We start from the raw sequence: 72,089 nt of genomic DNA, 5'->3' as shown, positions 1-72,089 counted from the left end.
GCCTCGATTAAGCCCTGGGGATAGAATTGCCAATGAGCCATCAGTAGCCAGCACTTTCCAAAGGAAAACACAGTCCTGAAAGGTAAAGGGGCCGTCACACCCTATACCACAGCATCCATCTCAAAGAGGGTGTGGGATCTGCTCTGATGGTTCTCACAGAGATCTGTGATGAGATACCAAAGACTACCTTTATAAATCAGGTACAATTATGAAGAGAGGAATGGTACTGTAAACCACCACAGAGTGTGTGGATGTTCAGTGGGTTCTTTAACGGTTAGCTACACTGTCCACTTTGACTCAATAATAATCTCTCTTCATGAATAAAGAGAGCTTAAGGAAATAACAGAAGTAAGAAACATTAAATTGTCCTTGAGTTTCATCTACAGATGGAAATGGCGTCCCACTGGAAGCTGTCACATTTCCTGAGGAGGGCTGGCACTTCAGAATGTGTTGCATCATCACAGAAATGCTTACCAGCAGGCAACAAGCTCTATTCTCCTCCTGTTTTCAATGTGATCTCAACCTCTCTACTGCCACTCTTTACTTAACATCAATGCACTAGGAACTGAGACTGGAGAGAGTCTCCAGAAAGGTTAATTCTGCTCTCCTTATCTAGTACTGTGAGGGACATCATTAAATGTCCTGCCAGTTTTCTCTGAAGCTGGCAGAAGAAGATCCTTGGACAAGACCAATGGGAGAAATGCAGAAGTATTTAGTTATTTTGCCAAATCCCTTTTTAAATATAAACCCAAGCCCAAAATAGTATAAATATCAACAAGCTGCTTTCCCATTGGGAAGTTTTACTTAGTTGACCATTTGGTTAAGTATCATTGTCACATATAGTCTATTATACATTAAATTATACAATTAAGTTGTTGTGATTATTGGAGGTATTATATTTTTGTATATTTACAAGAAGCCAGTTTCTCTAAAGAGAACCAAGGAGAAAGATACACTTTTTGTTGTTGTTGTTTTGTTTTTGTTTTTTAAGATAGGGTTTCTCTGTGTAGCCCTGGCTGTCCTAGAATTCACTCTGTAGACCAGGCTGGCCTTGAACTCAGAGATCTGCCTGTTTCTACTTCCCGAGTGCTGGGATTAAAGGCTCACAACACTACCACCTGGCTAACAGTTACATTTTAAAACTCAAAGTGTCTAGGTTTCAAATGATACACATCCTCTCAGAATACTCAGTCTGGAGGCCATGTTTGAAATTCCAAAGTGCATGGCAAATCATCACTGTTTTTATTCTCACCTACTCCTTCGTTCCCTGCCTCCTTTGCTCACAGAGCTCCTGGCTTTTCCCATTCCCAACACCAACTCATCTAACCTAACCACCGCAGCCCACAGCAGGCCACAGAAGGAGAGGCAACGTCATAGACCCCACCACAGCAGGCCACAGAAGTCAATGCAAGGTCATAAACCAAATACTACTAGTAAATATTCCGAATTAAAAAAAAAAAACTAAAATAAAACCAACTCAAACGAAACAAAACATCCCATTTCTGAAGTCAAAGGACAAAGTTGAAAGAGGAAAAAAACAAAAACCACCTGGCCTCCTGACATTGGCAATTTTCTTCTCTTTCTTCCTCATCCTCCTCTTTCTTCCCCCCTCCTCTGGCTCTCCTCTCCCTGCCCTTCTCTCCTCCCCTCCCCTCCTCCTTTTTATTTATTTATTTATTTACTATCAGTTTTGATGTGCAGCTCATGCTAGCCTTAAATGCACCTGTCTATCCTACAGTCCTTCAGTACCAGGATGATAGACAATTCTGCCATACCCAGCCTTGATAATATCTTTAGTTGGGAGATAATTTTGATTGTTAAATATGAAACAAAAAAGTCTCTTTTTCCAAACATTAGACTGAAAAAATCAAGCCTTTCAGCCCATCAGCAAGTTATAATGAAAATATCTTGGGCTGTAACCATGGCAAACTTAAAACCATAGCAGTAAAGCAAAGTAAAAAGGCCCAAACAAATGAAGCCCATTTTCTAGTCTTTGGTAGGAGCTAAACAGTGACACTTCACAGGGGGAATTGGTTTCACTTCAGTTTATTTATATTTAGATATCCGTCATCCTCTTTGATGGAGTCTAAGGAGTTAGAAATATGGAAGGGGGTTTTATATTAGCAGCGTTCATTGTGTTATTTTGGTTATTATAAAAGATGACAGGTGCTTATTTTTGAAGCATATAACAGGTCTTTGAGAAAGCTTATTGAGCTGTTTATTTTAGTGCTTTAGATCTCAGGAAAGGACACAAGTGTGTGGTTTCATAACTGATTAGTATGTGACACTTTGTCAAAATTTAGCAGAGTCTGTTCATGTGACATGTTTCAAAGTAAATGAAGTCTTGTGCTGAGTTAGAGAGTTGTGCGTGATCACAAGACTCAAGGAAAGAAGGAGACGGGGTGCTCGAGGTGCTCCTACCCACTCTGGACATCTCTGGAGAGCTTCCGGGGGCCCTTTGACATTCTGTCACCGCCTGCCAAGTCAGCCCTGTCTGGTGGCTCAGGCATGGGCAGCCCCTTGCTCTGCCAATGGTAAGCCCTTCCCCTCAGCTGACTCTCACATGTCGGGCAGCATCTGTCTCCTCCCATCAGACGGGGAGGAACAGAACATCACAGACATACTGTACATACCACGGTATCTAATGCTCCAGAATACAGACACAGTGCAATCCAGAAGGCTGGAGAATGACAGTCCTCTGAGGTCAGTTTCCACCAATGACAATGAGCAAAGGTGGGGTGTGTCAGACAAATCCTCTCTTCTTCCTGTCACCTGTGGACCAACCGATTTGAAGCCTTCTCTCTCTACTTACAAATGTTCCTACTAGAGACACTCCCTGGCTACGCAGCTAAGTCTCTTTCCTATCATTGTCAAGCAGAGGCCCATGCAACATTGCCTCCTATTTCTTTATTCTTATTCTTCACTCTAGTTGGCCTCCTAAGTAAAATCACAGCAGGTACTTCCTTGCCTCAGCATCATTGCCCTGTGGACCCCAGTCAAACAGCAAGGCAGTACGAAGTCTTCTGAGAGCATGGTCATTTAACCAAGTGCATCACACATTGTTTGGATCTTAGAAAAAAGATGCTCACACCAGAAATCACGCTGAGGCCTAGAACTCTAAGATTCTGGTAACAAAGGATGGCACAAATGCCTGTGTTTCAGAGAATCATAGTGTCTCTTTTTCCTCAAAGCATTTCTCGAATAGGCCAGGTGGACATGGGTGGCCCTCGGAGACCACTGAATAACGAGTCTAGCCACAAGCCTCAGTTGCTGCAATGAAGAGTCATCAAACATTTTCATAATAAAATGGCCGAAAAGCTAGAGAGCAATAGAGCAGGAAGAAATACAGTGAGCAGTGCCCATTGGTATAAGAACATGTTCAGGAACACCTGCATGATGCCTCTTAGAAGGCAAGTTTGAAACGTGTGAATTTGGAGAGGAGATGGTCCTGGAGATTCTGTAAAACAAATTAGACCAAGGCCAGCTTTTAAAATGTAGTTGTTGGACTGTGAATGTGGCTCAGTCAGTAAAGCGCTGGCCCAGAAAGCATGAGCTGAATCTCTACAACTCATAGAGGGAAAACAAGACAAAATAAAACAACAAAGCTAGCTGTGCTGTGTACACTTTTAATCCCAGCACTGGGCATAGAGAGACTATCAGATCACTAGTGTTCCCCAACCAGCCAACCGGTGTGCAAACTGATAATAGAGAAACGGGCAATACACACACACGTGCAACAGCATATTATAGAGCTTATAAATGAAGGAAAGGTGTCACGATATTGATTAACCCAGAAGATATTATATTAAGGGAAATAAATGAAGAACAGAAAGACAAATATACCATGGTCTCAGTTGTGTTTGGAACCTAGAAACACTGAACAAATAGGAGCCAAGAGTAGACGGTGGTTAGAATGATGTTAAAAGGTACCAAATTTCAGTAAGTGAGGAGAAATAACTTCAGAAAATCTAATGGACAACAGAGTCACCGTAGTTAAAAACAATGTTTTGTGGGACAGTGAAATGGCTCAGTGAGTAAAGACATCTTCCACCAAACTTGACAATCTATACTCCATCCCTAGAACCCACATGGTAGAAGAAGAAAATCAACTCCCACAAGCTGTCTTCTGACATCCACATTTGCAGCAGGGCATGCACATGGCTACACACACATGCACACACTAATACAACTTTGAAAATAGTGATTTATTTCTTTAGAATGATTAGCAAAGAGTGCTTTAGATATTTCCAATATCAAAAAATGAGACATCTCTGAAATGATCCATAATCCACACTTGAGTAGAGAGATTTAGCCACTTGTCAGCCTCAGGTGACAGGAGTGTGTATTAGTAAGAAAGAGAAACAGAAGAGACAGAAAACCCACCCAGGTAGGAATTGGGAGACTCATTTCCTCAAAAACACAGTAGAGCCAGGCGGTGGTGGCACACACCTTTAATCCCAGCACTCGGGAGGCAGGGCCAGGCAGATCTCTGTGAGTTTGAGGCCAGCCTGGTCTACCAAGAGAGATCCAGGACAGGTACCAAAGCTACACAGAGAAACCCTGTCTTGAAAAACCCAACCAACCAACCAACCAAACAAACAAACAAACAAAACACACAGTAGAGATAGCAATCATATTGATTAGCCAGTTTTAACTAGCACCTGAGCATGCTGGGATTCCACTTGACTATCAGGTGTCACGCTCACTCGTGTTAACTCTCATCATAGGCAGTAAGAAGGCATGAGAATCATAGAGGCGGGAGCTCTACACCAAGCACTCTACACTGGAGCTGCACCATCTCAAAACAGTGATTTCAACTTCTGAACATGTTCTTCATTTTAAAATGTGCCTGATCCTGTTTGGGAGCTGATGTAACAGTAAAAGAGCATCATGTTGCCAGATAGAGTTTGGGAACACTTTGTTCATGTAAATATGGTTTTTAAAAGTGATCATTTAGGATGAACAGACGCCTGTGGAGGGTTCAGCTCAAGTCAGACAAATGGGAAACTGCCATTTATTTAGCAAACCAAATGGGGCCTTTGATGCATTATGTAAAATATGTACTACAAACTAAATCAGTCCCTGACGATCAGGCCATCTTCTGTTTCCTGATTACTGATGAGAGTCAGGGGGTCCACAGTTTCCATCAAAGAGCAGGACCCACATCCTGATGCTCCCAAAAATAAAGCGGCTCAGAATTCAGTAATCACCCAGGAATATTAGCACAGTGTGTCACAACTGAAAAAGTGAATGACCAGTGCTGAATAATACACAAAATCAGGTAAGAAAATTTTCTTATCAAATGTTTACAAATGACAGAGGATACTATTTAAACCAAGTTCAGAGATAGGTAAGAGATGGGGGAAAAACCCAAGCCCACTTGAATTAGTGAACAAAAGAATTCAAGTCTTTCTGACCAGTTTACAAAGTTGGCAAAAGGAAATAATGACCGTGATGTCTTTATTGTGTTATTGTTCTGTTTCTGATATTCTGTTCCTTTCTGGATGCAAGGCTAAAGCCATTTCTCTAATATAGTAATACAGAGTAACAGAATCAGGAAGACACCAATGTCTGCTTGGTGTGGTGACTCATACCTATGAGTTCAAGGATGGTTTGGCCTATACAGTGAATGCTAGGCTAGCCAGAGCTATGTAATGAAAGCCTGTCTCAAAAACTGAGAAATAAAACAAACAAACCAGAAAAATATATACCAATATCAAAATCTAAAGTTTAACAAGAAATAGCTATGATTGACAAGAGTCGCCGTTTCCAGTATATACTGTCTCATGAGACTCTAGGATGGAAAAGTCTATCTAGTTCAGTATGTATGTATGATATAGACAAGAGCCCTCCAGAAGGATGAGGGAGCATAATACACTGAATCCAAGAGAGTCACAGGTTAGAGTAAGAGAAAGAAACAGACGAGACATGTCCAGGCATGTAGCTCCCCTGTCTACTTGGAGGATGTCTAGGACAGAGGGCTGGGGAGTCAGAAGCTAGGTGACAGCTACTTTGAATTCTTGGACTTCACGCTGAAACCTGGGACAACTGTTCCCTGCTATTTGTGGGAAGCTCTCCCATATCTGCCATCCAGTTCTGTTTCTGATCCACTTCTGAATACTTTTGTAGTCATCTGTGTCCTCTGCTCTGCACCTGTGCTGTTCTAGACTCTTCCATTCTCTTTTGGGATGATTACAACATTTAAAAGAAAATCCTCATTGCTTTCTGCTCTCCTGGTTTGGAAAAAAAATGCAAATGGTAAAAAAAAAAAAAAAAATGAGAATGGGTGGAGAAACCCGAGGTCCACCAGGCCTGCCTGTAATCACAGGTACCTCATTATGGCTGATTTATGTTTGGCCAAGTTAGACAATGTTTTTACCAAAACAGCCCAGTCCTAATTCTTAGAGCCGTGTAGCCTTTCACCCTCAATCGGACTTGAACTACTAATGTGATTTAAACTCTTCAGTGCACACATTGCCCAAGGCAAGGGTTTAAAGTCAGAGTCAAGTTTGCAGTCTTTCACAAAATATCCTTCCTCACCCCTTGTCACTTCTCCAGTTACCAAATCTTTTCCAACCTGTCTGGACCTTCTGGGGCCCGTGCATAAATCAGGAGAGATGTGGATGGAAATGGCTTCCTTTTCTTCAAAGCAATGTGTACCCACCTCAATGGAGTGCTAGCAGTCTGTAATGGTGCATGTGGTTTCCATTACGTCAAGGGAAAGCCTGTCCCCACTGCTCCAAATAGTCTGCGGTTTATAGCAACGGAGCCTCTCTTCTGGACAAACCCATTTTTAGAAACCTCAAACCCTTAGGTTGAAATCAAAGGCATCAGAGATGGGGGAGATGGTTCAGTGGCTAAAGTGCTGGCTATGTAAGCAGGAGGGCTTGAGTTCGGGTCCCCCCCACACCCCAGTAAAAGCCAAGCTGAGCACAATGTCACTTCTGTGACCCAGTGTGAGGCAGATGGGCCTGGGAGACAGGAGGGTTCCTGGAGCTTGCTGGCCAGCCAGTCTAGCTGAAATGGTGGGCTCCAGGTTCAGCGAGGGACCTCGTGCCCCATAAAAGAGGAGAGAAATCAAAGAGGAGCTAACTCAGTGCTAATCCCAGGTCTCCAGATGTGCATACAGAGGTGGGGCATACACACATGCACACACAAGCATAAAGCAAGCATGCACCTCCCCACGCACACCCACTGGCAAATGCATGTGCCCACACACACACACAAGCACACATGTGTGTACACACACACACACACACACACACACACACACACACACACAAGCACACATACAAGGCAAGGAGAGAAAGGATAATTTAGTTTCTCAGATCGAGTCTCTTCCTTTGAAAACCACTGAAAGTCACTGATGACACTGATGATTTGGTAGTTTGGCATGGTCTCTGAAGAGAGATTCCGCTCTGATATTTCTGACTTCAAATACCACTATCCTTGAGGGATTTCAGACACTGAGGCTGTTTGCAGCCTGAGCCAGAATGGTCACGGAAGGCCTGGGAACAAACGAGATACAAAGCCTCGTGACAACAGCCTTCACAACTTTCATTGCCTTGTATCCCTTTTCCTTTCCCTCTTTCTTTCCTATCTGTCCCTTTACTTCTCTATCTCCCTGCTTCAGGCATCTTTCCCTTTCTCCCTTCCTCATTCAATACCTTCCTTATTGTTGCTTTGACTTTGATTTTTTTACTTTCATATGCACTCAGCCCTCTGAGCGAGTGGAAAGGTTAGGTCAATGACCCAGATACACTCCAGCTCCTTGTTTTCCCTGAGATTATCTTTATTCTCATTGTGCTCTTGCTTCTCTCGGTGAGAAGCAGCACTGACATTTGTAGACAATTGGATCAACAAATAGATATGTTTATGTCAAAGAGAAGCATGTAACAGGAAGATGGAGGGACAATAAAAGGACGTACATCAAAGTTTCTAGTATAAGAGACTGTGTGCATAAGTTCTGTCTTCCAAATTTGCTGTGGGATAATGATTTTGTACACTGGTTTAATAAAACACTGATTGACCAGTAACCAGGCAGGAAGTACAGGTGGGATTAGCAGACAAGGAGAATTCTGGGAAGAGGAAGGCTGAGTCAGGAGACACCAGCCCGCTGTCCAGGGAGCAGCATGTAATGGCACACAGGTCAAGCCATGGAACATGTGGTGACATAGATTAACAGAAATGGGCTAAGTTTAAATGTAAGAGCTAGTCAGTAGTAAGCCTGAGCTAATGGCTGAGCAGTTTTAATTAATATAAGCCTCTGTGTGTTTCCTTGGGTCTGAGTGGCTGCAGACTAGGCAGGACACAGAAAAACTTTCAGCTATACAAATTACAGGAGAGAGGGGGAGAGGGAGAGGGAGAGAGAAACAATGTTTCCTATGCATTAAATTGTCAATTCATCCAATGAACATTTACTGGGTAGCTGTTATCCTAGGAACTCTTGTAGGTGGGACATAACCATGAACACAAAGAAAAGATACTCCCTGACTGGCTTGCTTTGTAGTTTAAGGGACCAGACATTTTGGATATATAACTTGGATGCTCCCCAAGGACCCTCAAACTAGATGATATTATTTCTAGTTTATACACAAGAAAAATAAAACCTCACTGATGTTATTTATATAATGTTATATAAAACAAACCAATTCCTGTGGTTTATTAGGAAAAGAGCCTGGATTCTAAACCAAGCCAGTCTAATTCCAAAGCTTGTATGCTTTCTATTAGGTCACAAGGTGTTTGGAGACTAATGAATCCTAAGAGATGCCATGGGAAATGACATCTAGGTTAAGTGTCAATTGAAGGACCTGACAAAGGGCTGAGGAGAATTTCCATGAAGTTCTCATGAAGGCATGGAAATTGTATGTCTGAAAGACAGACATAGCTAAGACAAGAGAGAAGAGCCACTGAGCCACTACATACATACAGTATGGAGGCCGGTGGTCCCATTTAGGGGCATTCTGTAGAAATAGATGAAATGAAAAAGAAAGATTCTCATAGGAGACAATTTAGAGACAGATTCGAATAGGAAGGTCTGGTACATACTGCAGGGTGCCTGGAATATGTATAGCAACTCAGACCATTAGAGTACACAAGGCTGCACTTAGACCCTTGACAGTAAATAATCAGTTACTAATCTATGAAAACTTCCTTTTTCAAAGTGACGTCATTCTTTGAAATAGAGAATAATTACGGACCTATTTTTAGATGACTTTTCAAGTCACCAACTAATAAAAAAGCTTGTAAATTTCTGGACAGAATGCCCAGCGCACGATTAGCTCCCATCCTGGTTATATGCTTTAATACTGGCTCAAACTCTTCTTTGAGCAGGCATGGTGTTCATATAACTGGATACATAAGTATTGAGCCAATAAAACCCATGGAAGAATGTGAGAAATTTATCTAGTACATGAAGTCATTGTTTCATATTTGTTTGAAGCTCCCAGTGGACTCCAAATACCAGATCTCTGCTCCCCTCTGCTTTCCACATTGCTTGCTCCCATGAGGAGACTCTTTTGATATCAGCATGGGGTATATGGAATTTTTGGGGGGTGAAAGGTGTTACTTTCTGTTATAGTAACTTTTTATTTAACCAGTTCATTCCCACACAAAATCTCCTACGGATGCAATAAAATTGGCAGGAGCATGGCGGTCTGTTTGACTCCTCTGTTGGGGGACAGTTACTGGGCAAATTTGTTGAGCAGCTGGAATCGTTAAGGCCACACTAACATTGAAAAATGAAGGTCTTGACATCAACATACTCAAAGATCTGAATAATCTTGGGCTGCTTCCAATTTTGAAACCCATTCTTCGGGGCTTCTCATTTCTTCCTTTCTTTCTCCCACAGTGGTTTCTGACTTTTCACCTTTGTCTAATGAGCCTAACTCTATGCGGATTTCTAAATGTTGCCTGTCATAATGCTAACAGTTCCTATGTTCAAACCTTTAGGTCAACTCTACCAAGCATTATGTGCTCAATCTGCTTGGGGCCGGGGTGGGAGTGGGGTACCTTTCTTCTGCCCAGATCTTGTGTAATTACAGGAATTCTCTGATTTAGCTTGCTTTGTAAATCCATCCCAAGGTGCACTGGCTATAGAGATGGAGGGGTTCATTATGCATTCCCTGCTGAAATGCTGACCTGAAAATAATGATGGGGAAATCAACCTTGATCATGGTGCTTTCCTTTAGTCTAATTTCTTCTGAACTTCAGACTGTAACTTGTTTTTTTGCGTAGATAGCCCCAGGACATACTGGAGTCTACCCAGGAGGGTGCTGAGATCTGGATTTTCACACCATGAAACTGGTAACAGTTTTGACTTCAATGTCTTGAAAAGTAGTGATTTCAATTGCCCTGTTTCCTTTCAGGGGAAAATGCTTTCTTTGCACCTAAACAATCTTCCGGTGCCTTTGACTGACAAGCATATTGTTGTGATTATGACCGGCCGTCTTGACTCCTGCAGGGATAGCATTTAAAACTGCCTGAGACTGGCACAAATCAAAATATTCATCAACTTAAACTATGTCAGCTAAAATGGAAAAGCCCAAATCGTAGTGTTTTATATCATGTCAGAAGCCTGTGAGCAAAGTGCAAAACTACTTAACTCTTTCCCTGACCAGAGAAAATTCAGTGTGTTCACATACATAATTGAAGGAACCTGTATTTCTCCTCTCAAGTCATAGCTACCATATACTTACTATCCTTTTATTATTTTCTTTTCTTTTTTCTTTCTTCCTTTCCTTTCTTTCTTTCTTCCTTCCTTTCTCTTTCTTTCTTTCTTTCTTTCTTTCTTTCTTTCTTTCTTTTCTTTCTTTCTTTCTTTCTTTCTTTCTTTCTTTGTTTTTTTTATGAGACAGGGTCTCATTATGTAGCTCAGGCTAGCTCCAGCCTCAGTTTCTTTAATCCTGGGGCTATAGCTGTATGCCATCACATTAGTATGCAAATCACAGCTCTCACTCAAAGAGAGTAAGAGATTATTTTTTCCAAACAACTCTTTCTTTTTTGTTTTTATTATATTTTATGTGCATTGGTGTTTTGCCATGGGTGTTGGTTCCCTGGAACTGGAATTACTGACAGTGGTGAGCTGCCATGTGGGTTCTGGGAATTGAACCTGGGTCCTCTGGAAGACCAGTCAGTGTTCTTAACTGCTGAACCATCTCACCAGCTCAAAAGAGATTATTTATTCTGAGCAAATATGAGTGACTATGACCTAGGAACAGAATTCAGGTTGCCCTGAATGTCTTAATGTGGGAGCAGTTACATAAAATTTTATAGTCACAAAACAAAAGTAAGTCATAAAATACCACTACCAAATATATTGGTGGGGACATCATGTTATAACAAAGCAAGGAGGAAAAAGCTCTACTATCAGTTTTGGGTGCTATATGGTGACATTCTTAGCCTTGGGTTTGGTGGAGGCTAATGATCTGCTAAACTATTACATTAAAAATGTTTCACCAAATAATTGAAAGAAAATAGGCCAGATACAGAATGGAGATAAATGGCTATGAAGGGGAATGAACAGCCCGGGATCATTTTGGTATTCATCAGCCTGTGAAATCTTCAACAGAGGTGTAGATTTCTTTTCCTGGGAACTTAATTGACACCATGTGTGTGCTAATATTGTCAACCCAACAGCATCTATAATCAACTAGAAGACAAGCCTCAGAGCATGCCAATGAGGGATTATCAAGACTGGATTAAAAAGTGCACCATCCTGTGGACTGAGGTCTTTGACTGAATCAAAAAGATAAAGTGAACAGAACACTGGTATTTCACTCCTTGCCCTCTGCTTCCTGACTTTGGATGCAATGACTAGCTAGCTACCTTAGGCTCCTTCAACCGTAACTTCCCAAACACGATGCATAGCATTTAAACCTTCCTGAAATTGCTTTCATCAGGCACTTTGTCCCAATAGTGTGCAAAGTAACTAAAATGCTAGGTACTTCTCTCCTCTTAAAGAGTCCATTGATTGCTTGAACTTGCTAATTCAGTGAATTCCTCCCTTCATTCCTCATCCATTGATTCATCTGATAATGCATTTTTTTTTAAAGTTTTAATTCTGCAGGGCTCTGTTTGCCTTTGTGAGGAAGAGGAGCTAAATTTGTGCACACAACTTGCTGACAGCCCGTTAGACCAGACATGTCCATAAATAGCTATAAGACAAGGAGCAGAGTTGCTGCGGGGTAGGCGTGCATCCACTGCCAAGCTTGTTTGGTAAGGTGGAATTACTTCCACTCAGGAAGTGGTGCAATAGACAGTCAAGAGGTTGTCGATCCAGTCTTCACTTTCCCAAGTCCTGTCTTTTCCTCAGGCGGCGGTAGATATTTTGCAGACACTTTGGAACATGGGATCTTGTCTTTTTCAGGCTCAGCTGATGCCCATTGGCCAGACTGGCCCATTCAGAAGCCCCTCCACTGGAATTCAGATACCAGAGCTGGAGATTTTAGTGTCAGCCAAGTCCAGGAGACCACAATTTAGGCCCTTCCCACCAAGCAGGGATGCACAGTCAACATTTGGAGAAGAGTGGAGACCAGAGAAAGCACAGCTTTTAAGACATTTCCTATCTTCAGGGCTTTCCCTGTGCAGAAATCTGTCTGGGACTCCAGTCTTTCCTATGCTTTCTCCCAGCTCCTGCATTTCATTTGCTCTGGAGAAGGGGCGAATAGAACTAAGATGAGTCCCATTGGCTACTTCCAAAGAAACCTATAATGCATGAGCTACGTAAGCAAGGAGGACGGGTTTGTCTTTGGCCAGCAGAGAATGGCAAAGAGAATAGAAGTCTCAATGTAGCTAGGCTAATATTTTGATGTATTAACCAATGTGTTTCCCCCATGATTTCCTGTTACCCTTTACCCTCCCCCATCCCCCATCTGGGCAGTTAGACCACGAGTCATTCCATGCCTCAAGGGAGGGTTGTCACAGCAGAGTCAGAGAACAAAAGAGACAAATTCTTGGCTTTGGAGTTTAAAAAGCTCAGCTTCAGGCTTCAGACTAAAAAGATTTGGAAGACTATTTGATCCATTTCAGCCAATTTTTTTTTTCCCTGCCCACGTAAGTTAAAAATTCCCCTGGCTGGGATACAAGAGGCAACTTTAAGGCAAAGCCATGTGGTCCTCGGGGAGCTCCATGCCTCTATTACCCCTTCCTCTGGCTAAGCTTTGGAGGGGGTGTGGGGCTTTTCAATACTTCGTGCTTTATTTCTTAGTTGGGATCCAGAAGGTGGCAAGCCTCAGAGACCCTTATACCTGGTATTCTGCAGAGAAACTGCCTGGTATATACAGACCGAAGGGGCTGAGTTGACTTTAGAAAATTCTCATGATTCCAGGGAGATGAGGGAGTGCATAATATTCTCAGTGGCCCTCAGATACAGAGGTGGCTGAAAGAAAGCAGAGCTGGAGAATCCAAGTTTGGCAGGTATGCTAATAGTATTCCTAAGGATTGGGGACTAGGGGCCAATGGTCCCTTGTACTAGACTGGACAGATAATAATCACACTGGAGCTGGGGACAATGACACACGTTCAGAACTGAGAGGCAGGTGGCATCAGGAGAATCCTAGGCTGAAGGAAAGCTTGGGATACTCACCAGGATCCTGGCTCAAAACCAAGCCAGCAGCCTTAAGACGCAGACCCTAGCAAATATTGAATGTTGTGCAAGTCTGGAAAAGTAGTTTAAGTAGTTTAACTCTGAGTAGCAATTTGAGCTTGTTGGACCTGCAAGTCTGTACTGAGTACTTCTCCAGCTACTCATGGTGAAGTGACCTACTGTTATCAAAGTTTCTTCAAGACCAGGACCTCAGAAAATTGATGCTTTGGCATCCTCCTGACCCCTACAAGTTGCCTCAGAGTCAAAGTTTCTTGTCTGTCTCTTTACCTCCACTCATAAGCACAGGGAGTGGGGTTCTCCTTTTTCTCATCTACCCAATCAAATTCTACCCAAAGAGGAACACAAATGTCTGTCATGTCCTTTCTAGAATTTCATTGCCAATCTCATATTACAGGAAGAGAAAAGTTAACATCATGTAGAGTCCAGAAGAGTCTCATTCCAAGCCATTGTCTGCTTTTCTGAGTCTATTTGTTTTACTAAAAATGATTTATGCCGGGCATTGGTGGCACACGTCCTTAATCCCAGCACTCAGAAGACAGAGTCAGGCGGATCTGAGTTCGAGGCCAGCCTGGTCTACAGAGTGAGATCCAGGACAGGCACCAAAGCTACACAGAGAAGTCCTGTCTTGAAAAACAAAACAAAAATGATTTACTCTTCTCCTAAAATTGTCAACACACTACTTTCCCTTCTCCATAAAAAGCATCCCACCATCAACTACTTGTCCTCTTGGGTGCCATTCTACATAAGTCTCCTGTGTTTCTATGTCGGTAAACTTTGTATTTCCTGTTCATCTGTCTACTGCTATTTTACTTCGTAGATGAAAATGACCGAAGTGTAGCCCAGTATACTGGTTCTTGCACATAATCCCAGCTATTGGAAGTTTGAGGCAGGTAGTTCAAGTTCAATGCCGGCCTGGTAGATTTAGCAAGTTTTAGGCCAAGCAGACCTACGTGGTGCAACTGTTGAAAAACTCCACTCACTCACCACTCCCCCAATCCCTAAAGTCAGGGAAGCTTTAGATGAAAAGTTTGGATTTCCCTACACTGCCTTCAGATCTTTTCCTACAAATTTTAAGAATGAAAACCTGTCACCTGAAAAGGGTCTGGGCCCTGAGAAGCCACTGTTTGCTCTGACTTACGTTTTAGGACATGGCTTTGTGCCTTGAGAGACATCAAGGCACACAAACTAGTTTCACCCACTTCTACTATCTTCTGAAGTGGGACAACTCGGAGTCCAGCCAGAACTCCAGCTTCCATCTGCGGGGCCTTCTTGAGTTCCTTTCACTTGGATATTTCTTGCCCTACCTGATGGTTCTGAGTATCTCACCTCTTATCTTGATTAAAGACCTGTCCCCAACATAGGGTGGAGTCTAGCTGGCCTCTGGATCCAGGGGCCCTCCCAGGTTCTTTGAGTAGCACAATGGTAGAGCAGAGAAAGCTTAAGTTAAAAGGCTCAACGATGTCTGTGGATCACAGTGGCACAGAGGGCTTGTGTGAGGGACCGAACAGCACATGAAGTAAATGAGCCAACATATGGAAAATGACTCAGGGTGGCTCCTTCAGCACCCCACCCCCACCTCAACAATCAAGCTCAGGCCGAAGCAACTCATCAGAATCCTAGCAGACTGTAGCTCCAGATCTATGTTTGTAGGTTCTCAAGGTTGTGACTGAACTGTTTCGTTTTTACTTGGCTAAGTAAGATTGCCAATTTCTTTGGCGTTTTTAAGAGAAGTCTCTGGTGTAGCTTCAGAAAGCCGGATGGAACTAATGGCCACATGTACTGTACACATGGCATTATTACCCAATGTCTGAAGTAATAGCTCATGCAATGACAGAATTTTCTAACTCCCATTACTCATTTTCTCCTCCCTGTAAGGGCAGTGCACTGGACCTCGAAGGGTTACTTCACCCTTCTATGAACCTTTGACCTAGGGATGTAGCCCTCAAGGCATTCCACAATCACCGAGAAATGTTAGCCCTGTCACATCTTATTGCTTAATTCTGTCTCTATTTTAGGCCCCTGGAGTCATTCGGCTTGGAAAGACCTCTGCCGGGTGATCTTTGAACAAGGCTCCGTGTTGAGTTACCCTGCATTTCTCACTTTTCCATCTCCATCTTGTTCTGGCTTACGCAATAATTACTGCCCCTAAGTTTGACAACACATTGAACCATTGTAGTGAGCTCTTATACTCACGTTATTTCTGTTATAGGGAGATACAACACCATCAATTTTGTCATAACAATCTGTCCTTATTTCCTCTAGTAGGTGAGGATTTGCACTGGTCACCAAAGTGAGTTGTCTAACTTTCAATCCATGGCATCTATCCCCCACTCCCACCCCACCCCCCGCCCTTCCTTGTAGTTTACTCTTACATTGGTAACTAGACAAAAAAAAAACCCCTCTAATCAGACCATTGTCTAATATGGATGTTTTATTTTAGTGCTAACAGTGAAGTAAAAATGTAGTAGTTCTTGGTCATACCCATAGAACGCCAGAATAACTAGATAGAATATTTAAAGGCACAAGGATTATCCATGTTCAATATTCCACCCAGTTATTTTACTTTCCATTAAAGATACTTTGCATCAGCTTTTACAGATGTTAATCATACTCCCTTAACTAGACCATAAGCTTAGGGAAAAGGGGCACAGGTCATATACCTCTTCAACAGCACATCTGTAGGAGTAGCTACATGCAGCTGTTTGATCAACTGCAAAGATGACATTGCATTTTGAAGACAGCTGCTTGGGATTAGGATCTTGCAAAAGTAACCTCACATTAGGATAAAGGCAACCTGGGAGCAGCACTCTGCTTCATCTCTCCAGAGAATAGTTCAAGTCAGGCCTGGGGTAGATCTATGTTGAGTGGAGGTATAATTACCCTGGGCCAGAGGGGCCTCAGGTCGTGTCTAGCAGACTGAGTTATATCTATCAAGGCCTCTTAAAATGCTGACTTGGCTCCTTAGAAATACAAAACCCCAAACATCATTTATAAAGGTCACTGGGAATGGCCTGGGTCAGAATAACTAGAGTCGGCTTGTGCCAATGCCACGAAAGAGGAATTGGCTGAGTAGTTAGATAAGCTCCTGGAGAGTACTCCATTGCTAACTCCAAACAAAGAATGAGAGGGCTTGCTTCTAGCTGAGTTTCTGCTCTGTAACTCAAATACCAGTCAGCAATGAAATCTCTCGGAATTCCAATCGGAGATTTTTATCATGACTTGCAAACCAGCTGTGCTCTTCTGAGAACAGATTTACCACCTGCAAGCGCTGTAATTCAGCAGAATTATGCAGAGGTGAAAATTCTTAGGGAAAAAAAAAAAGCTATTTTCAGTGCAATGAGAATTGTTCTTAAAGGAAAGTCTGCTTCTCCAAAACCCACAGACATGGCTCCAGTTGAAAACAAAAAGTAGTGGCCAGGAATGGAATTTTTTTTAGGAACACTTTAAATTCAAGTTTAAAACAAAATTATGCTCCCCAGTAAGTGCAGCTTACAACAATCTGGGAAACACTGCCTCTTAACTAGACAAGCAGAATGATGATTAGTAATTTGGGGCTAATATCCTTCTCAGAAATGTACTTGTGAATTTATAGAGCAAAGCTGAGCAAGCATATTTTAAAGGATGTGTTCCAGGGCTATCCTGGGAAATCAGTACAGATGGTCCTCCCATCAGGAACCTCCAGTTCTCACTCACTTGCTCTGGATCCTTGCACACATGGGCCACAGCTGGCTTTGCATAAAACTTATGCAATATACTTTTGTCACTCCTATCATCACCTGAGCACTCGGATACCACCCTAGGAAAGCTGGGTGAGACAATGCTTTGTCAAAGTAATGTTTTCAATGGAACTTTTTATAGCACGCATTTGAAAGCATTTCACACGCATACACACAACCACACAATGAAGTTCTAAAGCAAACTTGTTAGGAGGTGGATGCAGTGAACCTTATGGGTAGAGATAGGTAGAAAATATCACAGAAGCATAGAGCTGTGCCAGGTGTGGTAGGCAGCACATTTCTTCTGTGAGTCTGTGTTACACACACATGCTATTTAACACATATTAAAAAGGTTTGAAGCTTTTTTTAAGGGAAATCAAAGACCATACTGTAAACACATCAGACTTGTTTATTCCGTAGAAAAATAAGACTGTATTGGGCAATGAAGTTTTAAATTTTTATGTATGTCATTCATAAATAAAAATAATACTATCTAAGTAAATGTTTGTGTTTAAAAGTCAGTAATGGAAAATTATATTTGCAACTTAGGTCATAGAAAAATACAAAGCACCCTTATTATCAGAAGATAATACCTTAAAAAACAATTTAAAAATAGGATGTCCTCAACTTTTCTATAATGTATTATGGATATAACTGTCATTATCTTCCTTTTTATGACTGAAAACATTTTTTATTTTTGTAATTTCTGATAAATAGATCATAATTTATGATAATATTGGTATATTTTGTGGCAAAACTAAAATATTTATATATACATTCACACATAGCATAATGTAGTGGTCAAGTATTAGGAAATAGAAACTCAACAAACTATAACAGTACTAAGACAATGAGTACTTCAACAATTTAAATGCTTTATGATAGGATAATTAATACTCAACATATAAAATGCCCATGTTACAGACTTTTAGGGAGGGGATACATCACTGTTGGATAATCAAGTGACAATAAGATTTTCCATTTTCATATTCTCTTTAGAAACATTTTCATTGTCTAAATTTTACCTGTCAATTCATTGATTGAGGAAAACAGAATATGGCAAAAGCAAATTACACATACACAGTTTGTTTACAGATGTGTATCAACTAACCAAAATTCAAGTGCAAACAAGAAACCATTTACTGGCAAATTAAAGGGGAAATAATGTTGGCTTAAATTGTCTAGTTCCTTACATAAGCTGTGATTTCCAAGTTGTATTTAGTCACTCTAACAGTATCCAGAGAGGTAATTTAATTAATAGTTCAGAGAGGTAATTTAATCTGGTTTTCTCTTCTCCTCTCTCTGTACATGGTAATTTTTGTCTTTTTAATGACTGCATAAAATAGACCACGCAGTTTCAATACTTCCTCCCAAGTTAAGTTTGGTCCAGTATTGAGGACCATCACCTCTCACTCTGCTTTTCTGAATTTGCCTGCTCTAACACTCTAGCTATGTAGTTTTCTTCTACTGTTTTGTTCGTTTTGTAGTGCTGGAGATCAAGTCCAGGGTCTCAGGCTCGCCCATCCTTTGAGTCACTTATTTTAACTCAGTGAAAAAGACTGAAGGAACACTGAGGAGTCAAGACTCCCTAGCTAAGAAAGTGTCATGACCTGTGACTTGGAATGACCAGACATGTTGACATACTAACACTAAGCATGGATTCAAACACAAACAGGTTTAAAGAACTTCTATCAGAGATAGGCTCTAACTGACTGCAGAGATATGCTAACTGAACCAACAGCAGCCCCTCATGTGGCCACAGCAGCTGAAAAGTTCTTGGCTCCCTGACCTGGGCAGTCTGGTCTAAGGGGAGGGCGGCTGGAATGCTTGCCCGGCTTGTCTGCCTCTGGAGAAGCAGCTTGCTCTTGAGGCTCTTTGTTCTCGCCAGCCACCCCCGCAGACACACTCTCCACAGCAGGCTGACAGTGCCTCTCTACAGGAACCACTTGTTTGCCTGCCTCTGCTTCCTGTTCTTGAAGCAACTGTTCAACCTCCAGCTCCAGTTCCAAAGCCTCCTCGTCAGCCTGTACGTCCAGCTGCTGCATCAGCTCCTCCAGCTTCTTGGCCTTCCGCAGCTCGTTCTGCTGGATGATGGTACAGAGGTGTTCAGTGAGCTGTTCTTTTGTCTCGGTTTTGCGCTGTAAATCCAACTTTGCTGTAATGTACTCAGCCTCAGCCCTGTCAAACCGCTTCCTGTAAGAACACATACAAAGATCTGTTCATTCATTTCAATTGGGAAGCTTTCTAAGACTCAGAAACAAACTAAAGAATGGGAACTGAAAGGTACAATGAAGCTCTGAATACTAATGCTTTAATAGCTGACAACATGTAAGATATCCTAGGCTAAGATGCTACAACTATTGCAACATCCTTATTTGAATTTCTTGCCTGTGATTCTTTCCAAAGCTGTGCTTGAGTGACAGCAGGCCAAGAGAGTTCATTTAGTGGCAGGTTAGCTCTGGGGTAAGGGGGAGAACAGAGAGCTCAGATTTGTAGCATTTGTCAGGCTATGTGGTATAAATACTGCCATTTTGGCTAATTTCAAGTTACACGTGTGACACCACTGAATGCCCAGAACCCGCTCTCAGGAGTTAGCACAAACTAGCTCTAATACAAGCAACTTGAAGTACACAGTTGGTTAAATTTATGGCAGGCAAAACAAGAGAAAAGTAGAAAATTCACATCTCCTAATTAACAGATTAGGAAATAAATATTTTTAATGAAGGAAGGGTGAACATAGTATGTAGTGGGTAGCCATTCCAGCTTGGATCTGGAAGTTCCAACCCCCATTGAGACTCTGGCAACTGTCATGCCTACGAGGCGGGGCAAGGGGAGGCGCCTGGAGACCCGAGAGCTGGATGGGCCAGCGCTCTCTCTGTGCCGGGACGCTGAACGGTGAAGGTGGACTGTGCAGAGCTCCAGAGAACACCGCTGGACTGTAATACACCTTCCCCAGACCCTGCAACCTACCTTTCACTTAATTTGTGAGTTACGCCATTAAATAAATATCCTTTTAACTACATGGAGTGGCCAAAATAATTTCTCCAATATCTGGCGCCCCACGTTGGGTGCCATTTGTTGCTGGAGGGCTTCTCTCCAGGTTCCCCAAGCCCTGCAGTCCCACAACCCACGTATAAAATAATCACTCAGACGCTTATATTACTTATAAACTATATGGCCATGGCAGGCTTCTTGCTAACTGTTCTTACATCTTAAATTAACCCATTTTTATAAATCTATACCTTGCCACTTAGCTGGTGGCTTACCGGCGTCTTTACATGCTGCTTCTCCTGGCGGTGGCTGCCATGTCTCTCCTCCTTCTTCCTGTTTCCCCAATTCTCCTCTCTCTTTGTCCCGCCTATACTTCCTGCCTGGTCACTGGCCATCAGTGTTTTATTTACATAGAGTGATATCCACAGCACTCCAGCCACAATAATAAGTACAGAGCATAGCCAGCTAAAGATACCAAGTGCGGGCAAGAAGTAAACACAAAGAATAGAAACCGCCAGGCCAGGGTCAGTTTAGGCAGGGCTTCTCAAAAGCCCATACTGATAGTTTGGGCCATAGAATTCTTTCTTGTGAGGAGCTGCCCAGTAGGTTGTATTTTGCTAAACAGCATCACTGGTGTTATCTATTAGTAACCACACACTAAACCATGACACCAAAAATCTCTCTAGACATTGCCAGCATCTTTCTGAGACACACAAGTGCTCCTAGTTTAAGATCTCTGGACTAAGTCACTTTTCATTCCACATAACAGACTATTGTTACATGTAAAAGAGGTTTTATAGTCTGAGAACATAGCTCAATGGTAGAGAACTTGCCTAGCATATATGAGGAGGAGGGAAAGGAAATGGAAGGAAGGGAGGGGGGAGGGCAGATCACTGTATATCTGCACAGGTATAAGCGGCATGGATGAGTGCTGCCAGTCTCCTGTGAAGAAAGGTAACTATAGGGAGAACCACCCTGTAATCTCCCCTATCCCCTCACATTAGATTGCTCTCAGTAAGGTTGTCATATCTTCACTTTGTACATGTGTTACTTTTCTTTAAAACAAAGTCAGTTTCTTCCTCTCCTGAAAGAAAAATTCCAATTTATCAACTAGTTCAATTTAAGTAGCAATAATATTTGTGAAGGCCCTATTGGCTGACCAGTTGTGATGGCCTACTGATTTAACTTCACTGATTCTAATATGCAGTATGCAATATGTATAACTTACAGAAAATAAGACAGAACCCTACCTCCTAATGTGAGACTATCTTGGAATGACACACAGTGAAAACTATAAAAGACTTTGAATGCAGAGAACTGAAGGCTCAAACCTGTCCTCTTGTCCACCTGTATACCTTCTTGGCCTCGGATGCACAACGATCTAGCCAAGCTAGCTAAGGGAGAGAAAAGGAATTGGACTGCAGGATCTAAGGAGCAGTGTCAAGGGCAAGTCACCAGAACCACAGGCTATTCTCCACAGTCATAAGCCACACCACTTCTACCTGAACTCTCCTTCCCAGCCGCAGGCCAAAAAGGGTATCAGCTGTGGCTCTCCATCAGATTCATTCCACTGGATTTTCCATATCCAGCAAGAACATGGATAACCCTCACTCTTCTCAGTTTACATGGAATTCTTAATGTCATTGGTCATGAACCACTATTTAGCCTGTGAAGGAAATGGCCTGGAGAGGACATAAATCTTGGTCTAACTAGATGTACCACCAGGGTCAACATCTGGAGTGAAATACTTGGATTTCTGCAGAAGGGGTTGGAGAAGAGGGCATGCAAAGACCAAAAACCAGTACAGTAACTCTGGTGGTTACTGCAACTCAGTCTTGGGTCTATCTGTAAAACAATGACATTAACAGAGCCACATAGACATCTGGCTGGACAGTCAGCAGTATGAACAGTCTAAGAATCCTTCCTAGTGCCTGAAAAACAACTTCCCCTTCAGAGCACCCAAATTAACGTAAGTTATGTTACCCAAGGTAACATAAGTTGCTTATGAAAGTCAAGAGGTCTGACACTGTAGATATATGAATACCTTAGTCTTTTCCCAACATTCTCTTCTCTCCAGGTCTGTCCCTACCCCCACTCTCCACCTCTGCTCCCCCAGTTAGCAGAGATTGGACTGGGTTCATGAACGCTGAATTGAAGTTAACATTTGCAGTCAAGTCCCTAGGTTTCTACTGATCTGAGTTCATCCCAGATATATCACTTAAGATTCTATATTTTGTTTATTTATTTAAAATCTTTCTGGCCTAAAACATGCACATATATTCTCCTACAGAGTGACTGATGTTTAAAATATTGATTAGTTTCACAAACTACTTGATTAGTCTAGGGGTCTTGTCGTTCATACTGAATCTGGGTAGGATGGGTACTCTGAAAGAGAATAAGATCATTATACACAAGCCAGTAAGACACATTGAACTGGAAATGTAATTAGAGAATTGTTTTGTTATTTTAAGGGGACACTGAGTGATTTAATGTTATTTAAAGGTTTTAGAAACTGTCTCTTAGTCTTGGTATTTTGATGGTTTAAAAAAAAACACCTCAATATTTAACCCTTTCTACACCATTAGGTTCCACTTTTAGCTTACAGGACCATCTGCTGAAAAGTTCAACTGTCTGTATGAATTAACATGTGATTTTTATCCTTTCTCAGAATTTCTGAGGCACAGAAGAATCTTTGGTTAATAAAACAGGATCTAAGAGATAGTCTCCCTCTATTTTTAAACACTTTGCTATCCCATCACCATAGGAAGTTTTCATTCTTATCTATGATAAAGACTAAAATAATAAGAAAACGAAGATTGATGTAAAAAGATGATGTGACAGTGGAACAACTGATCTATTAATTCCCTGGTCTTTGTTCAGGGAGTATGTCTCCTCAAGAATGTGTATTACTGTCATCTTAGTTCTTCTTAGTTTTCACTGAATACAACTGAGCAATTTTTTAAAATGCATATATTGGAAATAGAGGAAATTGACAGAGAAAGGCATTTTGATGCTGCTGGGCATATTCAAATATTCCCCAAAATATTAGTTTTCAATCTGTGGAACTTTAGAAGTTAGTTTCTAGGATAACAAATGTGATCGAGGGCTTTAAGAGGAGGTATTCTGAATTCGAGTGGTTCCAGGAACTTGTGATAAGAAAGGGCAGAGGAAATGTGGAGATAGGAGAAAACATGTGACTGAAGACACAGGATTCAGAACTGTGGCCCCAAGTCCAGGAATAGGTATAGACATCTGAGGTCGGAAAGGGTAAGAAATTGAACCACAGGGTCTCTTAGAATCATGCCCCTATACCCCTGCTAACATCAGGTTTCTAGTCTCCAGAAATGTAAGATGAGACCCTTTTGATGTTTTAAAGCATACAGCTTGTGGTAATTTGTTATGATAGTCCTAGGAAACTAAACAATGCAGAGTCATAGCCTGGAGTCTAAGTAGTAAAAATGATCAGGCAAGTGAACTATCAGTGCTCAGAATGGTCTGTTCACATCAACTTCTTCTTCAATCTCATGAATCAATGAGTGAGAGTGGATTTCTAAGAATAAAAAGGAGATGCAATTTCCACATACAATTCCTCATTTCAATATCTATAATTGCTCAATAACCATAAGTACAAATTTAGAAAATTGTGTAGAAATCTTATGAATGAACAAGACACAACCCTAATTCCAGTTAGGGCTGTCTACGGCTTCTCCGATTACCTTCAGACTTAGCCTTTGAAAAAGGGCCTCACACATCGGCATCCATTCGTACAGTTATGTCAGTAACAGCACCAGGTAAAAGTGCTATCTCTAGCTTATTAAACATATGAAATAAAAATATATGATGTGAAACACTTTTACTGCATAAGAATTCTCTGTGTAAGTTTCAGTAAAAAATAGTAATCTACCTTATCTATAGTTTTTGAAAGCTAAAGCCAACATTTCCTACCTAATATCCATCGTAAAAGAACATCTTTCTGCAGCCTACTTAGGATAGAAGTAAAGCATAGACTGAGCAGATTGTATTTATGCATTTAGGAATACACACACACACACATACACACACACACACACACACACAATAACAATTGAAAAGCAGAGGCCATTAATTTGAAAAATAGCAAGGAGAGGGATATGGGAGGGTTTGAGGAAAGGAAAAATGATGTAACTATATTATAATCTTAAAAAATACAAGAAATAATTAAATAAAACCCCCACAATTAGACTTTTCCTGCTGCACCCAGGACTATGAGATGTTATGAACAATCCACAAGAGGCTGCAGAGGTGGCCAACTCAGTTACAGAGAATAAGATGTGCTGACAGTCAAGGCTGAGTCTATGTGTAATAAAATCCTAGTGGCCTCCTTAACAGTAACAGAAATGGGAAACTTCTGGTTATCACTACTGATGGCATTCATTTAGGCTGTCCACTAATAAGGGCAACCCATTCATAGCATATGAGCAAACGACAATTACCCAAATCACAAGGACAACCACAGGCCTCTTTTAAACACTAAACAGTGAATTAAAACTAGCACCATGCATTTCCGCTTTATGAAATTGTTCTATAAACATTCTGATGTTGTGGTTTACCCGAGACTAATGAAGCATTCTGATTGATTTCTAGTGTTACAGAAGAAGATACAAAGCTGAGTCATTAGCACAGCACTCCCTTGTGAAGAACACACAAACTGGGATGATTAAAGAAACAGTGCAGGGACTGAGAACCCTGAAACGGGGCATTTTTTTTTTTTTTTTGCCCTTTTATCTGTTTGCAAAGCCCATGTAATTCTTTACATGTGCTTATTCACTTTAAAAATATTCCAGTGTCTTCTTCTTTTATAAAAATGCCAACAGTTGAAACCAAGGAAGCATGTGATAGCAGACCATTCTGTACAAAGTATAACCAAACAAGGAAAAACAAGCTTCACAGTACTTAGAAGATATTTAAGAAAATATATCCACAAGAATTTTTTTCTTTCTACTCATAAACTGAATTCTTCTTGTACCCCAGGCTGGCTTGAACTTACAGTGATCCTCCTACTTCAGTCTCTTGCATGCTGGGAATATAATATAAGCATGTATCACCACCATTCTTAGCCTATATTCAAAAGTATTTTCAAAATAAACTAATTTTCTTACTTTCATAACAAGGTGAGAATTTGGCCCCAATTCCATAAAGGCAATATCAAAGAATCAAAATTATGGAAGGACATAGACTTGGTGTTAGAACCATATAGTTCTACAGTGAGCTAATCAGGCATATAATTTGTTAGATCTGAAATACTCAGGGTCACAAACGTTAAATAGCTGAAGATTAATTGGGAAACACTAAAATGCAAACGAGTAATTCAGAAAATGTGGTAAGAGGAATTTCAACAAGGTCAAGCCATAGCACTGGCGGCCACTTGAATTTGCACATTACTAATGGCATTCTCGTGAGACTTTACTGGAGCTATACATAAAACCCACCAGCATAGCTAGCATCAGATACGACTCATGCTGCCAGACTCTTCAGACCTCGCTATCCTACCCACCGTGCATAGGAATACTCTAGGCTGGCTTGGTCAATTCTGTTCCTGAGGATTCCAATGTCAGCAGACACCATGTCGTCTAAGGCCTGCAACTCCTTCTGGATCCTCTTGAGTTTTATGGTCTCTGCTTGAGTCCTTTTAGATCTGGAAAACCAGGAATGTGAGTTGGAGGCAAACACTTTAAGACCACATTTCCAGACATGATATAAATGGAAAGGCATGGTAATTGTGCATATAGTTCATGATATCCTTTTCAAAACTTAGAAAAAAAATCATAGTTGACAAAAAATAAATGATCTTATCACCTTGTTTTTCTAAACTTTCTATTAGTACATACCATTTTCATGAACAAAGTAAAAATTAAGATTTTTATAAAAGTTTCTGCTGAACACTTCATTTGTGGACTTACATCCATTCTCTAAGAAAAAGTCCTGAAAGAACAGGTTAATATTCTCTTTACATTAGAGTATCCAACATAGCTTTCCAAACCCCGGGTTCCATTCTGAAAACATCTATGATTTCAATTCCTTTAGTCTCATCTTGTTTCCTAGGAAAACTGTATACAGAACCTTAAAATTATCCGTGGAACTCAGATTTTCTTCTGTTGAAAAGCACACCCCACTCAATCATTTATTTCACCCAAGTACAATATACCTCTGAAACAGGGTAACACATACAAAAGCATCATCCTACTCAAGTACACATATACTTCAGAAAGAGGGTAACACACACAAAAGTGTCATCCTACCCAAGTACACATACACTTCAGAAAGAGGGTAACACATACAAAAGCATCATCCTACCCAAGTACACATACACTTCAGAAAGAGGGTAACACACACAAAAGTGTCATCCTACCCAAGCACACATACACTTCAGAAAGAGGGTAACACACACAAAAGTGTCATCCTACCCAAGCACACATACACTTCAGAAAGAGGGTAACACACACAAAAGTGTCATCCTACCCAAGCACACATACACTTCAGAAAGAGGGTAACACACACAAAAGTGAACCTTTAACCACGAAATCACCCATTCAGAATTTCACACATGCTCTGGGGAGCAGAACCTGTCCCCAGTGGCACCACTGCAGTCCAGCTTACACTCCTGACTTCACTGTCTTAGCCTTTCATCTTCCCTTCAGTCCACATTCTCTAAGCAGCCAAGTCTTACTTCATGTCATTCATTAACAACAGACGCACGCTGCAGTTCCCTTCATTTCCGTCTCTTTCCACGTTACTCTGTCTTAAAGCAACAGCAGAGAAGCATGGACACTATACATTCTTTTGAAGACGGGGAACACGGCTCAGGCTGGCTTTGCACTCACAATTCTCCTGGGGCCAGGATTCCAGGTCTGCAGCACTCCAGCAAGCTAACATATCTAAGTTCTTTTGTAAAATCCCCAATAAACAGTCCCCACTCTTAGGAAAGACTAAGAAAATCCTTTCTGAAAGTGTCATCAATCACTTGTGGGGAAAAAGACGGTATTATTCTTTTATATTTTGTTCTTTTTCTTGAAATATAAGCCAACCTGTGATTTGCATCTCTATTATACTTCATGAGTTGTTCGAAAATGTTTCTCTCTCTGAATTATTTTCATATCTACCTATCTTGCTCTCACCTCTTCTGCCCTTCCATCAATTTAAACCTCAAGCCATCACAGTTTAACACAGGATCTTGCTATACAGTTGTGCAGCCTAGTCTGAGCTTGAGCTTAGGCCAATCTTCCTGCCTCAGTCTTGAGAGTACTGGAACTGCAGGCACGCCCCACCACTCCTATTTGGAGGTCTTCAAAGCAACATGTCATTGAAGATTTGCTTGCTTTCAGTTCAATCGCTACTTGATTGACACGGGTTAAGACCACAGGAGAATCAGAAATACCAACTCAAACCTGGGCAATGCTGCAGTTTGGGGCCAGTATGACACAGCACATGAGAAGGGAGTCCTGACACCATTACTTAACACTGAAGGTGTGGGGAAAATCAAACCTCACACAGGCTACATGATGGCTGCTGCAAGTTACCAAGAAAACACAGTAACTTACTCAAGAAACACGCCAGTGAGGAACACAATCCAAGGTTACGACAGTGTCAGTCAGTTCTATACAGCACTTACCCCTCTATGTGCTAGATGTTAACACTATTCCCCATCAAATTAAAACCTGCACTTGCTGCACGCACACGCACACCACACACACACACACACACACACACACACACACACACACACACACACACACGCACACTGATGGCCCCGTGACTGTGTTAACAGTTCTTCCCTTGCAGCCCTCACCACAAACACATTATGATTCATTACTTAAAAAAAATCCTCCCTAAAAGGTGAAACTAGAACTTCAGTATCATTTCAAGCATAATTTGTCTTGTAAGAGTTGCAATGGAAGTATGGGTTTATGGAGTAAGGCATGGGAAAATAAACAGAAGCTCTAAGAGATGACTATGGGTCACACCCCTGATCCAGATGCCTCACCTTTCTGCAATGGCTTGAGCCAAAAGGGCTTTCTTACGTTTATTTTTCTCTTCCATTAGTCGCTGTTCCTGTTGGAGGACTTCCCAGCGAGATTTTTCTTGCCTGGGGGAAAAAAAAGGCACAAAAATGAATTTATGAAAAAGACTATTACCCAGCCCCACACCTTACCAGTCTATCTCCTATGCATAAAATTTAATCAGGCAGGTTACATATATTTTCTTTCAAAATCCCTTTAAAAGAAATCCATCTGCAGCTCATTATTCTGTTCTAATAAGAACAAAGCCCACCATCTGAAGTAAAGAGGCTTCCATAAATTGGAGCTTTGAAATCTATATATGCGGATAATCTAGAAACCCACAAACTGGAAGCTCAAGTACTGTGACACTCTTTTAGGACTACAAAGAAATGTGTGTGTGGATAGTAACATATGTAAAATGGAAGTCAAAGTATATTGGTCTGAGGTTGATGTCATGTTCTACCTTTTAGAATTTTCTCTATGAATAAGGTCTGGACTTCCTTAACATCTTAAGGTAACAGCCAGTGCTTGTTTACTACATTTTTTCTTCTTTTTTTCTTTCACCTTTCTCCAACTCTGTATTTAAAATAGGGTTGTTTTTTTTTGTTTTGTTTTGTTTTTTTTTGATTTTTTCGAGACAGGGTTTCTCTGTGTAGCTTTGCGCCTTTCCTGGGACTCACTTGGTAGCCCAGGCTGGCCTCGAACTCACAGAGATCCGCTTGCCTCTGCCTCCCGAGTACTGGGATTAAAGGCGTGCGCCACCACCGCCCGGCTTGAAATAGGTTTTTAATTGAAACAATTACATCACTTTCCCCTTCCCTTTCCTCCAACACCTCCCATATCCCCCCTCAAGTTGACAGCCCTTATCATTACATACACATATATGTATGTACAAATACATATAATGCAACCTGCTGAGTTCTTTATCTCCAACTCTTCAACAATTTTAAATGAGTCGTCGTCTGAGCTTCAGTAAAGGGACTACACTCACACAGAAATCAGATACTGAAAGCATGTACTATAGCTTCTAACATGTCCAGTTCTAAAAGCAGGCGCACGAATATTCCCATAGTCATGAAGCTATCGACACAAATACTGTCGCAGCAAAGCCGTTCCTTCTGCTGGCACTATCCAGCCCATCCAATGTCTTTACCCACACACCTAGCAACCATTCTAAACCTGCCCTTTGTTTGTCCTTACAGCATCCCCCTTATGGTTGGCACCAGCCATTTCTCATGGTTTCCGCTCCACAGGCCTGGTTCACCTGGTTCCCTCCTAAACTGCACACAGACACTCAGCGTTTTTCTAATCACTACCTTGACCAGGAGATTTTCCCCTGGGGCTCTGGTATGATGCTACACTAGGAAGCAGGATTCCTGTTATCCTTGCTGCCTTTTATTTCTCTACTGTTCTTTATAGTCTTTGCGTCGCTCAGCAAACCAAGATGTCATCATAGAACCCTGAAGGATCTGGCTCTCCTTTCCCAAGCTCATCATATCAGGATTCTTCCTTTGAATATCAATGGTCCCTTGAATTACTGTCTCCCACGGATGTCCCTGAGTATCTAAAAACCAATAATATTCCTAATGACATCTCATCTAAGTTGTCCATCTCAATCACAAATTCAAAGCCTTCCTGAGCTATATAGTAAGGCTCTGCTATAAAACAAACGGAAAAAACAAGCAAACAAACTTAATTCATGTGATTTTATATATCTCATCAAAATGAATTATGTCATAAAGCTGTGGTAGGCAGGACTCGCATGACACAAAATCAGCAGAGATGAGGACTATATCTTAACATAAGATACTTTGAAAAAAGTCAGAAAAGGAAAAACAAAAACAAAACAAAACAAAATGTCATCTTTTCTTTCCATTACTGGGAATTAAAAAGCTAGGAAATGGAAATCTCTATATAGGTGGAGCTAAACTATATAGATTCTAATACAGAGATATCTCAACTCTATTACTTACGGGCTGTGTATGTTAGCTTTAGGAAGATAGTCCCCTGCCTCTGTGTGTGTGTGTGTGTGTGTGTGTGTGTGTGTGTGTGTGTGTGTGTAAAATTGAGAGAGGTTCTTGCTATACTGCTCAGGTTAGCCTGGAACTCACTCTGTAGATTACTCTGACGTCAGGCTTGAGAGCTCCTCCCTTTGCACAAGGGCCAGGCTTATAGGAATGTGCCATGTCTAGTGTTAAGAAAACAACATCTTCTCTAAGTCCTAAATAACTCCTCTATAAGGTGAAAACAATAAGCATGTATTATAAGACTATTGTAAAGAGTAAATGACAAGACAAAATATTTAGCTCATAATATATTTAGGTGGTTGATTCCTTTCAATAATTTACTGATTTCATTTCTAGGCAAAAGAAAAAAAAAATCAACAAATTATATTTCTTCCCAGTCCCTGGGGAAAAAAAATGAAAAGTCTCATAGACTTACTAACAATTCCATTTTCTTTTTCTCCACTTTGCAATTTGGCTTTGGAGTTAGAACCTCGGCATTTCTGTGACCATCCTGGGAATTCTGAAGTCCTGGTTCCTGTGGCTGACTTTCAATACCTTGTGGCTTTCCATTGCCTGTGGAAGAGGCGGGTGTGAGAGGACTAGAGACAGCCGGTGAAGGACGCGGTTTCTGATTGGTAACTTTCTGTGTGGGTGCAGAGAGCAGCTGCTCCGGAGGTAATGAGGCTGATGCATCTTGAAGACCAAGTTTTTGGCTCTGCTCTAGAAGGGCTTTTTCTCGCTGAAGCTGCTGTCGAGTTTTCTTCACAGGGAGACGGCGCTGGGGTTCAAACAGATCTACATAAAAGAGAGCAAATGAAGAGTCCTTGTGTGAACAGCAAATAATGATAATTTCTCTAAAAATATAAAGCAGTGGCATTACATTTTGTCATTTGAGAGGACCCATCCTCTATTTTGAAAGCCCAGGAAAAAAAAAATCAACCATTTTCCTGGTTCAACAGTTCTTCTGTTCATACAATTCATATTTAACAAAAAACAGCCTATCTCTCAATTCATCTTTGTAGGAAATCTATTTCACTGAAGCAGGCCTGAGCAACACAAGGCCAAGTTTTCATTTCAACTTGAGGACTATGAAAGAACTGATTAATTTCAATGAAATAGTGAGCCAACTGAATTCTCTGAAATATTGTTACTGTTGGCTCGATTCATTATTTTCCCTGTTGTGCAGAAACAACTAATGGCTGTTTTCAAATGAGATGCCCTTCCCTTAGCTTTACATCTTAGAACAATGCTACTTCTACCAGTTTTAGCTTACAGATCAATCAAAGGCATATTCACCACAGACCAGATAAGTTCTAATTGATGCATTCAAACTAATTTTAACAGCATCCTGAAGCAAGCAACAGAGAAAGATAAAACAATTATAGGAATTTTTTTTTTAAAGCACAAATGAAATAACAATGCTCCTTTTGGGAGAAATATTTGAACCAAGATTAAACCCTTAGGGCAGATAATTGGGGAATTTCACTCTCATACTACATTTAATATGATCTACAAAATTGCACTGTATAAAATTATTATTCCTTACAAGTGAACAATTTATATAGGACTTTTAAGACTGGGCATGCCACACAGTGGTATAGCATTTGCCTAGAATTTACAAAGCCCTGTGTTCAATCCCCAGCACTACAAGAAAACAAACACCAAACAAACAAAAAACCTTGTCAACTATGATGTTTAAATTCTACACACTGACCTCTGAAGTACAGGTTTATTAACTTAAACTTTCCAAAGTGGAGCCGAAAATGCTGCAGTCATTAGCTTGGCTTCAGTCTAGTTCACTGGACTCGACATCTGCCATACTAGTTGTAACTATCTGCTGTACGTAACCCCCGGAGGCAAGTCAAGAATGAGACATGCATGGAAAATGTTTTTCAAGACGACAGAGGTCATATCAAAACTGTGGACTGTGTTGGTTAAGTTGAGATTTAGAATCACTTGGAGCTATGGGCATGCATGGGGAGGATTATCTTGAGAAGATTACTGGAGGTGGAATGACCCACCCATTGTGAGTGACACCATCCCCTGGGTTGATCTCCTGGAGTATACAAAAAGGAGAAAGTGAGTGGCACACGGCATTCTTGTTCTCTGTTTTCGGAGGCGACAAAGCCAGTTCCCCTGAACTCTGCCTCCAGGACTCTCCACCACAATGGACAGTCCTCTCCAATGTCAGCCAACACACTTCTTCCTTCAGGTGCTTTTATCACAGCCACAAGAAAAAGAACTAACACACGGACTTTCTCAGAAACCAAGTACCCTCCTCTATCTTGCAACAGAAACTTATTGTTGGTTATTGTTCGTATTTACACCATCAGAAAATATCACTGAGGCTGTTTTGTGTAAACATTAACTGAATAATCAATAGTTCCTTTGTAATTCAACTATGTCTATTTTACTTTATATTTTTACAAGGCATAGATATAAGGCTTAGAATGATTCACTTTCCACTAACAATAAACAAACAATTCAGGACATGTAAAAATAGAACACGCTGTTTAAGTTCTATGTACTGGAAACGCTAAATAAATAATCAAAACTAGGACCCACCAAGGAGCAGAGATCTAGTGCAAATGAGGACTAGCCCCAGTCACTTCTAGTCAGCTGCTATCATTAAAGCAACTTCAGTCAATACAGCCAGACACTTGGATTTTCAATTAAAAAGAGGTACTTAAAAAATATTTCTACTTGTATTTTTTCTGTGGTCCTGGACTGAACCCAGGACCTAGCACATGCCAAGCAAGTGCTCAACCACTTAGCTCTGGCCCCAGCTCCTAAATATCAGTTTTATACAAATTGGGATTTTAAATGCAGGGAACTCTATCAATCAATCATTAAAATCTAGATTATGCTACAGTGGAAAGAAACTTTTAATCTTCAGTGGCATGTTCCAGCTAAAGGCCAGGCTAAGGATGCAGCTCAGAGGGGAAGCAACATTATAAGGCTCTGGGTTCAATCCTCAGAACCATAAAGCAACACAAATCAAAAAGCAAAGCCAACAACCACAGGTTATTTTTGTAGACAACACTGATGGTAGTTTTGTAGACAACACTGATGTTAGATTTGTAGACAATTCTGATGTTAGTTTTGTAAACAATACTGACAATTATCATTACTATCAACATTTTAAAATTGGATAATCAAAAGCAGAAAGAGAAAAAATCCTGGAAAGTCAAATCTCTTTAAAGATTTTATTTTATGTATAAGTGTTTTCTTTGCATCTAAGAACAGAATGTACATGTAGTGACCCGAGAAGCCAGAAGGGGCCGATAGATCCCAAGGAACCTTAGCTACTTAAGGTTGTGAGCTGCCAAGTGGATGCTGGAAACTGAACCAGGATCTTCTGGATCTCAGATCTTTAACTGCTGAGTCTTCTCTCCAGCTCCCAAATATTTTTTCATGTGTGTGTAATTTAGCCAACAGGCTACATTTGTGAGATCTACTCAATATCTTGTACTTAAGCCCTACTCTCCCATCCCTGTCTTCAATATCACTTGAATCACATGTTGATCATTTCCTTTATCAGTCTACAAATATTTCTAAAAAGTATTCATTTTACAAAAAGTATATTGTAACAGTTTTTTTCCTAAGTATCATATTGACAATGTTCACTACACTATTGACACTGTTACAGTCATTCAAGTGCTGAATCATTCCACAGAGTGACAAAACCAGAGTTTACTCATCTTCTTCCCTAGGAACACTTAAGTTGGTTTCAGATTTCACTTCTGTGAACCCGGCTGATACACTTCCTTATGCACTAATTTTTGCCTTGGATATTACCTCCAAAGTACTGGGTGATCAAGTATAACATTAGATGTGAGACTGCTTTCCAAAACACATTTCGTCCAGCAGTGTGTAAGAATCCACTTTAACACAAGTGTTGTTTAATGTTTTGACTTCCAGCAATCAAGAGAGCATAAGGTGGTCCCTCACTGTGCTTTTGATTTTTAATGTGCTGCTAGTTGTTGATGGCTAGCATCTATTCACAGTCCTTGTTTTTGAGATCTCTATTGTTTCTTTTAGTTTGTATTATTCGCACACTACTACCCAAGAATTGATAACATAATTAAAGAGAGACAATACCAGAAATGGTCACACATTCAGGGAATAAAACTCTAACAACAGAAAACATTTTGTATGGGAGAAAAATCCTAAAATTTATTACAAGCTATTATAAATGATATAAATAAATGGAATCACATACCACCTTATGTGGGTTAATTATATGATATCAAATACCTCCAAAGATTCAATGCAATTCTAACCAAATTCCTATTCCCTGAAATTTGGTAAAATTGTTTTAAAAAGCTTTTGTATCAGAGTATAAATGTTTAGACTAGCAAGGAAATTAATAAATAGGAACAAAGGAACTAGAGTGAATACTGACATCAAGAATAAAGGCAGTGGGTGAGATGGCTGAGCAGGTATTGGCACTTTTCACCAAGCCTGAAGACTGGAGTTCTGGTCCCTAGGACCCACATGGTAGAAGGAGTGAACTGACTCCTACAAGACATTCTCTGACTGCCATGCCCATGCTATGGCCAAGGCAAAAGGGCCCATACACATACATAAATAAAATAAACCAATGACTAATAAAGAACACACAGGAATAAATATTTATCTTAAAACTGGCAGAGCATGGTTGCACTGCATTCTTCCATTTTTTTTACATATGAAATCAACCACGGATCATATTTATATGTACATTTATACATATGCATGTATATACACACATATATACATATGAGTGCATATGTGTGTATGTATGTTATACACTCTTCCAATCTGTATGACTAAAAATAATTAAGTTTAAGATGTCAATGACTGTAGTTGACATACACCCCCCCATTTCAGATACATTCTAGTCCCTAAAATTACGACTTACTTTTATTAAAGTTATTTGCTGGTGAAAGCATTTAATTACCTATGTTCAATTTCCAATCTTCTTTTCTTCCTGCCCCAAATAACTCCCATGTGACAGCATCAAAAGTCAGTGCGGAATGACTGTGTATCAGCTTCACCTGGCAACTCACGTTATACATGACACTAAACTGAAAAATAAACCCTCATTATTTTAAACTGGTTATGTTAAAGTTTTTTTCTGGCTTCAATTTAAACTATTTAGCCCGATTTCTTAATTACCAATACTGCTGTACGTATTTTTCCCTCCCTGATCACATCCCCCTTGCCTCTCTACCAATCAGAATTCTGTGCTTCATTCCTTTGATATTCTTCAGATATAACATCTTTTTTTTTTTTTTTAAAGATTTATTTATTTATTATGTATACAGCATGTATGACTTCAGGTCAGAAGAGGGCACCAGATCTCATTACAGATGGTTGTGAGCCACCATGTGGTTGCTGGGAATTGAACTCAGGACCTCTGGAAGAGCAGTCAGTGCTCTTAACCTCTGAGCCATCTCTCCAGCCCCAGATATAACATCTTAATATGCACCTGATTCACATAATTTTGTTCAGATAAACTCTATTAGACTGTATCTACTCAGCTGCAACTTGCTCCTTTTGCACATATTTATGTAATTTATAACTTAATGAATGTGGCCAATAGAATCTCACTAACGAGCACAAATTATTTATCCTCTCACCTGTAAGCAGACAATTGGTTTGTTTTTAACTTTTGAATATTATAAACAAGATGGCTAAGAACATTCTTGACTACATGTGCACTCAAGTCTTTCAAAAGCACCCTGTCCTTATTTTTGTTGGCAACCAATCACATCTGCCCAGAATATTTAACTTTATTCTTTACAGCTGTGATGAAGATTCAATTTCTGCAGGCTTTAAAAATGGGAAACCCAAGGTAGAAGAAGACTTGGTGTTTTTACACTGATCACTTTGTTCCACTTTGGCTACACAGAGATGCAAAGATGTTTCCTCTGTTCTCACAGCAGTCATAGATAAGAGATTTTATATCCACATTTTACCACCAAATGACAGGCTTTGATATTTAGTTCCTTATCACATTATAACCAAATCCAAACTGCAGAATTACTTTAATACATTAACAAATGTATTAGAGTCCCACATCAAACCTTTGCCCTGGCTAACTAACTTGCCAACATTTAACCTCCACAAAACAGCCCCAGGGCCCATTACATCCTTACCATGAGGCTGCTCTATGGCTACCACTGTGTAATATCTATTACCACATGATTTTACAGTCTGTCTCATTAATCTACAAGCTCTCTGATGACAAAGATGCCCTGTTCATCTTTACATTTATAATGCAATGGATTTTGGTGCAGGACAGGTTAGCATTCCTCTTGACAAGGATGGAAGAGGCCCTTGGGCCAGACAATACACCTAATTCAGAAGCTGATACCCAGGACTTGAAAGTCCAATCAGAAACAAGTCACCTGTACTTTGTACATACAGGTATGTGAACTGAGAATGAAATCACATAACCAAAGAATCTGAAGGCATCCAGCCGGACAAAAGCACCCGGACACACCTGATAGTATAAACTTATAATACAGTTTTTAAAAGACCCCTGGACCAGCCCAATTTTTCCCAATGTATATAAAGTACACTGATCACATGTTAGTAATTTACTCCCTTTTGCACTTGTCAGCCCTGGATAATTCTCACGTCTGGGCTAAAAGTTGCAAAATGTGGATCACTACATCCACATTTCTCACTAACTATACACGTGGAAGGATTTATTTAATTTTATCCCTAAACAAAGTAATTTTTTTTTAATGTTGCCGCGAGTGGCAGAAAGTTCTCACAGAAGTAACGGGCACTACCAAGATTACCACATATATCTGTGAAATTTCAATCTCTGGCCAAGAGTGTTTTATATCGTTTCCTACCAAGTATCGGAAAACTTAAGTAATCACAAGCAACATATATAGCAAACCCATTCAATGATATATAAAGCTCCAGGGGGAGGGCGCCAGATTCTGGCTGCCCCTGAAGGCAGTAGAGACATGTGAGTGTACTGTGCCCGTGCACACAAATACACGCGCGTGCTTCAAATCGGACCTCTTAAAAATCCTTCTGGTTGCCGACTCCCAAGAACTGGAAAGAACTGCAAAATCATCTGGTAACCAGAAGTAAAGGCGATACAGATGCATCATCAAAATCACTTTCGCGTTTATTCACTCTCATGACCCCTTCCCCAATAACTGCTTTTGTCAGTTCACCACAATTATGATGTTGTGTATGCAATGCTCCTCTTCATTCACCCTGACCCCAAGTCTGCAACTATTTCTTCATGCTCTCATCCTCTCTGTAGTGGCCATTCGGGTAGTTCTCTCTCCATTCGCTTCCTCTCCCCAGTCTCATCCCTTTCTACAGGAAAATGTTCAATCGCTGAAAAAATGGATCTTTAGAGAGAAATCCTGCAGGCCCGCTTCTCTGGCCTCTGAGGCTAAGACACCCACCTGGGGAGCCCCACCATCCCTGTCCGCCCACTTGCAGCTCCAGGCCCCACGCCCCCTCACCCACCCGCCAGGCCTCCTGTCCTTCACAGACTCGAGACTCCGCATGCGCGGGCAGAGACACGTTACCTTTATTCTGCTTTAGTCTCCTCAGCTCTTCCTCAGAGAAGCCAGCCCAGTCCTGAGCCATCCGCCTGGCCCTCGGGACCCCAGGAGCGCCCAAAGCTCAGCTCGCGGACTGCCAACACAGCTCCCCGGGCACATCCGGGTTCCTTCCGTGGCACGGCGAACAGCCAATCAGCGCGCCGAGCGGTGGCGCGAGGCCCCCTCGGACTTCAGGTGAGGGCGCCCACGGGGCTGCCCCGAGCGATGCCTGAAGAGCCGTCTCGGCGGACCGCTCCGCCCGGGCTTTCGCCTCTCTTCACAAGCCTCTGTTCCGGGCCTTTGTTCTCCCTGACCCATCACTTGGAGAGAAATGGGGGCAATAGGAATGTTGAGGAAGAGCGGAGGACATCAGGCAGGGAGGCAGTGGCAGAGGAGACCGGAAGGGAGGCGGGTCTTGTGTGGTCAGCTGGGCGGAGCCTGCAGGCTGGGTTGCCTGGGAGGTGGGTACCGGAGCATCCTTTGCTTGTGAGGCGTAAATCCTGGAGAAACCGAGAGGGCTGGGATGTAAGGAATGGCCAGTGCTATGCCAGACAATAGCATCTTGCAGATTTCGCTTGCTTCCCTCCTGTTTTGTTTTCCTGTTTCTATGATGAATGACTGTCAGTATCCCAGAGATTTTGCTGACCTCCATTTCACAAGCCTCATCACACCACTCAACTCCTAATTGATAAATTTTTGTTTTGCCTAAAGCTAACTTCTCGAGCTTCCATTTCTTCGATTTAAGTAATATTTAGAAGATTAAAGGTTGCAATGCTTGTCGAAGTATGTGTAGGTCAGGATTTATTTTTAACAGACCAATTACTCCACTTTAAAGTTTTTTTTTTTTCACTATTTTTTGCTAACAACAACCAAACCACATTATCTTGGCTATACTTGAAATTTCAGAGTATTACTTTTTGAAGTAAGAGTCAATATTTTTAATCAAGTTGAAATACTAGAAAATAAAGTATGGCACCAAGAATTGAAACGAGCAGTTTATTTTAGGTAAGTATTAGAAAAATGTAATCTTTGAAATTTGAAGATGAATGGGTTTCCCAAAATCCAAGGATACCACGCATGTTTATCTTAAAGATGGCTTTATTTTCACTGCATTTAAAAGGTAAAATGCCACCCAAAAGGATTAATTTCAATCAAGTTTTGAACATAGACTAAATATGTTACAGGTATACATTTACTAACTCCAGAACAGGATGAAGTAATTACAACCAGGTAATTTATTCAGTTTGTCCTCTGCACACAATAGCCATTTACTAGTAACCCAATAACAATGTTAAACCAATTTGTGTGCTCCCTGCCACATTTTATACATTCATTATCTTTCTATGAGTTCCAAGATTTATCACTAATTTTAATAGAGATGGTAATTATGGTACTTTAAAAGATTTGCCTTGCCCCTAAATGCAAATCAAGGCACCAGCAAGATATAATAAAAGCTAAGAAAATCCATTTGTATAAAGTTATATTTTCCCATTTACAGCATTCTAAATCTCCTGCTTGTTGTTCTGTTGATCTCTCAAGGAGCCTGCTTCTGTCAAGTGGTGTAGGATATTTTAGTAGGAGATTAGCTCGAAAATTCTTTGGTCTGTGGGAATTCTTTGTTTGAGGTGAGAGATTATTTCTACAGATTAGTTTTGCTGGAAGTCTCAGTCATGTTAAGCCAGCTAGATTTAAGATAATTTCCCTCCATTTGTGTTATAAATTTGGGTCCTACCACCATATACACCAGGGGTGTTATTGTTTACACACACACACACACACACACACACACACACACACACACACACCAGGCTTCCTTGTTTTTCAGAGGAGTAGGCTGTGTTTTTAAAATCATCATATGGTCTGTTCTTTTCAGGCTCTTAACTAGTTTACTTCCAGTTATATGTAAGAACCTCAATCTTGAGTGGCTATATATTGTAATATTCTCTTTTTGTATTCTTTTAAGATTTATAATATACATTTATGTGTTTAAATAAAAGTTTTATATATAATTTATATGTTCTTTTTTATTCTTTTAAGATCTGTGATATACATTTTTGTGTTTAAATTAAAGTTTCATATATAATTCATCATGTTCATGTGTTTGTTACATTTATTTTATCTCCTGTTGATTCTCCACTACAGTAGTTGGTGTTCTTCTAAAACCAAAAATCAGATATGGTGTTTCACCCCTGTAATTCCAGCACTCAAGAGGCTATGGCATGAGTTTGAAGGCAGCCTGGGTTACACAGTGATTTACAGACCATCCTGGCTTCAATGTGAGATCCACTGTTAAAAAAATAAGTAAATATATATATATATATAATCTCATTGTGTTTGTAAACAATAAAATGGGGCTGGCTGGCTGGCTGGCTCAGGAGGTCAAAGTACTTGATGTGGATGACTGATAACACCAGTTTAATTTCTGGTACTCCACATAAAAGTGAAAGGAGAGAACCAACTATATAGAGAGTGCTGCACACACACACACACACACACACACACACACACACACACACCCTCTTACACACATCCCACACACATATCCTCCTACATACACACAGCCACAACCCCCCCCCCCACACACACACAGTGGTAATTTTAAAAACATGTCAAATAGCTCCCTCCTTCACTTTGAATAAAATTCCAGTCCCTCCATGGTCTACATAATCTGGCCTTTTCCTACTTCTTTCATATTAAGTGTCTTTACCCTTTCTTCGCTCTCCCTAAACTCTAGTCAGATTTGATCTCTTGGTTCTTGGGATGTATAGAACTTCTCCCTCCACTCTCTGCTGGCCTAGCCAGAGCTTTCCCAGTTGCTGTTCTCTTTCCCTTGTTTATTTGTTCTTCCTACTTTGTTTATGGTCCCAAAACCCATGTGGGCTTTTTATGACCCCACTATCTCAATAGCAGACTCCTATTTCCTGTATTTTTTTATGATTTATATAGCACTGAGTATAATGTCTAGGTTATTTTATGTTTTTATTTTCTATTTCCTTTTGATAATAGTTCCATGATATGACCACTGCACCTCTTCTTTACCCAGTATAAAACAGACTGACAGCTGCTAAGCACGCAATCTATATTGAAAGAACAAATCTTTCTGAGTTAAACATTAATTTGAAACATTTTCACATAAAATGCATTGGAGATTCCTTTCTAGAATGAATTTTTATGGTGCTGAAAAATATAAACCACATTTTCCTTCTCTTTGCAGCTATGAATTCATAAGCTAATAAAAACATTTTAAGTAGTTGAGGAAAATTAGCAAGGCATTCTCCTTTGTAAATCCCAGAGCCAGCCACTTCCATAACACTGTGGCCACCATACCTGCAGAAGCAACGGAAGAGGGCCAAGGTTGCTTTTGACTCACAGTTTCTAATGGTAGCTAGTGTTTCATGGCGAAGGGGATGGCATTGCAAAGCAGCATAGTTCACAGTGGCCGGAGCATGTAGCAAATGCTTTGTATATCCTGAAGGATTGTGAAACACAAAGCATGACAGTAACCAGGGACTTAGTGTATCTTCAAAGATCTGCACCCTTATGACCTGCTTGAACCAACTAGTTCCTACTTTCTGAAGATTCTGGAACCTTTCAAATTAGTGCCAACAGATATGGAACAAGTATTCAAAACATGACCCATCTGGGAAATTTCAGATTCAAACCTTAACAAGCCTTAATGTCTGACTTTAGCAAGCTTCCCAGTTTTCAGTAAATGAGTCTTACACTTCTGCCCAATCTAGCTCTAGTCAACAGCATAATGCTATTATAAGTAGTTTTATTTTCTTTTAAATTTTTCTGTTATTTTCTATCTATATTCACTGTGGTCTAAGTGATGGTATCTTCAAAAATCCAGTGTGATAGAATTAAGAGGTGAGAGTTCTTTCGGGGGTAACTAGGTAAAAAAAAAAAAAGGGCTTTGGAACCCTCATGAATGGGATACTCCATATGGAGTAGCATGAGAGACTGCATGGCCCCCTCATTATGAGCTAATACATTAAGAAAACAGATTGTAAGAAGTAGAAAGTAGTCCAACACTATACCAGATGGTGCCTTGAGCTGGACTGTCTCAGGCTCTCAGACAATGAAAAAACTTTGTGTTTGTAAAACTTATTCAATATATGATATTTTGTTATAGCAGCCCTAAGTATACTAATTGTAAGCCTCTCAAGCCACTCAAGGGGCCAGGCCCCTCCCCCAAGAACCTCTAACTGCCAGGTTCCACCCACAAAGTACTCTAACTGCCCTAACTGCTGGCCCTTGGCCCCACCCTACAGAGCAAAAAGCCCAACCTTTGGACATGAAAAAGTTTCACCCCCTTTCCAGGAAGTTCTATATAAGTCCTCTATCCTGTTTGTTGCGGTTTCTTGCTAGAGTAGAGGCAGCCACCCTCCTGGTTTTTTTCCCCCCTACCAATAAATCTCTTGTGTGAGGTTTGTTGTGTGGTGTGACTTTGTGGTATTCCTTGGCTTCCAGCTGTCAGGATACCTTTCCATCCGAACTGCAATGCTTACACTAATTATATCTACAAATGATGTTTTATTTCTCTTACAATTTGTTTGCCTTCTTTTTTTCCTTTCTTGCATTATTGGTAGGATATACCCAACAGTTCAATGCTGAGCAAAAGTGGGATCAAATAGCCTATTGGATTCTGACTGTGGTGGCCAATCTTCACTGTCCACTTGTTTGAATTGAGAGATGCCTTTCTCTAGGTGTCTATGACAGCATTCCTAGAGAGGATTAGATCATAGGTACCGACCTAACCATTGGTGTGTTGTGTTACCATAGTACAGGATGGAATGCTCTATTAGTGCTAATTATGTCAACTTTGGTTGATTGTGATTTTGAGTCTGCTATTTCTTTACTACTTTCTGCTTGTTTTATTGTATATCAAGAGATGGGGAGCAAACTACCCCACTACAATTATAGATTTGTGCACTCCTCGCAATTTTCTCAGTTTGACATCATGCCTCTTTAAACTCTGGCTTTAGGTACATAACATTAGGATTGTATATCTTGGTTCTTTCATATATTTGTAGTAAAATGACTTTTCCTTCCCTGAACTCTGATATTTACATTGTTTGACATTAAAAGGGCTACTCTCACTTTATTTTGATGAACATCAGCTTTAGTATACCCTTTCTTTGCAAAATGATCTCTCCTTTCTCAACTTATTTGCTATGCTGTTTGTTCTGTTACTTTCAATAAGGTTTGGTTGAAGATCATAGCATGTATTTACTTATCATTGTCTGTAATGAGTACCATTCCACATGTATTATAAAAAACCCTATTAGTGTATGCTTCTGCTTCTTCCCATTTAACCTTCTTGCTATTGTTTAATTATACATATACCATAACACCACGCTGCATCATTAATTTTGTTTAAATTGTCAAATATCATTTAAAGAAATTTAAATTAAAAAAACCCTATCTGTTAATCATTGTATCAATCACTTTTGCATAGTTGTGACCAAAAGGGCTGCGTGAACAACTGAAAGGGGGAATAATTTATTTGTGATTATGGTTTCAGAGGTCTCATCTCATGGTTATCTGGCTCCATGTGCAGAACATCATGGAGGTAAGATTGTGTGGTAGATGTTCCTCACCTCATAGCAGATAAGTAGAAGAAAAGGAGACAGAAACTAGAGACAGGTATAACCCTCCTGTAATTAGGTCCTACCTTAAAGATTTCCAGAACCTTCCAAAATAGTACCACTAGCTGGGGAACAAAACATATGAGCATGTGTAGGACATTTCATGTTCAAACCCTAAGACCCATATCCATATTTCCAGCAGGTATCATTTTTCTTCTGCCTTAGGGCTTTGATAGAGTGCAGGTATAATGAATTCTTTAACCTTTTGTCTATATAAAAGTTATTTTTGCCTTTGTTTTTTAAAGGTACCTCATTGGCTCTAAAATTAGGAATTACTTCCTTGTGTTTTAGTAAATTATACATGTTGCTCTATTTTTCTCTAACTTGTGTCATTTCTGGTGCAAAATCCATCACATTCGTCTTGGTTCTTTAGTGCATGACATGCTGTTCTCTGACTTTAAGATCTCTTTTTTTTCATCAATTTTGGTCTGTTTGAAGACGATGTTACTTGTCATAGTTTCCAGATATTTTCATGGTTGTGTTTCTTTTAGATGTTTAGCTCTTGTGGGTTTATAGTGATTATCAAATTTGAAGTTTTCTGGTCACCAGTTCTTCAAGTTTTTGGAGTTTCTTCCTTCTCTTCTTTTGTGATTTCTGTTACACACATGCCATGCACTTGGAGTCTTCCTAGAGATACTGAATGATGTTTTAATTTTTAACACTCCTCTTTCTTTGCTTAACTTTGTATAACTTTTTGGCTATATGTTTGTGTTTATCATCATATTTACTATTGTTTTAATATGTCAAATGTTAATCCCATATAAGGCATTTTAAATTTATAGAAATTGTCATTTTCATTTATAAACATTTAATTTGTTTTGTATTTTCAATGTCTCTTTAATTTTTTGAACAGGGATGATAAAATTAATATTGCTTGCTGATTCTAACAACTGTGTTAGTTATGGGTCACTTGCAGTGGTTAGTATTTTTTCTCATCATGATTCATATTTTCCTGCTACTTTGCATGTCTGTCAATATTACCTTATTAGGTACTATTTTTATGTTCTTATAAATACTTTTTGGCCTTGTTGTAAGATCCAGTTCATTTACTTGGAAAGAGTTTTTATCTTTCTTAGTATTGTTTTTAGACTATGTGTCATAACCAAAGAAATGGTTAGCAAAGATTAATTATTTCCCACCAGTGAGGCAAGAAATCTTCCCCAAGTCCTATGAATTGATAATCTTTCAGACTGACAGATGGAAGCAGGGAGAAGGCTGTGTACTGTACTCATCCTTTTTTTTTTTTCTTTCAGTTTTTCAAGACAGGGTTTCTCTGTGTAGCTTTGTGCCTTTCCTGGAACACACTCTGTAGCCCAGGCTGGCCTCAAATTCACAGAGATTCACCTGCCTCTGCCTCCCAAGTGCTGGGATTAAAGGCGTGCGCCACCACCGCCCAGCCTGCACTCATCTTTTGCACAGTTCTTTCTTTGACCTCATATAATCTGACTTGCTTGAGCCTATCACTACTCTGTGAACACTTCAAAGAACCCACTGGTGATCCCTGGGGTTCTTTTGCTGCATCTCTCTCTACTTTCTGACACTTTTCTATACACATTCTAGCCCTCTCTTCCTTCCATTCTGAACTCTATCTTTCCAAGTAGGCAGCCCTTTAGGCTTTGTATGACATCACTCACTCCCTTTTGTGAACAGAGATCTTTCTTACAATGGAGAACTGTGTCGGTCATTGGGCTTGCCATAATCTTTTCCCTCTCATGGTCATGTTATCATAGCTTGTGTCATTTAAAAAAATCACCCTTTTATTTATTTATTTATTTATTTACTTATTTATTTATTTATTTTTTAAATTACACTCATGATATTCATAATTACACTCATGATATTAATCACATTTGTGGTATTCATAGATTACATTCAAAGTATTCATTCAATTATATATATATACCATATATATACATATATATATATATTTTAATTTTAAATGCCTAATGTCATTTCTTGAAGGGGGGAGGGGGTCTTAAATACAGGCTTACAGCACAATGGGAGGATGCCAGAGGGCAGAAGTTTGCTACTGATGTTTTACCATCTTGCATCTAAGCTGTTAATGCCCATTATTCAGGATACACAGACAAGGAACTTCCCTTAAGCATTCAGGAGGGTGAAACCTGGCAGGGAATTAGCATAGAGAGGATATCAAGGTCAAGGTCCAAGAGCAAGGCAACAGTTACCCAAAACGGGGGCCAGGGACCTACAGGTCCCCCTTTTATTAAAAAATAAGCTTCTGACTTGGGTTGTGTGGGACATCAGCAGGTCACCTTACCCGTCATGGAGACACCTGCCCAGGCCACACAGGTGCTCTGTCTTAGGTTGGTGAGTGCCACCCCAGGTATTACCCGTCTCTGAATACTCATTATCATACAGGCTCAATTGTGTGTGAGCTGCATTGTTAATTGCTGCCAAAGATCTCAAAGTGGCACTAGGTTTGCAATCTGTGTGTTCAATACAGAAAAGACCAACAGAGGTCCTATCTCACCCATAGCCAGTAGGCTAAAGGCAACTGAGCCATTCCCTTCCTTAACAAGCCATACTGTACGTTGGAGTCCTTGTAAGATAGTATCCCAAAAGCAACTGGAACTTGAGTTTATAAATTTATAATTTTCAAAGCCAATCGAGATGAACTACTGAATTAAATTTATCATGCCCAATAGAATGAAAGAAAAAAATTACCCTTTTATGTATTCTTCTTTGTTTTGTTTTGGTTGTCTTAGGGGGAATGTAAATTAATTTCCTCTTGCATGTTATTTGAAAATACAGTTGTCACCACTGTTTTTATTTGTTTATTTCTAGTTACTATGCAAAAGAGTAAGTGTTATCATGGCACTTTCATATGTAATTTGTGTTTATTGACCTTTCTCTGTTTCTCCCTTATCCCCCTGCCACACTTGTGTCCTTTTATCCCCAGTAGTAGTGTTCTTTATACTTCCCTGTCACATGTGTCCTATTACCCTCCTTTCTTCTACTTACTACCTCATGCTCCACTTTGTAGTTTCATGTCCTACATGTAAACACACACACACACACACACACACACACACACACACACACAGAGGCAAAAAGAAGAGGGAGAGAGAGAGAGAGAATATTTATATATGAGAAGGAACATGCAGTATTTCTGAGTTTGAGTCACCTTAATACATTCTTCAGATCCAACCATTTTTCTGCACATTTCATTTTTATTTATGACTGAATAAAATTCCACTGTGTACATGCACCACATTTTCATTATTCATTCAACCATTAATGGACTTCTTGGTTGATCCCACTTCCTTAATGCTTTACCTGCATTATCATGGACTCTCGGTGCATTTATGGAGTAGTTCAAATATTCCTGTTTCACAGATGAAGAATCTGAATCTCAAAGAGATAAAATTAATTGTTGCAGTTTTCACATCCTGCACACAGTCAGGAGCTGTGGGCTCAGGATTTATGAGCTTAACTGTCTTGCCATGCTCCTTATGAGATTTCTTAGTTTCCAAAGAACTATGGCAAACATTTAATTGAATGTTGTTTGTGGGTGTTTTGTTTTCTTTCTGAGATGAGGTCTTGCTGTGTGTGTGTGTGTGTGTGTGTGTAATGTTTATATACATATATGTACTTATATATACACTTGCTTGTTGCATATATAATATATATAGTATGTGAATTATAACTAAAAGAAGTATGAAATAGTTTTGAATCTAAAACACTATTTTTATTCACTAACTCTCCTTGTCTCACTTTACCTTGGAATTTTCTGGTTTGATTTTTCTAAAGTGTCCTTATTTTCATCAGCATCTCTTTTTTTGTTTGTTTGTTTGTTTTGTTTTGAGACAGGGTTTCTCTGTGTAGCTTTGCGCCTGTCCTGGAACTCACTCTGTAGACCAGGCTGGCCTCGAACTCACAAAGATTTACCTGCCTCTGCTTCCTGAGTACTGAGATTAAAGGTGTGCATCACTATGCCCAGTCATAGTCTTAGAATTTTTATCTGTCCTCATATGCATGATTATTAGATGGGTTGAAAGGTACATGAGAAAATATGTTTTATTTATTGTTGCATTACAAATAGCTAGAACAATGCTTGAGATGCTGTCTTAATATGGATGGATGGATGGATGGATGGATGGATGGATGGATGGATGGAACAAAGAATGCTGGTGAACCCTAGAAGAGCCGAAGAGAGAGTGGCTAGGCACAGTTTGTGGTAGATAGCATATTTAGTGTGAAGAAAACACAACACGTGACCAATAGAGTTTTGACAATGTGATGTTCTGCTTTGGGATATGTTTTATGCTTATAATCTTTTGACTTCAGAATTCATCATTCTTAGTATAAGGGAATCATGCTAACTCTGAGAAGATCCGAGAAAACTGAATTTCTCCTTTCTTTCCCATACACCATCTTCACTGGAACATTTTAAATATGTTTTCCAATTGAAGCGGCAATTCCATTTAGTGGCACTAGTATTTCAAGCGTTTTTTTTTTAAAAAGAAAGAAAACACGTAAAAGCACTAACTAGAGCTGCTAGGCAAAATAACTCCTCTGTTTAACAGTTTCCATCAGTTCTCAATTTAATTACCGTGCTATTCTGCCAGCTTTCTCCAGAAATAATTGACCGAATGAAGTCATTTCATTGGATATTTACAAACACTAGACTTGTAAAGCGGGTATCTGTCAATTCCCCGTTGGCTTGGAAATGGCTGCGGCTGACCTGGCAGTGCATTACCACTATTTTGGGCTCAGCATATTTTTCACAGTCACAAACTCTGTAAGATGAGGGGAAGGGAAGGGATGAAGGTAAATGTTTTGGCTTTAATACTCAGTCTTAGTTTTGCATTTGAGAATTTTCTTGCTGTAAAAAATGACAGTGCACATTTCTGATTTTATCTAAAACAGAAGTTGGTTAGATGTGTGTTTGTGACTTCTAGAATATCTTGCCAAATTATAAATATGGTTAAAGACACATTGGGTATCTACAGGAAAAGCATATACACTGTCTTATCAATCATGATAAAAATGAATTATGATAGTTATTCTATTAATACCACTTTTTTATTCTGTAAAATGTTTTTAGTTTGGATTGAGTGCTAAGTTTTTATTTTTGAAGGCATGGTATCAAATGGAGAGCAGACAGGATGAAGATTAATCTGAGGTATTTTATCTCAGACAGCCTACAGGAAATTCCAAATGATGAGATAAATACAAATGAGATTCTTAAAGAATTAGAGTGCCAAATTATAGTATCATAGGTTCAATTTTATAAGTAGCAATTCTGATTATTTAGAAAAATTCTATAGAGACTTCAGATGAGCTTTGAAACAAATTCTGAATGTGGCAATGTTTACAGAGTGATGTGTTGCAGTTTAAACTACTGCGGTATAGAGAAAATGGTTTTAATATGATTTGGAATAAGATTTGTATTAGCAAAACAACAGACTAGTGAAGGTGATAATTATTATATAAGAAATATTAGCAAGCTATTGTTGACACTAGCATCATTATGAAGAATACAAACATGAGATTAGACATGTTTTGGAGTCTACATTATAATTGTATAAGAGCTCTTCAAGATGATCCCAGAAAAATCCGAAGGATCAGTTGCCAACATCACCAGCATTTCTAGTCTCCTTGACTGTTATACCTGGTCTTAGGTATTCAAATATCTTTGGCTAGTTGGGAACATTCAATCTTACCTTTACTCTAATGCACATGGTGGACTTCCTTGGCAGCTCTTACATGGTAGTTTCAATTGAGCAGAAATGACACAAATACATGCTTACTGGGTAGAGGGACTGCCCTTCCCATCCTAAGTTATTTCTTCATGACTTTTGGGACGTCTTCCCAATACTCATCCTCCTCTTTTCTTAAGTGAGCCCTTTTGTGCTTGTTTGAGCCCTTGCTACCCTTGGGTGGGAACCACCCAAATGACATGTGCCATGGTTGGAGAACCAATGAGAGGAAGCTTCCACCCATTTTCAACGAATTTCTGAGTGCAGAGTCCTGAAAGGGCTCCTCTTGCTAAGTATGGCTTGGATTTAAGTTTTTAATGCCAGAGTCACCACACCTTTTGTAGGATAATTACCTCTTAACCAAACATTTCTGAGTTCCTAATAAATTGGCCCCCTTAGTCACTTAACTATTTTAGTAGTTCTTCTCTGAACTCAGTCCAGGTTTTCCATAATTCTGGTTAACAAGGTGCTCTGCAGGGAATGCAGTGTCCAGGTGTGGTAACTTTGCCAGGGCATTTGGTGCAATTGAGGGGGTAAGAGAAAGATGACAGACATCTAATATCCCTTAGGCTCCCATAAATGTATGGCAGCTTTCCAATCTACAAAGTTGAGCTCACTGTAAATGAGTAGGCAAGTGGATTGGAAATGGCACCTTCATTTAGGTGGAAAAGCCAGTAAATGCTGGCTTGCAAGGAAGTGGTCCGGATGTGTATGGATTTGAAGAAATTATTCATCTAAACGGAGTTGTGGCTCATTCAAATCATTGTAAAGGAAAGGCTACAGACCTTCTGACCTGTGATATTCTGAAGCTCAGCAATGGCCTAATCTAATATCACCATTGCTCTGTCTTTACCTATTATTACATTGTATTTGTAGGGATAATGCCATTAAATTGTTGTTCATGGTTGGCCTGAGTGAAACCTGACAAAACATAAAGGTTCTTTGAAATTAGGTGATTTTTCTCTGAAAAGGTTAAAGAAAGTAAGTAAATAGAGTCAGATTTAGATGCTAGATACACAAAGGTCCAGATGCCATGTCAGGGTCTAACATCAGCTCAGGAATAAGATTCAAGTGCTTATTGGTGAATCTTTTTATTTTGATGATTGTACTTATACCCATTTAAAAATCTTTTTAGTCCTTATATTTCCTTTTACATTAAAAATAAAATTTCAAGAACATCAGCACTAAGAAAAAAATAATTATATCTGTTTATTGGGTTGTTGAGATCCTAATGAAATATTGTTCAGGTTTAAATAATTTAGTAATACATATCTGAAAAACATATTTAAAACTAATACTCATATGTCCTGATATTTGAAAAAGTAAGAGGGATGTTTAACTATCTGATTACATGGCTAATTAGATATGTGTATAATTGGCCATCCTAAAATATATACTACTTATGCATGGCATAACATTATTTTTTTAGCCACTAATATTTGGTCCTTATTTATTTCTTTATCATAAATTTTAATTATATTTATCCATTTGTTATTATTATTATTTGTGTGTGTGTGTGTGTGTGTGTGTGTGTGTGTGTTCAGAACACACCCTGCAAGAGTTAATTTTCTTTTTCCACCTTTTACTTGGATCAAGAAACCTTCAGATTTTGAATGAGATGCTTATTTCTCACATCTTGGGAGATGGCTTGCTACTAAGATCCTCAAATCATCATTGTTCAAAGGACCAAATGATGGATGTTGGAACTGGGCTTTTGCTTCAAGATCCTTACTCCCTTCTTAAAAAAAAAAAAAAAAAAAAAAAAAAAAACAACTAAAAAACTTACCATATGAGTATGACTGCTTGCTTAAGAAATCAACAATCAAGTGAAGATTTTTGCAAGGGACAATATTAATTCCGTCCACAGAATTCTTCTTCTTTTCTCTATCCTGACAGCTGGTTGTAGCAGATTGATAGTCTGGACGCAGCACTCTGGAGCTCAGCCTCTCCTTTGAACACAGCTGGACCCTCAGGTAGTTTTTGGTCTTTAGAGACTGATATACCTAAAATAACTTTGAATAGTTAAATCTGACCACGTGTGAAATGGCAGTTGCCTTTTAATTTTAATGGAATATTTTAGAGCATTTTTATGGAAAAGCTCTTAAAATTCTTTTTTTTCCACTCTTAATGAAAGGGGGAAAATGTGTTACTGTAGCTATGATTTTTTTTTATTTTAAATTTAAAGCAATTCCTGCAAAATCTTAACAAGTAAAATCAAATATTTAATGCTTTTGGAAAATTGCCTTTATAAAATTTACAGAACAAAATAAAAAAATTCTGGATCCAAATTTTTTGAATAAAACAAACTGATTTTCTAAAAGCACTTACATCATGAATCAGGATTTCCAAGTTAATTTATTGTGTGGAATCATGGAACTACTTCAGGACCCTAGTAGATACTATTAGAGCTCAGGCTGGTCTCAGATTTTGTAGAAGGAATAGAGTTTGGTTCAGAAATATTAGTATTGCACCTAGAAACACATATTTGTTTTATATATGCAAATTGAGGTGGGTATTTGGTCCTGATATAAGCCACAATTATCAAAGGTTATATGAACACTCTAATTCTGGGACTTCACAAAGTCCTTGACCAGAGCAGTGATGTACTAATAATTTTTTATCAGATGAACTGGTGTTCTTAGGCCACCTGAGAAAGTGTATGTGTTTGAGAGTGTTTATTTTTGCAGATCTGGAGATATCAAAGCCAACCTAGGCAAATGCTGTTACACTTAATTACATGTTCATCCCCTGGTCTTCATGGCACTTGAAGATATTTTGTGAATGCCCAGTTCTCAACTTAAGTCACTTTTGAGTGATTGGCTTAACATAATGAATAAAGCAGTGACTTTTTATTGATGCTACCTGCACCTTATAAAAGATGCTTTTTAACTAGTATTCTGCTCTGAATGAGCTTTCAGTAGCATACTTCAGAGTGACCCCATTCCTAGGGTTGTCCATAAGCATGGGTCTCAGGAAGAAAGAGCTTGAGGATTTGATCCGAGTTTCTACAATCAGTAATTTAGATTACCCTTATGGCCTGAGCCAAGACTTGTGCTCTTAATCAATATATTCTCAAGTCATTTTACAAAGAAGTCTATCTAAAGTGTACTTAGCCAGTAATTTGGGATGTTTTACAGTTTTTTTTAAAAATGGCAATTGAATATGTGAATCAGGGACACTGTGAAACTCCTTGATAAATTAGATGGTAGCAAGGGCTAGATATTTTAAGCTTAGAACAATTCAAAATGATATAATTTTGGATTATTTTAATAAAATGAAGATTAAACAGTAATGTGGCTAAACTACACCCTTACCTTCAGTTAATAGAAATCATCTGTCAAGAAACTACAAATCTCTACTCCTTATGTTTCTCCCTAAGCCAGAAAGAATTTAAAATGCTTTGTACACAAGCACTCACATGTGTATATGTGTACTCCTATCTATACATGGTTAGTTATGTATACATATCATCATATATAACTATATATATTGGAAGTAAAGAACCCATACTTAAAGTAAAATAAGATTAAGAAATAATAACACAGAACAGAAGGTGAGAATAATACACAGGAACCGTGTTCCCAGAGCTCTAGTACAATTTTTTAAATATGTTTTCAATTTAAATAAAATGACATCACCTTCCCTCCTCTAGCCCTTTGCAGCTCCCCTCACTTGAACCCCTCCCACATTCCCCCACTCTCAAATTAATAGCCTCTTTTCTTTATTATCATTACATATATATGTATGCATGCATATGTGTGCACAAATACAACTGGATGGGCCCATTTTTTTTGTTGTTTGTATATAAATCAAAGCTGTAGCAGAGGGAAAAGTGGTGTGCAATGTCAATATTTTTTAAGGAATATTTTTAAGAGCCACAGGAAAACTTTCAACTGAATGTTAATAAAGATTACATAATGAAATTCCTTAAAGAAAATCCTCAACATATTTTTAGAGTTTCATTGTTGTGGGGTGTGGAAGCTAGAGAAGTAGTTTACCACTGGAGCTATAGGACTGGGAAAGTCCCTACCACTGAAGACACCATGTACTTGAGACACAGGATGTGGAGGACCTGAGTTGGATCTGATCTGAAAGTCTCCTCTCTCTGGACCAGCTTTCATAGTATGGGAAGGTACTATGCAAGCTTCCAAAGGAGAGAAGCAATCAATAGCTCCACCTGACTGTAAAGCCAATGACTGGCCTAAGGGTGCAGTAGTGGCAGACCTTGGTAGCATCTAACAGCTTCCTAACCTTGGTAGCAACCAACAGCTCTCTAATTCAACTTAAAGCCTGTTCAACATGAGGGAAATCATACCTGGTACTGGAATGCTAGCCAACTATCCAGGCCTAGTAAGGTCACGGATCTTAGAAAAGAACCTAGCACTACCACTTTCCTAGACCAGCAAAATTTCTAACTGCGTTCGAAATATTTATCCTAAACCTGCAGATGAATGTAGCTTTTACCTCTCACCAAAGAAACCTCACCACAACTGTTAAAATGCAGAGAACAAGTGATTGTAGGCTTCCAAGCTCCAGTGGGTACCTCTACAGAACAGCTCCTGCACTAAAGGCTCAGGGAACATCACAGAAGAGGAGGAGGCAGAAAGGTTGTAAAAACCAGAGACCAGAGAATCTGCTGTGAGATTTGTGTTTCCTAGAAATGACAGGGAAACTTCACTTGTGAAATCTCAACCATATGGCTTCCTAAACAAGACCTGTAGAAGTACAACATCAATAGATAGGCTAACATAGAAGAGGGAAATAGTCTTCCCCATGGATAAGCCCTGAACTGGTTATCCAGTATATATGCCTAGTAACAATAACAAGGAAATAGAGGCTATGATTTAGAGAAGAAGCAAAAAGATGGAGTATATGAGAAAAATTGGAGGGAAGAAAGGGAGGTAAGTAGGGATGATGTGATTATATTTTAATTTAAAAGCAAATGTGTACCACCCAACTAACACAATTCAACAGCCAAACCATGTTTTTAGTTCATTGATTTACATTATGGTGTAGCTATGGTTAGGAAGGTATTAACATGTAAGAGAGAATTTGATAGCAATGGATCAGTGAGCAGAATTTATTGAAGGGGCTGTCTGCAATGTGTGTAGCACAGTCATGGAAATTAACAAAGGATGGGAAAGGCAGCTGGGATCCACAGCTACCATGGAACTACCGATGAAGAGAGCAGCTAACAGAACCAAAATATTTGTGGATGTGGTTATATAATAACTTCAGTAAAAGTAACTTTGACAAGAGTTGTGACCCGCCTGCAGAGAGAAGTAGTGACTGCCAACCTGTTGAGTGCCTCCTCACTTAAATGATGGTGTTTTTTGCTGTGCAGCTTTTGGCTTTCATGAGATCAGATTGATTAACTGTTGGTCTTAATCTGTGCTATTGCAGTCATGTTATTTTTTTCCTGTGCAATGACTTCAAGCATGTTTCCTACTTTCTCCTGTCTCATATTTGGGGTACCAGGTCTTGTGTTGATGTTCTTAATTTATTTGGAGTTGTTCAGGGTGAGGGATAAGGACATACAGATATACATATAACTATTCAGTATGACCAGCACCATTTGTTGAGGGTGATGCCTTTTCTCAAGTGTATATTGTTGACATTTCTGTAAAAACTCGAGTATCTGTAGGAGTATGTTTCTCTATGTAGGTTCTCAATTCTCTTCCATAATCCATGTTTCTGTTTTTATGCCAGCACTATGCTTTTTTATTATTATAACTCTGTAATATAACTTGAAATCAATATTAAGGGGGGACAAAGCAGCAGAACACAAAGTAAATGGGATAAGGATGGGTGGGAAGGCAGGATAGAGGTAGTAATATAAAGATGGATAACTAACACTAAAAGCATTTCAAAAAAGTTATATGAAAACCTTCTATTGTACAATCATCCTAAAACATGTAAATACACAGACATAAAAAGAGTTTAAATGGGGTTACCTATAGCAGAACAATAATGCCTCTACTAGACACCATGGGCTAAAAAGCCTAAATCCTAGAATTGGCTATGGCTTTTGGAATTGTTTGCCACTGAGGTCCCATAGACCCCCAAACATTACAATATTACCAATGCTCTAAGTCTTCAAAATATGGTAGTAAGACCATATTGCTGGAGATAATATGCACTGAAGTCATAGAATATAGAGAAATCGAGCTGGTACTTAACTGGAAACTTCATCCCTACTGGCTAGGTTTCATATGGTTGCAAGGTGCTATGCATGCTACACGTGGAGAAAAGCAATCATCAATTTTACCCAACTGTGAACCCTTACAACAATTGCCAGTAATTGTGGTACAATGTCACGAGATTAATTAATCACTTTCTGATGGGAATTAACGTCTACTCTACAAGATGAATCCCATGCCTGACATCATTATCAGGAGCAAGAATCTGTGGCTAGACAGGTCACAGGTCACAGGCTCCAGGGAAGAACCATCCCTATTACTTTGTTAAATGGGCATAGTATTAAATCAACTCCTAATAACTTACCATTCTACCCATAAATAGTGCCTCTTTTTGCAGCAGATGGCAACAGACAGAGAGATCCACAACTGGCCAAGGTGTGGAGAACAAGAGATGGCAGAATGCTTATCCCTAAGTGTGGCTATTCTATATTCTATTCTCTCCTAAGGACTCATCAAGGAGAAGGGGCAGAGGGATTGTAAGATCAGAGGTGGCAGATAGCTATAAGGAAATGGTGTTTGTGAACACAGCAGGGAAGTTGCTCTTACACATTCACAGCAGTTGAGACAGCATGTACAGGATCTGTGTAAACTCAGGCCAGACAAAATCCCACCAGGAGAGAGGTGGTGGCCACCACGTCCCATCCCGAACTAATAGGCTTTTGGCAATTATGACTGCTGGGAGAGGGAGAGACAGTTCTCTCTAAGGGTGTGGTCCCTAGGGGGTTAACTGCCCTCAAGGGAAAGGCCATATACATCCAAGGGTATATTGGGCAGCACCAACTGTACTCCATGGGTTAAAAAAAAAAGGACACACAGTGGGGTGGGTAGGAAGAGGGGTTCTGGGTTGAGTAGTCGAGGGGCAAATGTGATCAAGATATATTGTAAAAAAAAAACTCAAAGAATTAATTAAATATGAAAAAAAGTAAAGTCTAGGATCCATGAGTAAAATAAAATTTGTGATATATATTTTTCAGCCTCTAGCTTATATCACTTAACATGATGATTTCCATTTATATCCAGTGAGCACCACAAGTTTATTTTTCTTTATGGCTAAATAAACTCCATTGTGGCTGCATACCACATTTTCTTGATTCTTCTACTGATGGACACCCAGGCTATTGTAAGTAGTTTTGTAATAAGCATGAATATTCAAGTATCTTTGTGAAATACTGACTTCAAGTAGATACCCCCAAGTATTATAGCTGTGTTATGTGGTAGCTCTATTTTTAGTTTTGGGAGAAACTTTATGTACACTGTATTTAGTAAGGTCACATGCATGTATTATCTGGTTAGTTATACTCTCCTGGTATCCAAAAAATTCCTGTATTGGAGCTTTATTAGTTTATACCCAGAGTGAGTCAAATTGCAGAGTCTGCCAAAAGTATAATTCACTGTCTTAGGCTTTCCAACATTCAAAAAGTCCAAATGGTTTAGCAATGACATAAAGATTTGGAAGCATTTTGTTTTTTTATAAAATTAACTTGTCATTTGTTAAGAGATTTATGTCATGGGCCTTGATTATGTTTTTAATTTATTAATTTTCTCCTTAAGTTTATTCATATTTTATTTTAGAATTAACTCATGGTAGAAATCTTTCTTAATTTCAATTTTATAATTAGAGCAGAAGTCCTTAAGTGCTAGGTAAGAATACTTTTGTTTGGGAAAGAAGAGAATTAGAGACTCATCCCCCCCACTCCCAAGCATGAAGCTAACAACTCAAGCTCTATCTCAGGGTATCTTTCAGCAGAAGCGTCGAGAGCTGGCTCTTTGGATTTCCTCCCAACTTGTTGGTAAGTTAGTGCTGAGTTTATGCATACTACTGTCAGTAACTAGTACAACACTCAAAGGTTTGTTCCTTTTGGGAGTGGAGAAAGGAAAGCCAGGCAGGGTTTATTCCAGATCGGACTTGTTTGTGGTTTAAGCCTGCCCTTTCATTGTGGGTGCAAGAGTCAAATACAGCAGTATAGGATCAGTTCTTTTGGGGTGGTGTTTGTTTTGAAGCAAGGGGACAATTTTTGAGACAAGGAAGTGAAAGAATCTCAGGAATAATTGTTGGTACTTTCCATTGAAGAGTTGGTGGGCCTTTGGGGGAATTCCTGAAATGAATAATCAATTTATTTGATTATCAGGGAAGTCATGGGAGTGAAAAACTGTGGAGTAGTAAGATCACATGGACATGGATGGTAAGATGTAGTTTCCCATGTCAGAGACCTGGTGCACAGATGCTTCTGATTCTCAGGTTATCTGGGTTGTGTGCTACAGTCAAATTCCCCTAGGACCTTTCTGTCTCTTAGTTCTCACCAGAACATTCAGTAATAAAATGGTACCTGAAGTGGGAGCACTGATAGTGTGACTGGAACATTGGGGACTGGCACATTGAGGGGTCAGACAGTGATTATTCGCAGCTTATATCTCCTTCCTTCCTCAGAATGGACAATGCACATGGGCGACAGACCTCACGCATCATGATTTTGTTAAGTGAAAGGGGGAGTTTTGCTGAAGAGAAACTGTCGCCAGGGCTGAGAAGTGACAACATCTGAGCAATTTCTTTCCAGAGTTGCTGTGAGGCTCTTAGGATAGGCTTAAGTAGCTGGGCAGTGGTGGAGCACACCTTTAATCCCGGCACTCAGGAGGCAGAGCCAGGGGGATCTCTGTGAGTTTGAGGCCAGCCTGGTCAACAGAGGGAGTTCCAGGACAGGCATCAAAACTACACAGAGAAACTCTGTGCCAAGAAAACAAAGCAAAAGGATAGGCTTAAGAACAAGGGCCCTTTCTAAGGCCATTTCTTAGTCTGTTTCAGCTGCTGGTCACAAAATAGCAGAACAGAGGTGGCTTAAGGAACGAACATTTGTCTCACCACTCTGGAGGATGGAAACACAAGCCAGCTTGGATATTTTGGTGAGGGTCCTCTTTCTGGTTTATGCATAGCTGGGGTGGTGGGAGAAGAGGGGAGGGGGGAAGAGGAGGGGAGGGGAAAAGGAGGGGAGGAGAAGAGAGAGGAGGGGAGGGGAGGAGACGGGAGGAGAGAAGATTCTCCACTAGTTCAGAACTCAGAAACTATTACTTCCCAAAGCACCCTATCCAAACACCGTCACACTGAGGATTTGAGTTTTATCATATGAATTCTGGAGGACATATGTATTTGATCCATAGCAAGTAGCTTTAAGTTATTTTCAATCTGGTTCCCAGCCAGATTCGAAAACAGGTGACACTATGCAAGTGAGATGATGAGGTGAGTCTATTTCTCTTCGGAAAACACGGACGACCCTTCTCCTTTCCCCTTCAAATGCATATCACTTCCCAACCTCAACAAATAGGACCCTAACTTCCATTTTATTAAAATTTCTACCAAGGCTGTAAAGGGACTTGCTGAAGTACCAGAATATGGGTCAAACTCTTCTGTGTCTATTTACTGAGCCAGAAAAAAAAAAAAAAACCAAGTATGAAAAGAGAAACAGGAGGAGAAGGGTGTGTACAGGGAGAGAAACACCTCTAAGTGTTTTCAGTGATACTGAGCTCTCTCTTGAAATTTTAGAGGAAGATGGGGCCACACACTTCTTTGTGGCCCAAAGCAACTTCCCTGTCAACCACCCACCTAACCTCTGTCACTAGAAGGCTATGTTCTGGCAAACTGACCTTAACTGGTGAAGGTTGGCAAACCCCAGCCAATGCCCCAGGGTGGGACAGAACCCAGGCGCCAAGCAGTATCCCCGGCTGCTAATTTGCTGGACACACAGAGCCCTGTTCTGTATAACCTTCCCCTAGGTTGTGGGTGAGTGGAGCCCATTAACATTGAAAAATATTTGCAGAAATCAGAGGGGGAAAAGGTATTTCTGGAGGGCCAGTACGCAGAGCACTCTCATGCCTGCCAAACTTTGCTGGCATGGCTCAGGCTTTGATAGAGAACATCTGGGTGACTGCTGCTGCTGCATAGAGATGGGGCAGAGGGCAGGAAACAAAGGGGGCTTGTGAGAGAATGCTGAGGGAATGCTCTCCATAAGGGAGAAGGCCTTACTTAGTACCTATCCTACGCTTAGGAGGGGAGGGGAGGGAAAGGCATGGGAGGTTTTGCCCTCTTGTTGCCTTGGTCTGAATGCTGGAGACTGCGTGATGACAGAGGACCAGCCAGTGGTTTCCCCTGCTAAGCAGACAAGAGTGAGGCAGCATCATAATGTGTGGCTCCTTCTCTTGGAGCTTCTTTGTAAGGGGCAAGGAAGCCCACACACATAAAGAAGGAGGGAGGGTTCCACTGCAGAGGAGACAGATTTGTCATTGTGGCCTCCATTGACGATTCCATTCATACAACAAGACAAAATGAGTTACCATCAAGACCAGGTTACATTTCAAAGCACAAAAGTGCTTTTATTAACTGAAGATTAGGGTCAAGTGTTGAAAATCTATCATTGGTGAATAGACTTTGTGTTGGATTCTGCCTTATGTATACGTGACATATATGCTTGCATGCATATATGAGAAATCTGTGTTTAGACATATAGGAGAGAATAGGTGTGATAAACGATTATGCCCATTGTACAGATAACAATAGTGGATACAAACAAGTTTATACACTACCATATAGACTTCCTTTACAGTGCCCTTCCTCTCCTCTTCCCTTTGGTGTCTATCTTGTAGCTTACCTTCTGTCATAATTGTCAAGTTGACACAAACCTAGCATACCGGGGAAGAAGGAATTTCAGCTGAGGAACTGCCTCCATCCGATTGGCCTGCGGAGCATATCTGTGGGCGTTGTTTTGATTGCTGACTGATATGGGAGGGTCCAGCCCACTGTGGACAGTGCCATGTCCTGTGTGTAAAAGGCTGTAGAAGAAAGGTAGCTGAGCAAGCCAGGACAGCAAGCCAGTAAGCAGCTTTCCTCCATGTTCCCGCCTGTGCTCCTGCTTGAGTTCCTGCCCCGATTTCCCTCAGGGATGGACTGTGATTGGGACATATAAGTCAAATGAAGCCTTTTCCTACAAGTTGCTTTTGGTCAATGTTTTATCAGGCAAGCTAGGATCCCTTTTGACCCAGCTCCAAGAAAAAGACTCTCCTGTGTTTAATGCTTATCTTCTCTGGGAATTGACTCAAGAGTCCAGACATTAACAGCTGAATCTAGAATATGATTATGATGGCAATGGAACTTATATCGACTGACCTAAAGCTGCCAGATGTGTGAGACTCATTTCACTCAGCCAGCAAACATTCATCAAGTGCCTACCGTGTTGTGTGCCCTAGGGGCATGATATTGAGTAAAACTATCCTTCCTTCATAGTTCCAAGGAAGTCTAAATGATGAACTTAGTACTTCAAATTGTAGAGTCTGTCCTGCTTGAGTAGGCAACGTTTATTCTATTTAATTGAATTAATTAATCTAGCTTTTAAAATGGAGTCTTCTAGGTCAAGTAATTCAAACTGCTTTTTAAGCTTCTTTTTTAGACCATGTCTCATGTTCTGCTTTCCTAAGCTGGTAGTGAAGGGATAGGTCTACTCCAAGGCTTTGACATAACATGATCCGGTGTCAACAACACATGTGCATGTGTGCACATGAGAACATTCTAAACTAGATCAACTAGTCTTCTGGGTTTAGTTTTGGGGAAAGCAACTTAACAGCTACAGTTAGTTCCAAATTTATTTAGAATGTAAGTTTAAATTTTACATTAGCAATTACATTTGTTGTGAGTGCTTTTATATTCTTAATTAAAAAAATATTTAAGACACTACTTTTAATTCATTCTAAGACTCTTCTCTTTCCTTTGTCTTCTTCCCTTAAACAATAAAACAGACACACACAAATTCAAAGTTTACAGTTACTCTAAGCATTAAAAATAAAAACACTAAAATCACGGAGCTTTCTTTGGATTTTCTCAGGCATTGTTCCCATAAAGTATGACGATTGTAAAGTATCAACATTCTTACTTGTGAATTAATAGACATTTGTTCATATAGAATTAAATCCTAGAATACAGACCCTAAAACATTTGTCTTAGCTAGTTCTTAGCCTCATGAAAGCTATGATTCTTTTTTCCAGAAAAACAAATGCCATTATACTAGATCTTGCCTTTGTTTTTAAAGTATATGTGAGTGAGAAATTGTACCACAGGTAAGTAGTTTTCTTTCCCTTTAAGGGTAACATACTTGTATGCAAATACTGCCTCTTAGACTAATAACTATCATTCCTAATTTATGTGCTGTCAGTGTTTGGGGCATAATAGGTACATAAATGTTAGTAGAACTTAAGTTCATGTAAAAAAAAAAAAGAAGTAAGGAAGGAGGAAAGAAATAGATGTCTTAGTTACATCACTAAACGCTGAGACCCACATCCAAATCCTGAAAATACTCAGTTCATTCAGCCTGTATTGATTATGAACAAACCAATGTCTTGTTTTGTTTTGTTTTTTCACATTTCAAAGATTTGGGGTCCAGGAGATTAAAATGTTTTAAAGAAAATATTCCTTAATTTTCAAAAAATATAAAAATTATCATTAAATCTAAGAGCATGTCTCTGAAATCACTATGCTGAAGCAAATCACTAAGTCTAGAGTGAAGCCTTAAAACTTGGTGTTCCTACTACATTTTCCTCATTAAGCTGTTGTTTCAAAAGACTTCTCTACCCAGGAGTAGTGCTGGTTGTTTAGGCCATATCCCAATTTCTTCCTTAATCTGTATCCCCCTGACTGATGCTAGAAACACAGTCAAGCCTATTTGGGTCACAGGGTGATTAAAATGGCTTAGACGCTATTGGGGACCAATCTCACAGACACTGCAGTATAGTCAAATAACCCATGGGCATGCAAGTAATTTCAAAGGAAGCATCTGAGGAGCTAATGCCACCTCTGCCAGTTATCACTCAGTCCTAGGTTATTTGATGGAGTTTGGAGTCACCCAACTTGACATCAGAGGGGAAAGATGGCCCCAGCTTCCATAGACAATGCAACCATTTTCTTTCCCTCCACAAGTTTTCTAGCTTCTTTTGCGCTATCTCTGGAGGGGCTGCCTGTCTCGTCTAGCACCATATCTGCAGGATAGCTCTTCTCTGTGGCTTTTGTCGTTCAGGCTCAGTTCAGGTACATATACAGAGAATCTCTGGTTGTGGTAGGAAATATGGTCTTTATTTTCATCGTTCCAGTGCTAAGGATTGATTCTGGGGCTTTGCCATGCTGCATAAGTGCTTTGAGCCAGAGCTACACTCCAGTCCTGCATTGTCCGTGCTTCCTTTATTCATGGAGATTTAACATGTTCAGTGAGACACCTCTGTTATATAACTCAACATACCACCCCCACTGTTATCTGACATATACTATCTACCACCCATTTGGCCATGATGGCATCCTAATTTGAATGGCATCATCAACCAAGTTCTACAATTAGCAACATCCAGAACCTTCAGCTATCACCACGGCCTTTCTTTGTTCTTCTTATACTTATGAAGCACAGTGGTTGTAGTAATATAAACTCAAGTACCCACTGATACTTTTTATTATTTGGGAATCATAATTGTGACTTGCTATTAATGACAAGCTATCTTGAATCGATCAGAAATCTGGTAGCAGCTAAGACTTGAAGACCTGCCATTTATATAGTTTTTCAGAGCTGTGCAGATCATTTTGAATTGGTCTGTATTGCCCAGAGAAAAGTGTTTTTTTTTCTTTTGTGTGATTTTTTTTCAAACAACAAATATATCATAATGAAGAAGTATTTTAAGAAATGAGTACAAAAACATTAAGCAGATAGCCAAGGGATGCAAAGTAATAAAAACACAAGGAAGGTATATGACTACATAGTGGAAGACACCAGACCCTTAATGTAAGCAGAAAATGCTTTGTTCTTATAGCAAAATTGCATATGTCAGTACAAGACCCACATACATGAAAGGTAAAAAGAAGAGAGTGTAGAAAAGTGCCATGCATTAAGCTTACATAAAAGTGACAAAGGCATGCTGAGTCCTGCTGTAATCCCAGCCCTCAGAGACTGACACAGGAAAATCCCCCATGAGTTTCAGGCTACCCTAGTCTCTACACAGTGAGTTGGGTCAGTCCATGCTACAGAGTAAGACCCTGTCTCAAACTAAAATAAAAACCAAAACAATTCCACCCCTCCAACTTTTGTTTGTTTGTTTGTTTTGTTTTGTCTGGTTTCGTTTGTTTGTTGGCTTGGTTTCTTTTGAGGCAAGACATTACTACTTAGCCCAGGCTAGCCTCACATTCATGATCCTCCTGCTTCTCAGCCTGTGAACCGATGGAATTCTAAAAGACACCATATCCAGTCTCCATTTCCCTTTTTGAAATGAACACAGGGCTGACAGTTCTGTAGAGAAGTAGATCTTCGATCTTCATTCAGGAATCTTGTTCATTCACATAATTTTCTCTAAGAGAACTGAAAACAGAAAGGTCTGACACAGCCACTCCAGTAAAACCCCCGAGGAGCCACTCAGGAAGCATTCCAGGGTTTAGAATCCAACCTGGACGCTCTGTTTACCAGAGGGAGATGAAAGGCTTCAATTTCATCCTCACAAACCTGCCTCGTGTGGAGAATGTGTTGTCCCTGGTGCTGTTTAATTGGTTCTTAGGCTGGTGAGTTTCCATGAGTATTTCTCAACCTTTTGTAACCTCTGCACTTTATCGATAAAGAAAAACCCCATATTTCTTTGGAAAATATTGTACATCATTCCCAGAGAAAGAGAGGACCCAAGATGAATGAGGCAAGGGAGAGAAATTATCACTCTATTTTTTTCTGTCCCCCTCTCTTTCTTTCTGGATTCCCTTACCAACCACGAAGATTATATCAAAATAATCTTTTTCACTGCATTTGGAAAATTTTTTCTTGTTTACTTTTTCTAAATATAAGGATATAATTATTTGAATCTTTTATTTAAATAATGTACATTCTATTCTGAGGTTCTATTGCCCTCTATCCTGAAAAGTAGAAATAGTATAGTTTCCCCGAAATTTAGCATAAACTAAAACACTAGAATATAAGGTATATTTTTATTCTCTTTGGGAATAAAACTATGGATTAGGCTCATGAAAAGTTCAAGTTTTTAATCTAGTTTCTAAACTATTGAGCAGCTAGTTTGAAGAACTAATGGGCCACATCTAACTGAGGATAATGAGAGGCTCCTCTGTCACTGTTGACTTGTCCAGCCAAGGCTACATGGAGGGGCTTTTTAGGAGGTGTCTTTTTGTCTCCTTGTCTTTAGAGACAGGATCTCACTATACAGGGTCCAGAAGACTAAGAACTCAGAATCCCCTTGCTTCATTTTCTAAGGTTTAGCTGTTACAGGTATGCTCCCTGGTGCCTGTCTCTGTAGAAGGTACCTTGAAGCTATTAGTGGTCATTATCTACTGTTATTCTAAAATCTGGTGTACTTCAATTCTTTTTAGTTTATAAGTATCTTCATTATCTGATTTTTTTCTTATTGTTCTTATTTGGCTATTTTTCTGTGCTGAGAATCAAACCTAGAGTATTTCACATCAGAATTACAGACTTCATAAAATCACCCCCAGTTGTTACTAAACTGTTTATTCCATTCTTTGATTGTTTATAATTAGAAAAGAAAAAGAAAAACAGATATTTTGGGTGGGTTTCTGACTTCTGGTGTGGTGCTATCTTGTTTGTACCGATAGAAAAATCTTATTTAGTTCTAGGAACCTTTTCAAAAGCTTCCAGTCACATCTTTGACCCCCAGGAGTAGCCTCCATTCTAGCCCCTGCTATTCGGCATGCATCGAGTTAAGCATTTCCAGTTGTGTATTCCATATGTGTATATGTATATCACATACATATATGTGTGTGTTGTATATGAAGAAAGAGAGTTCCAGGAACAATAACTTGTCCAAGTCATTCCACAAGTTAGTAGTAGAATCAATCAATATTCAAACCCTGATTTATGAGACTCCCAAACACACAATTTGCTGTGTGAGTCCATGTTGCATTTAGAAGTAATCACTGACCTTTTATCTCACAAACTTCCATGGGTTTCAAACTGAACTGCTACTTCTGTGACCATTTGATTCTCTTGATCTACTTTGTCTAGATTGGTTTCTTTGAGACAGTGTCTTATCTATGCCAGGCTGGCCTCAAAATCATTATGTATCAGAGGATAACCTTGAACTTCTGATCATCCTGCCTCTACCTCCTAAGTGCTGATATTAAAGGCATACATCAATTCTTGATTTTACATGGTGCTGGGGATAGAATCCAGGGCTTTGCTTAGCAAGCACTCTGCAAACTGAGCTATATTCCCAGCCCTGTGCCTATACTTTTGGAAAAGAAAGTCTTGTACCACCTTGGAGGTATAAGGTCACATGTCCATGCTCCCATTCTCTTCAACACCTCTTATGCCCCGATATAGAGCTGATTGCTAAGAAGTTCTCTGTTACAGTTTGTCTGAGCCACACTATGTCCATGTGTGTTTTCCAGTGGAAGTACTTTTTTTCTCTCAAGAAATTTCCCTTGTGAGTATTAAAAGAATAAAATTTCCCAAGTAGATATTAAAATACTACTCTTGTTTTGAGTTAGGAAAGTCTACCCATAACTACAATTTAACATGTCAAAGTATTTGTGTCGGGGGAATCAGGGGCATGCCTCAGTGGTAGAATACTTGTGTAATATGTGTGAGGTCCTGAGTTCTATCCCTGGCACTCCAGAAAAAAATTTGAGAATAATTCAAAGCATTGCTTTCCCAAGTGACCATATCGCTGAGAACATTTTTCTGTTTTTACAACAGAAAGGTGATCATTGCCCACAAGTTAAGTCTACAGAATTATCCTGATGACAGAAATAAGGGATACATAGTTTAAAACACACCAACTGGGAATCTTTACTAAAGGGAAACAAATTGGAGAGCAACCTAACTTCCCTCAGGTATCTTATTTTCTTAACAATGGTGCCATTTCACCTGGAAGAATTTGGTCTTGGAATATTAAAAATTAATATTGCTGTGCCCTTGAGCTCAGAACTAGAGTCAGGCTGGCAATTTCTTCACAATACCCATGCCAGGATTGCTGAATCCCACCCCTCTAAAACCCAGTAATTCAATTTTTGTCATCTCTGAACTGAAAGAATGTGTCATTTCTATGAGCTACATGACAAAGATCCACAAAAATAAGAAAAAAGAATAAACATCCCTTGCATTTGGTATCCTGGCTAGCAACAAAGATATTAAAAGAGACATAGCAACAATACATTTTAAAACCAACATTTAATAAAATTAGGTATCTGGTATATACTCTTTCACATAAAGATAGATAGCAATTGGCACAACTCTAGGTTATAGAGAGAGTAGATTTTCTATTTCTAGAAAATCAACATTCTTAGCTTAAATTGAATCATAGTTTCCCTGAAGAATTTAATTAATGAGTTAGTTCATAATTTCTGAGAATGCTTTTTTAAAAAGTGGACATTTCATTGAATAACTAACTAGACTGACTGGGTGGTCCTATATATTTTCAAAGTTTGGTTTGCTGATATAGAAAAAAAAACAGTTTCAGTAGATTTTACTAACTAAAATAGGGGAACAAGGAGAAGAGTTATATAATGTTTAGAATTATTTGTTGGTTTCCATAGTGGAAAAATATTTATTTTCATCAGTCTTGGATCACTAAATTCTTACTAGATGCAGTCTTTAGATCGCAATGCAGATGGGTATTGCTTTCCCCAAAGAATACATTTATTGTTTTGAGAACATAGCACAGACTTCTTGGAAGTAGCTGTGCTGGGTGGTTTCTCTGCTGTACACAACTGGGTTATTCTGAGTTTATGAAAACAAAGGATATTTCATTTTATTTTATTGGTATTTATGTCTTGTCTGTGCTAGAACCTGAGAAAGACACAAAGTCCATACCCGTCTCCGAACTCCAAAGAGACCACATCTGGTAGGGACACTTTATTTATGGCTAGTACTGTCTGCCTTTTCTTGTGAGCACACACCACCAAACCTTCATTTTATTGGAATAACTCTGAAGTAGAACAGATGAGAAAAACTGGTCTTGGAGAGTTTATAGACTCTAGTACACAACAGCTATTTGCTGTAGGATCCAGAATGAAATTCAGTCTTCTAATTGTAAGCCAGAGAACACTAAAACTCTAAGGGACAGTCTCCAATTCTGGTTGACAAGTTATGGCTTAGCGTTGAATCAATCACTACTTTGGGTGCCTCAGTTTCCCCAAACTTATAATGATGGGGTTGAAATAAATGATCTCTAATAGCCTTGCTAATTCTAAAGTTCTAAGATTCTCCTGAGAGGCAGTGTGCCATCCTGGAAGAAGGATCATTCTTTTGGGGTGCAGGGCATCATTTTCTTTGGCATGCTGTGTTAACACCGCCCACCCCGCTTCTTTCTGTAACTCCCACTGAAGTCTGCTTTCTCGAAGTCTGTACATCTACTCTCTAGTTGCTCTCACACAGATCAGTGCTTTTGCTATAATCCCTGGCACTTCAGCTCTGTGGTTCCCACTTGCCAGATCCCCTTTTCAAATAGAAGTCAGCTCCTTTGATCATGTGAAGCTCTTGGCTTTGGCAAACTCTCCGGAGTCTCTTCAGCTCTGACAGAAATTGCCCCCGCAGGCCCCATTGTAAGAACTTAAAGCCTCTTCCACTGCATCTTCCATGATCTCATTAAGGTCACCCAGTTGTGCAGACCATGAAGTGTTGGGGATTACAGGCATATCAAGTTCAAGTCGAAGGAAATATAGTCCACTCTCAAATGAAATATCTTTCCACACTTTGTTCATATCCCTGCCCACCATCATTTTTCACTACTTTTCACATCCTAGAAGTAGAATTGTGCTGGAGTTCCCGACACATACCGCCCTCATCGTCAGTCAATATCATCGAAGATCTATAAAAATGGGTGTCCTATTCATTCCGTCGTGGACACACAGTCGCTGCTATCTGGCTGCTGTGTGGATGTGTGCTGGGTAAAAGAAACTTAAACTTTAATATTTTCTTCCAAGACTCCCAAGTTTATTGAGTGACCAGAAACATTATTCAGGACTAGCAATGTTTTCATTGAGAGGTCATTACTCTTACAATGCTAACAGCTGAGCAATAATCAAAAGCCAACCACTTACTGAATACCTCAAATAACTCCTGTTTTGCAGCTACTCTGGTAGTATTGGATGATTTCCTGTGTGATGAACAAGCCAGCGTTTTCATTTAAATTCTCATTTGAATTTCCTTTAAGTAAGAGAGTGGGGTGGTCTGTGGCTGCCTTAAAGCCAGACAGTCTTTTTTTTTTTCCTCACATGCAATAAATGTACAGGAAGGTATGTGTTTCCATTCACATTAAAGGCAAAATTGCAAAGGATATCAGCCAATTTCTACTATAACCTTGAGAAGTCCAGGAAAATTTTCTACTGTTGCTCACTCTGTATTTACACCCTATCCTAAAATTTTGATGTTAGACAAATGTCTGTGGCATTTTGAGTCAGTTAAATTAGCCGTGTCTAGCACTTAAAATGCTTCTGTTATGCTCTTATGGTTACGTAAACCGAGTGCTTATTCATTAATACTCATTACCAGTGAGTGTAGCAGACAAGGCACTGAGGCCATCTGCCCACACACAGTAATGGGACATATGAGTGCGTGCGTGCGTGCGTGCGTGCGTGTGTGCATGTGTGTGTGTGTGTGTGTGTGTGTGTGTGTACACATGCCCCTGTGCAGATGCATATGAATGGAAACTTCTGGATGTGGAGAGGAACCTGACCAAAACTACTGAAAACATTACATATTGTACAGAGTATCTCCAAAGTCTGACAGGACCTGTTATGACCCAACAAGAAAAAAATTGTATCTATACTGAGTCCTTGACTTCTGAGAGATTTCCTGATGGGTTTGTTTAATTTTTTATTATTTTAGGGGGTGGGTGAGTTGAGACAGGGTTTCTCTGTGTAACAGCCCTGGCGGTCCTGGAACTCACTTTGTAGACCAGGCTGGTCTCGAACTCACAGAGATCCACCTGCCTCTGCCTCCCGAGAGCTGGGATTAAAGGTGTTCACCACCATGCCTGGCTTTGGGTCTGCTTAATTCTATCTGACATCTGACTTTAAGATTCATGTCAGAAGACATTTCTTTGATGAAACTTTTTCTGACATTTCCAAACTCCAGACAAAACTAATGGCTTCTTCCTCTGTGCTTACTGTGGTCTACATACTATGACAAGCATTACTGTAGATTCGTCTCAAGTTTTCTTTCGAGACAGATAAGAATTTGAGAGAGGCAATTCTGCTCAGAAATATTTTTTAATTCAATTTATCTATTTTACATACCGACAGCAGTTTCCTCTCCCTCCTCTCCTCTTCTTCCCTCCCCCACTTCCCTTTGGTGCCCCCATCTACTCCTCTTCTGTTTCAGAAATTCTTTTGAGGTTGGTGGACACTTTTTTTTTGTATTTTTAATTTAGTATACAAAATATTAGATATCATTATAGCATTTTTGTTCATTTGTTCAAGCCAGGGTTTCTTTGTGTAGGTCTGGTTGTTCTAGAACTCAGAGATCTGCCTGCTTCTGCCTCCCAAGTGCTGAGATTAAAGGCGTGTGCCACCACTGCCCAGCCATTATAGCATCTTTTAAGTGTTGTGTTTTAGTAGATTCTCAAGTGCTTTTTAAAGAGGCAGGGTAGCAAGTAGGCACGAACCTGAGTTTCAAAGCCAGACATGGTTTCAAATCATGTTCACTGAAGCAAGCTATGTTATACCTGTTCTGTTACCTTACATGTAAAATGGAAATAGAACTGCCTAGTTCTATAACATCTTTTGACAAGCACAAAATGGTCCCCATATAGTTCATTATCCATCCCTTCTCTTATAAATACTGATGCCTACCAGAACCATTCAATGTACTCATGTACTTTAACCTAGTGCACCCTGGTAACCTAAATCTCTACCTCTTCTTTCTAAACAGGTTGGTTCCTTCGGCCTAGGGACTGGGAAACCTTGCCATCAGTCAGCCACATCACTGAAGATGATCATACAGACCATAGTTAGAACCAACTGTCCAGGAGCTATTTAAAGTGTCTCTTTAATATATAAGGTTAATTCAGATGACATCATTTATCCAACAGATAGTCTTCGTGTGCTGACTGTAATCTTTCCAGCTATACCAGGTGCTATGGAAGTTACCTACTTTAAATACAAAAATTTGCTGGGGGGTAGAGGGTGAGCCATAGGTGAGGGGGCATAGGAGGTGGAAGGGTGGTGCAGCCTTTAATCCCAGCACTCTAGAGGCAGATCTCTGTGAGTTCAAGGCCAGCCTGGTCTTCAGAGCGAGATCCAGGACAGCCAGGGCTATACAAAGAAACCCTGTCTCAAAAACAAACAAACAAAACAACAACAGTTTCCTCATCTTTAAAATGACCCGTCAAGATAAAATGATCTTTAAGAATTTTCAGGTCTGGAATATTTTGCTTTCTTTAATCTTGCCAGTGAAGAAGGGCAGACCATGTTCCCTACATTTTTTTTTTTTACTTCCAAATTTTATTTTCTATGCTTGATCATCATAATTTTTTTTTTTTAGCTTGTCCTAGTATCAAAGTTCCAAACAGAAGAAGCTGGGTTGTAGGGCATGCATTACATGAAAAGGGAACTGTTTTGAAAAGGCTTTGAAGTGTTGAGGAGAAATATTGCATTAAGAAAATTCCAACCAAATGGAAGAATCCTGCTGGACAAGCTGCGGATGTGCAGATGGAATTACCAGCCGTCAGTCAAGCAGAGAACATGGCCTATTGTCCAGATCGATATGTCATGTGTCTCCACACACTGGCATGCACCATGAAGTTGTCAGCAGCTGTTATCTCTGTATGTATTGCCTCCAAAGAGAACAAGTTGCCCACGTTACACAGCCTACATATTTCAGTTCACTCTGCACTGATATAAACAATTCCATTTACAAGTCTCAATGCAAAAAGATGACTTCTACAAACACAAATTGACTTCAAATATGTGTGTTTTGGCTGAATCAGTGAGAAGGCAGGGAGGAAGTTCCTCCAGCATTTTAGCTCTTTGAAAAAAAAAAATCTCCTTTATTCCAATATGACAGTCTATATAAACAATAATAGTCCCATGGCTTATTATAATTAGACTGTGGGTGGATTGATTGGCCTCAGAAAACACTAAGGCCAAAGAATAGCAGGGAGTCAGTTAGGTGACTATGTGCACAAGCCAGTCCACCTTTGGAGTGTTACAGAGAGGTGTTATTTCTCAGAGATAAGGGAACAAAGAAGCCTTAATATCCGGCTCGGCCAGGGCAGGAAATTGCCTACTTCCTGAGCCAGTGTGGTAGAGGCTGTGGGATGGGAGCCAGATCCTGGAGGGAGGAGACAAGAGAGTGAGTGCTGGAAACCTCCTGGTTTTATTGTCAGGCACATGGTCTTTGTATCACAATGCCAAAAACGCATTTTGTCTCTCGCACAGGAAGAGGCTTGGTGAAGCATTAATGACCATAAAGTATGCACATAAATGTCTTGGATGGTCATTACTTTTCATAAATGTTCACTCGTCCTCAGATAGCTTTGCTTTCTATTATTGAGCTTCCCCTGTGCGTGGTACAGTGCCAGCATTCTAATTTCAAAGACTATCAATTATCTTGTTAATTCTAAATTCT

The 72,089-nt window shown here is 39.8% G+C and overlaps 1 protein-coding gene and 1 pseudogene across 3 annotated transcripts; one reads left to right on the top strand and one right to left on the bottom strand.

The window, feature by feature from the left end:
• Positions 1-17,713: 17,713 nt before the first annotated feature.
• Positions 17,714-38,081, bottom strand: Gorab (golgin, RAB6 interacting). Of its 3 annotated transcripts, none has more exons than XM_028864424.2 (5): positions 37,906-38,080; positions 30,796-31,150; positions 28,334-28,435; positions 25,847-25,987; positions 17,714-19,515 (listed from the first exon to the last, which is right to left on the bottom strand). In XM_028864424.2, the coding sequence occupies exons 1-5, from the start codon at positions 37,964-37,966 to the stop codon at positions 19,071-19,073; spliced, it is 1,104 nt and encodes a 367-aa protein (XP_028720257.1). In that variant the 5' UTR covers positions 37,967-38,080; the 3' UTR covers positions 17,714-19,070. The 3 variants fall into 3 exon arrangements, with proteins under 3 accessions (XP_028720257.1, XP_028720259.1, XP_028720258.1); XM_028864426.2 differs by having other exon boundaries at positions 30,792-31,150; positions 37,906-38,070; XM_028864425.2 differs by lacking the exon at positions 25,847-25,987 and having other exon boundaries at positions 37,906-38,081.
• LOC114690044 lies at positions 36,631-36,738 on the top strand (annotated as a pseudogene).
• Positions 38,082-72,089: the final 34,008 nt, after the last annotated feature.

The sequence above is a fragment of the Peromyscus leucopus genome, chromosome 15 (assembly GCF_004664715.2).
Source record: "Peromyscus leucopus breed LL Stock chromosome 15, UCI_PerLeu_2.1, whole genome shotgun sequence".
In the NCBI taxonomy this organism is placed as follows: domain Eukaryota; kingdom Metazoa; phylum Chordata; class Mammalia; order Rodentia; family Cricetidae; genus Peromyscus; species Peromyscus leucopus.
The sequence above is the reverse complement of the archived record's forward strand: the minus strand, read 5'-3'. Positions and strand labels throughout refer to the sequence as shown.

Coding starts and splice junctions, on each gene's coding strand:
- Gorab (XM_028864424.2), bottom strand. CDS start 37,966: ATGGCTCAGGACTGGGCTGGCTTCTCTGAGGAAGAGCTGAGGAGACTA. Junction 31,151..37,905: donor GAGACTAAAGCAGAATAAAG/GTAACGTGTCTC, acceptor TCTTTTATGTAG/ATCTGTTTGAACCCCAGCGC. Junction 28,436..30,795: donor GAGAAAAAGAAAATGGAATT/GTTAGTAAGTCT, acceptor TTTTTCCCCCAG/GCAAGAAAAATCTCGCTGGG.